A 72,089-nucleotide genomic window follows, 5' to 3' on the forward strand; every position below is an offset into this window, starting at 1 on the left:
AGTCGGTCGAGGGCATCATCAATCCTGGGCAGCGGATAGACGTCCTTTTTAGTCACGTTATTTAACTTTCGGTAATTGACACAGAATCTCAAGGTGCCATCTTTCTTTTTGACAAGGACCACTGGCGACGCCCATGGGCTTGTCAAAGGCTGGATCACGTCATCCGCAAGCATTTCATCCACTTGCGTTTTAATGGCGTCACGTTCCTTAGGAGAAACTCGGTACGGGCGCTGGCTCATCGGTGATGATGCGGTGTTGGCGACAGGAGAACGACCGACCTTAGAGCCTGTGGCGAAGCAGTCTGCGAAGTCGCTCAAAAGAGCCGAGAGAAGATTCCTCTGATCGGGCCTCAAGTCGGGGTTAATTTTAACGGTTTGCAGAGCATGACAAGGTGCGGCCTCTTCTTTAGGGTTCACTCCGGCGGTGCATAAATGAGGCAATGCAGTAACATCGTGAAGGTCGGCAACAGCCGTGTCCTTGGCGAGATGCCACATCTCTTTACAAAATTTGTCAGGAGGAAAGTGCACAACTGTTCTGGAGTTGTACGAGTCCTCGAGCAACGGCTAATTCCTTCTTGAGTAGTAACGGAAGGTGCCCATCCGCGATGCCCTCGTAATCGTGGAATAAGTCAGGCTTTACAAGAACCAACACACTAGAACGTGCCGGAACCCTCACGTCATCGTCGACTATACGCAAAACGTTCAGACCCGGACCTTCGTTTTCAATTTGCGCCACGGCTCGTTTCGTCGAAAAGGAAACACGCGCTTCTTTCAGGTCAATGACAGCGCCGTTGGTATGCAGGAAGTTTAGACCAAGGATCAAGTCTTTCGAACACTCAGGAAGCACGATAAATTCTCCGACATACACAAAACCAAGGATGCCGACCCACGCTGTGCACTTGCCTGCAGGTTCAATCAAGTGATTTCCCGCCGTGCGAATTTCAATCAAGTGATTTCCCGCCGTGCGAATTTTCGGGCCGGACCGGGCCGGAATTTTCGGGCCGGTGTCAAAACTTTCTTCAATTCTCGGGCGAGAGCGCGGCTCATTACTGAATAATCGGCACCAGTGTCGAGTAACGCGGTGACATCCACTCCATCAATCGTTACACATAAATCGGAGGCAGTATGCCGGATGCTGTCGCTACCTGACGCAAGCGAAATCTCGTCGGGTCGGCCTGTTGATGACGGAGGATCTTCACATTTCCCGACATCAGCGACCCTGCTTCCGAAGGCCGCTGGTATTAGTTTTGCCGGCCAGGACTGGTAGAGGAGCGGCGTCGGGAAGAGTGCGGACTTGTCGAACGGTAGCTCGTCGGGGACGTAGACCGACGCTCTTGGTAGGCGGACGTGACGGGGTACTGTCGCGCTGCAAGGTCGCTTGCAATCTCAGTAGGCTGTTCGGCATTCTGAGGGTAGAGGTCCTCCGAGGCGAAACCCCGCATGTTCACGCGGCGGTACGGGCACGCCCGGTAAAGGTGACTGGCTTCACCGCAATGATAGCACAGGGGCCGACATACTTGAATTTTACGGGGTCGCTGGTAGATTGCCGGAGGGGAGTACGAGGCTCCATGCGGCTCCAAACGAGGTCCTCTAGGCGAGGACCCTGCGGCTCCATTGCTGGAGCTGCGGCGTTGATACTATGGTCCGCAGGGGGAGCCTTACGTAGGACGGACGCGTAGGTGGGCCTCGCGTCGATCGTCTGGTGTGGAACGCGCTGCTGGGGAACGTTAGCAACTTGCTGAGCTGCCATACGCACCTCGTCCCGGACGACTTCAGCCAGTGAAAGAAACGATGTTGTGTTGCAAGGCATCCGGAGCGCTTGCAGTTCCTTCCACACGACAGAACGGATGAGATTGCGTAATGCGTCCATGTCGCTGCCGATATGGACAGGGGGTGCGTCGGACCCAATGATGTTCACGTCACGGTTGTACTGACGGGCTCAGAGTTGCAGCGTTGTCTCCATGGTCGCTGCCTCGCTGATAAACTCCGCCACAGTGCGCAGTGGTGTGCGCACCAGTCCCACAAAAAGTTCTTGTTTAACGCCCCGCATCAGGTTACGCAGCTTCTTATCTTCTGGCATTTGTGGGTCTGCACGTCTGAAAAGGCGTGCCATGTCCTCAAAGAACATACGCACGCTCTCGTTCTGGCGCTGACTGCGCGAGTGTAGCGCAGCTTCTGCTCGCTCCCGGCGGTCGGCGCTAGGAAAGGTAGCTTTCAAATCACGACAGAAGGCTGCCCAGGATGGGAAGGAAGCCTCATGGTTTTCAAACCATGTCCGTGCAGACTCTTCAAGAACGAAGTACACGTTGTGGAGCTTACGCTCATCAGTCCACCCGTTGTAACGAGCGACTCGCTCGTAGGTCTCAAGCCAGTCCTCGGCGTCCTCGAACACGTCGCCATGAAAAGAGGGGGGTGTTCGCAGCTGATGACACAGGATGTGGGTGGGAATCCTGCTCTCAGATGTCATTGCAGCAGGTTCTAAGGCAGTCTAAAGGTTCGTCGTGCTGGTAGCGGCCGGAAGGGGTCCGAATTCAGGGGGCTCTCCACGTAGGCGGCGGACGAGGCGTTGATGTACGGGGGTAAGCTCCTTAGTGACAGGTTGATTATGCAGGACTGGATCGATACCCGCCAATTCCTCCACCAGATTTGTAACGTAACGTTACACAGAAGGCGCTCTGGCACTCTGGCACCAAAGAACACCAATAACCAGTCAGGTCAGCACGAAAGCGGAGCGCCGTTTCCGTTTGTTTTCCGTTTTGAAATGAAGTAGTAATATTATTGAAAAATTGAAAAAAAAAATTATTTCCAGTAATATACAGGAAATGGGCCCCGGCCAAAAACTACAACGATAGCTTGAGAGATGCCCGAGGCCCAGTAATGGCAGAGCAACAGGAGCTGTGACGTTAACGCGAAGATATACATATACAACATGAAATGTATAAAGCACAGAAAAAGCACATATATACAAATGAAACAGCCAGTTAAAAAACAGCACAGTAAATTAACGACCCACAATAGTGTAACAGTATGCACGAAATATGGCAAAACGTAATGAAAATGAAGTGACTATTCTTGCAATAATGTTTAAGGCAAGGAACGGAAAGTACAGAGAGACAGTGCGGAATTGATAAAATATAGCTTAAAGTCCTTAATTGACGCGGTAAAGATGTTTGGGTTGTGTATGTGAAATGTGGATTCAATAGATGGCCTGAACGTCTAGCGCTGGCAGTAACTCGGGCACAGAGGGATCGGAATACCAGCAGCAGGGAACAGCTTCAGCGCGAGAGAGATGGGCGCCGGAGACCAGCGATGGTGGCGATCGTGATGCCGCAGGGTTGTTTCTTCTTCGTCTTCTTTACATTTCCCCCGCGTGAAGAAGTCGCCATCCTGGCGACTCACGGGGAAGGGACAACCAGAGGGTTGTAATACGGCTTGAGGCGGCTAACATGGACAACCTCACGGCCGCGGCGGCGGTGGTCGGAAGAAGGGGTGACTGGCTCGATGATGTAATTAACAGGGGATGTGCGTTCCAAGACGCGATAAGGTCCGTGGTACTTCGTTTCTAGTTTGCTGGTGGCAGGAACGCATAGCCAAACGAAGCTGTCGGCCAGGAACGTCGGAGCAGGGGTATCGCTATCATGCTGATCTTTGCGATAGCCTTGAATGTTGGAGGTAAACGTGCGAGCTAGCTGACGGCAGTCCTCAGCCTTCTGTACAATATCGGACAAAGCCTTGTACTCAGAGGCATCTGGATGGTATGGCAAAATTGTGTCCAGAGTACAAGATGGTTCACGGCCGTATAAGAGAAAGAAGGGCGAAAAACCAGTTGTTGCCTGGGTGGCAGTGTTGTACGCGAATGTTACGAATGGCAGTACCTGGTCCCAGTTGGAGCTCCCAGATTCAGATGTAACATACATAGCGAGCATGTCCCCAAGCGTACGGTTGAAACGCTCCGTGAGGCCGTTGGTTTGGGGGTGGTACGCGGCTGTAGTCCGATGTATCGATTTGCAAGCCGACAGAAGCTCTTGGACTACTTCGGAAAGAAAGGCACGACCTCTATCGCTCAGTAGTTCGCGATGGGCGCCGTGTCGAAGAATGAAGTGGTGCAGGAGAAAATGGGCTACCTCTCGGGCTGTCGCCGCGGGAAGTGCAGCAGTCTCCGCATAACGGGTCAGGTGGTCGACGGCGGAGATGACCCATCGATTACCAGCGACACTGCATGGTAGCGGACCATAGAGGTCGATTCCCACACGATCAAACGGGCGAGCTGGACACGGTAAAGGCTGGAGAGGGCCAGCGGGGTGGCGAGAAATCTTGCGTTGTTGACAGGCGGTACAAGAGCGAATGTAACGACGTACGAAATTGTACATTCCCCGCCAGTAATACCTCTGACGAATTCGATCATAGGTTTTTAGGAGGCCGGCATGAGCGCTTTGCGGGTCAGTGTGATGGTGGGCACAAACCTCGGAGCGGAGGTGGCGCGGAATGACAAGAAGCCATTTTCTGCCATCTGAGTTGTAGTTCTTGCGGTAGAGCAGGCCGTCCCGAATGGTAAAATGGGAGGCCTGTCGGCGGAGTGCCCGAGGATGCATAGCCGCGGAAGGAGTGCCAAGGACATCTAGCAGGTTAGAAACCCAAGGATCTTGTCGTTGCTCGAAAGGCATATCCTCAATGGTGAGTGCTGACAAAGAGGCTTCAGGAGGGGATGATGAGTTAGGCGAACGCACCGGTGACCGAGAAAGAGCATCGGCGTCAGAGTGCTTGCGGCCAGAGCGGTACACAACACGGATGTCGTATTCCTGAAGCCTGAGAGCCCAGCGCCCGAGACGGCCAGACGGATCCTTGAGAGACGCGAGCCAGCAGAGCGCGTGGTGATCTGTAACTACATCGAAAGAGTGGCCATATAAGTAAGGGCGGAACTTCGTTATAGCCCACACGATTGCTAAGCACTCCTTTTCGGTAACGGAGTAGTTGGTCTCGGCTTTCGTAAGAGCACGGCTTGCGTAGGCGACAACGTATTCGGAGAAGCCAGGCTTGCGCTGGGCGAGGACGGCGCCGAGGCCGACACCACTGGCATCGGTGTGAAGTTCTGTAGGTGCAGTAGGGTCGTAATGGCGAAGGATTGGCGGTGACGTCAGAACATTGCGCAGCGTCGCGAATGCATCATCGCAGGCTGGCGACCAAGAGGGGAGGTTAGGGGCGCCTTTCAAGAGCTGTGTAAGGGGGGCTATGATGGTCGCGAAATTGCGAACAAAACGACGAAAGTACGAGCAGAGGCCCACGAAGCTTCGCAGTTGTTTCAAAGTGGTCGGTTTCGGAAAGTCAGCAACGGCGCGGAGCTTCTCAGGATCAGGCAGAACTCCATCTTTGCACACAACATGTCCGAGTATTGTGAGCTGGCGGGCACCGAAGCGGCACTTTTTGAGGTTCAGTTGAAGACCGGCGCGGGTTAGGCAGGTGAAGACCTGGCGAAGTCGAGTCAGGTGGGTCGGGAAGTCTGTTGAAAAGACGGCGATATCATCGAGGTAGCATAAACAGATGTTCCATTTCAGGCCGCGCAGTACAGTGTCCATCATTCTTTCAAATGTGGCTGGGGCGTTACAGAGTCCGAACGGCATAACATTAAATTCGTATAGTCCGTCTGGAGTAATAAAGGCGGTCTTAGCGCGATGCTCCTCTGCCATGGGCACCTGCCAATATCCAGAGCGCAAATCGAGTGAGGAAAAGAATTCTGCGCCTTGCAAGCAGTCTAGAGCATCGTCGATTCTTGGCAGGGGATACACATCATGACGAGTAATTTTGTTTAGGCGGCGATAATCAACACAAAATCGTATGGATCCATCCTTCTTCTTAACTAGGACCACAGGAGACGACCATGGACTACAGGATTCTCTAATTACTCCGCGTTGCAGCATGTCATCGACTTGTTGGGCAATAACACGGCGCTCAGTCGGGGACACCCGATACGGCCGCTGATGGAGAGGTGGGTGAGCGCCAGTGTCAATGAGGTGAGTAACGGTCGTCGTGCGGCCCAAGGAAGATTGCGGGATGTCGAAGGAGGAGCGGAATTGGTGTAGAAGGTCAAGAAGTTGTTCTCGGTGGCGCGGCTCTAGAGCGCTGTCCACAGAATGGTCAAAAGGATCCCGCTGTAGCGGATCTGAAGGCACACGAGTTGGAGTCAAGGCGTCAACTTGGCAAACAGGGAATGACAAATCATCAAAGGCGAACAGAAGGTCCACGGGCTCGATGCGGCCGAGGCACTCCCCTTCGATCAACATAGCGGGAGACGCAAGAGGATTGGCTACCAGAAGTGTGCTAGCGCCGTTGTTCATGTCAAGGACGGCAAACGGCAGCGGTAAGTGGCGGCGGCGGCAGACAACGTTAGAGGGCACAAAGAGGACTGTCGCGGCGGTGGTAAAAGAGGCAGTGAGGGGAACCAGAACAGCGCTAACGGGTGGGATGGTTGTGTCATGAGCTACGAAGAGTTTGGCCGCAAAACGAGGACGCGGCTCGTGGAGCAGGGCATCAGACGGTGCATCACTCGATTCAATGAGCTCTACTTGAGGACTGGCGCAGTCAATGATAGCATGATGCTTGGACAGGAAATCCCAGCCGAGAATGACGTCATGAGAACATGTGGGGAGGACGACGAATTCGATGATGTACAAGGCTGCAGCAATGACGACGCGAGCAGTGCAGACACCTGTCGGCTGTATACTGTGAGCGGATGCGGTACGAAGCGATAATCCCTCGAGGGGCGTAGTCACTTTTCGGAGGGAGCGGCAGAGTTTTTGGCTGATAACTGATACAGCGGCACCGGTGTCGACGAGCGCAAGAGTATAAACACCTTCAACGATGACAGCAGTAACATTCGCGGGATTAAGACGAGGACTTTGAAATTCTGTCGAATACGCAGTTCGTGCCTCGCGAACTGCGGCGGTTAGTTTTCCGGCTGAGTAGCGGGTCGTCGGCGCATTGGCGAAACGGAGCGGCGACGTGGTGATGGCGAACGACGAGGTAGGAAGTCCGGAGGATCGGGGGATGCTGTTGGAGGACCCGATGGAACGGGGAACTGAGGGGCCAAATAAGGTGGCGCAGGCCGCGCAGCAAAGGCCATATTTATTCGGCGCCGGCAGTAGCGTGTAGTGTGTCCAGGGATGCCGCAGTGGTAGCAAATAGGCCTGTTGTCTGAAGTGCGCCATGGAGATCGTGTCTGAAGCAAGGGGGGAGCGAAAGCTGTTGGTGCCGACCGCATGGGGGGTGAAGCATAGGCATATGCTGGCTCAGGGGGTGAACTTGAAGTGACTTCGGCATACGTGCGACGCAATACTTGAGGAGGAGCCGGCGCGAATGCTGGAGCGTAGCTCAGTGGCGCAACGCTGGACGATGACATTGTGGGCGTGGGGAACGGCATTGAGGGTGCGACCGGAGCTGATTGAGGGACAGGATTAGGGACGACTTCAGACACATGCTGCTGGATTGCACGGCGAAGCTCCGGAACAAGGCCAGTTGGTGTCGACTCCTTAATATATGGCTGCAGAGACAGTTGTCGCGCGACCTCCTGACGTACAAAAGCCTTGATGTCTTCAGAGAGGCTAGATGACTCCCTCTCCGCGGCAAGTTCAGCAAGTGATGCTTGAGACTGGCGAATCAAAACACGCTCCTTGCGAAGTTCGTCGTAGCTTTGACAGAGGTCGTATATTTCCTTGACCGTAGTGGGGCTTTTGGCGACGAGCATGTTGAAAGCGCCGTCATTAACTCCTGTGAGGACATGACGTATTTTAACGGCCTCGGTCATGGTCGGGTCAACGCGGCGACACAAATCAACAATGTCCTCAATGTAACTGGTGAACGATTCACCGGGCAGCTGTAGTCGCGATCGAAGACGCTGTTCCGCGCGGAGTTTTCGGACGGTGGGGCGGCCGAAGACATCAGAAAATTTGGTCTTGAAATGCGCCCAGGTGGTAAAGTCGGACTCGTGGTTTCGAAACCACAGATTAGCGACGTCGCTCAAGTAAAAAATGACATTATTAAGCTTACGATTGTCGTCCCAGTTATTGTGGCGGCTGACCCGTTCGTAAGTGGACAGCCAATCGTCGACGTCGTCATCACTGCTTCCACTGAAGGTAGCGGGGTCCCGTTGGCGAAGGGAACCTGTGCAGGTGACTGGCGGATGTAGGTGCGATGAAGTAGGCTCCGTCATTGGGGTAGTCAACGTTCTGCTTCGAAGTTCCAGGGCGAGATGGGTACAGGGAACCTCAGCTTGACCTCCACCAAGTGAAATGTGGATTTAATAGATGGCCTGAACGTCTAGCGCTGGCAGTAACTCGGGCACAGAGGGATCGGAATACCAGCAGCAGGGAACAGCTTCAGCGCGAGAGAGATGGGCGCCGGAGACCAGCGATGGTGGCGATCGTGATGCCGCAGGGTTGTTTCTTCTTCGTCTTCTTTACATATGCTATAATGATTTAATATGCATGGTAAAGTAAAACGAAGGCTCTGGTTACCGTATAACGTCCTCGTTCGAGGAACGTCCCATATTTGTTTACTTCTGGTGTGAAAGGGTTTCTCGTAAGGCTTAAGTCCAGATATATTCTTCAATAAGTCAGTTAAGCATTGAGGTGAGAATTTAAGGCAGTTAAGTAGACGATACTCACTCATGACTGATACTCATTATATCGGTCACAAATTATTTCAGGCGTTTTATCTGAGTAACGAACAAAATGTACTGCATTAAGGTGTGATAAAGTACCGGTTATACACAAAAGTAAAGAACAGGGTCCCATGAAAAAAACCTACGCTACTCCGTAGGTCATCCCCTTTAGCTTGAAACAACGCTTTACTGCGCACAAAGCTGTTAGCGTTCGTGAATGTAGTTTTAAGGGATTAACAAATCGGTTTGTTCAGTCATCGAATCCTGAGCTGCTTGGCTAATTTATCCCTCCTGGTCGCCAGGGCAGTTTCTTATTTCGATGTTACCTTATATAAGCTCATTGTCTGTGGTGAAATACTTCTAAGGGTAGCTTACATTGCACTGAGAAAAGTTACAATGAAGCTTATCTTTCAAAAACCTTTATTGCCATTTAATGGAGGCAGTAACTGTCTGCGCAAAATGGCTACCACTAAAACCTCCGTTTACGGGCGTTAAACCGGAAACTACGGCGAGCGCCAGTAAATACCATGGTTTTCGCCTTGATTACGCAATCAAGCCAAGCGATGCAAGTTTTGCGGTTCTTGCTAGTCATGGGTTTTAGAAAAATAATATATTGGTCGGTGACAACTGTGCAGGACGTACTTTAACCATAACTGAAGGTTTAACTTTATATAAGAGCAAAAAAAATTGTCAACCCCTAAACGATTTGCGACACCTCGGAAAACAATAGGATGCAATCACTGCCACGATGTCTAAAAAAATAGTGCGTGTACTTTCCTCTTTCAGCAAAAATAAAAAAAAAGACCATAAATATCCTTTTGTAAAAAAAGCGCGAATCGGTTACAACTGAAAAACGGCAGTTTTTGGTATGTTCGTGCTAACCTAGAACCCATTCTTGACAAAAAAACTTCACATTCCCTTCCCTTCAGAGTAAAGAGTCGGGATAGCGAGCAATAAATAAAGACTGTTTAAGGAAGAAGATGCTCTATACTCTAAAACGCACCCGCTAGCATCTCTGTTGCTGCAGCATCGGATTATTTGCTGAAATATGTATGTCAGCCTCTCCCAAAGTCGTGCTTCTCTGTCCTCAGAACTCATTCGGAGACGACACTCCCGAATTCCGCGTGGAAGCAGTAGTAGAAGACATGCTAGGTGAGTTGCCGGATGAATTCAGTCGACATAAACAGATAGATAGACTCGTAGTCCACGACGAATGCAATATGGAGGAACTCGAGTCATAGTTTCTCAGGTGCCATCAATACATTAAAGAGCTGTTGAAGTCAAAGTTTTGTTTTGGAAACAGAATGCTATGACGTAGCCCTAATACACTATGAATCTTAAAACATTAGATTCCAGTCGTGAAATGCTATGCTGAGCGAGCAGTCTCAAAATTGCGTGGAGTAAACAGAAGGGCACTCAATATAGCATAGCTGACAACAGCATGCTTGCATCTATTTCAATAAGCTGTTAATCTCGTTTGCTCCCAGGTAATTAAAATTTGTGCGTGTTTTCTTCTTGAGTGCTTTGATAATGTTTCCGACGATAATCACCGTTTCTTAAAGTTTGCACAACACAACAAGCCGTAAAACATCAATTTCAAGAAAGCCTATAAATGCCGAAAAATATTCACCGAATTTTTGACAAAGTAGATGGCCTAATCGTATATATCAACGACGTTATCATGCGCCGAGGATGTGGTTTGCGGGCCACGGGCAATTGTAACAAAGCAAGTCGCTTCTATCGGCCATTTTTGGATGGATGTATAGATTATAAGTGAGCCCCTTTGAAACAGGGTGGTGGTAGCTTCGACCCTGCTCTTCTACAAGCGACTGTCTCTCCTTCCAGGGGGGGCTAATCCGATCTGGCGACCTGCACGCGGTCCCTCCCGCCAGCTGGATGGGCCAGAGCGGTTAAGGCTGCTAGGCTTTGTCCAGTTGCAACGGCCAGCGGTCAGTATGGGTGCAGCCGGAACCCATACTGAGGGGTTGCGAATCCCCGGGGAGGTTGTCAGCTTACTCCCTGCGGCATTGTGAGCGTGCCGCGCCCACGTAGCCCTACGCCTAACACGGGGCCAAGTCTGAAGGGGTTCGGACTGGGCACGTGGAATCCGGTTAAAAGCAGAACAAAATTCCCAATGTACGGGGCGGTCGGTAGGCCGAGGGAAAGCCCTGCCCTCCGCCTAGGGAACGGTGGCGTAGCTGCAGAGTACTAAAGGGAATGCAGTCAGCTGACTCCGTATGTTGGATCAAAATTACCCCTCAGTACGAGAGAGCGCATCTCCCAGCCGCAGACACGTTGGTTTCCGCTGCCAGGGGGAGCGGGGCCTCGCGGGGCCGCGGCTGGGGCGAACCAAGTCCAGGTTCTGGGGAACTTGCCTTTAGGCTCGAAAAGGCGAAAAAGACGGCGTCAAGGTAGCCTACATGGTTTCTAGTAAGCCAGAAACTTGGGAAAAGAGGGTGGTAGCACAATGTGCTAAAGCACATGTGTCCCCCACTGTCAGTATCTTCAACGAACACGCAGAACTACTCAGGGGAGTCAGACCCCGCAATGATATGAGTCAGTTGGCTGGCCGAGGGAAAGCCCAGCCGGCTGTAATGGGACAACAGCTCAGCCGCGCAGTACGTGAGGAACCGCGGCTGGCTGGTTCATATGCTTGCATTAAGGAGAAGTAAAGTCCCCTTGTGAGGAACCGAGTCGGTACGACTGACCGAGGGAAAGCTCAGCCGGCCATTAAGTGAACAATGGCGCTGCTCGCGTAGTACGAGGGGAACCGCGGCTCGCTGACTTGGACCTCCTCCAGGGGGCAACGCCCCGCAGAACCGAGTTTAGTAGGCGGGCCATGGGTAAGCCCAGCCGGCCACCTAAAGGTGGCTTTGCCCGCGCAGTACGCAAGGAACCGCGGCTTGCTAACCGCGGAAGAAGCGGGGGGGGGGGGGGGTTCAAGACCCCTTGGTCCTGGGCGGTAGTTCTGGCCGAGGGAAAGCCCAGCCCGCTGCCAAGGGCCCGGTGGCGCTGATCGCGAAGTACTAAGGGAACCGCGGCTCGCTGACTCAGGGCCAAATTTGGGGAGTTTGACCCCTCAGTGCCGTACCTCTGTAAGTGCGTGCACGAGTATCTTTGCGGACATTATCAGACGGTGAACCTGGAGTGGTCAACCAGAAATTAGCCGTCAACATACTATGTTGGAGAGAAAACGGTGAATGGAGGGTTGTCTACAACAGGTGACTCTGGGCACCTCTCTTAGTACTTTGGAGTAGGGCTGAAAGAAACTTAGTACGGCGAAATGCGCCCCTCCAGTAGCATTAGTACAGTCGGGGCGAGGGAGCCTGACTTGGGGGACGGGGAACCCCAATGTGGCCCAGCAGCCTGTCTCATGTGGCGGAGACCCGGCGAACGTGATGTGGATGTGAATGCGCTTGAAGGCCGAGGGCCGTGCATTGGCTAAAGCGAGTGCTCGCCCTCAACTGAGGCCAAGGAATTGGAGCTCGAATCGAATCAGGATCATTTGAGAAATCCCTAAGCTGCCCCAATCCCTCCTACAATCCCATAACCCTTTCCCTATATCCCATTTCCCTTTCCCTTGTCCCATCCCTTCCCTCTACTTCCCAGGGGAGATCACGGGGGATCTCCCCGGGCCCGCTCTCCGGCTGTGGGCCGCGGCGTAGAGATTCCCGCATTTTTTTGGAACCTTCGGGCTCTTTCGCCTACGGGTGCAAACACAGACCAAGCTTGTCCTTCGGGACCAATTCTTTTATATTCGATTGGATTGAGCCTGTTATACCTAGAGTGGCACAGGCAGAGGCATATTATTTTATTCTATTTTTGGTTCCCTCACCATATTTGATGATGATGATGTCTCTCCTTCCACATTATGCGAACTACCATAAGGGCAATCTATGCCTCTGTCCTTCAGAGCTCTCGACAATCGGCACAGCCGCCGATCATTTTTTGTCAATTTATTTATTGCTCTCGATTCAAATCACCCGCATGGGCATTGCAGTACTGTGATAAGCTAAGAGGAAATCAAGGCCACTGCGAACAAATCGCGTACGCTGTCTAGTAGGACCAGGAGTATTTCAATTAAGACAAATATTTCGAAGTGGCACATATTGAATGTAAAATGGTGGAAATACGCATAACTCTATAATGTGTATAAAAATGATGACAGCAAAACACGGTAAAATTATATACGGTTATATTGTAGACCAGTTATCCCCCCCATTTGTTTCAAGGGATGCCTTGAAGCTATTCTAATCCATTATAATTATTATGTTTGGGAGGCATCCATTCACATGGTCTGCATGATAAAAGGCTTATTTAAATAGAATTGTCCGACTCAAAATATCTCTTATTTTAGACTTATGATCACGTCTTTCGGAAAACTATGTGCAAGGTGATTTGGTACATTTTATGGATAATAGCAGTTTGTTTGTTTGTTTCTTTATTTGTTTATTTAGAATGTCCTTTACGAAAACCAATCTCTAGAAGGTGCCACGTAGGGTAGACTCTTTGAGCCTTGGTGCTTTTTAGCATGATGGCACTGCTGAGACGTTCATGTGAGATTAAAATGAAATGTGCTTGAGGTGCTTGAGACCTAGCACGTTATTATCCATAAAAAAAAATTATTATGCAAGCGTAGCGGATTAAACCGCTTGCTGTGACAATCTATGTTGATAAACCCCGCGTATTTCAAGAGCTTTGCAAAGTAGCAAACAAGGACAAGCTTATATGCCAGAGCAGAGGCGCCAGATTAGGAGCTTTATTTTGATACTTAGAGTCACTGATATAGCAAAAAATTTGCCGACGATTACTGTACTTCATAATGTGAAATTTGAGCGCAGCTCATCAGCTCTTTCCCCATTTTACATAGATTGAGGCAAAGATTTCGAGCAAGGCATATTGTTTGTACAATTACAGACAATCCTTTTATTTTTCACACATATTCCTTAACGAAACACTCCCCTAACAGTTGTTAACTGTCATGAAGGAAGCTTTGTGGGCGGAGAATTGAATAGGGCAATTATGTTATCAGGAGGTTGCGGGAGGCAGCGCCTGGGCCCTTAGGAACGTTGCACAAGGAAGAGACAGCAGCGACTGACTGGTGCTGCCGACGCCCCTAGCGAGTGAAGACAACGTGACACAGCGTTTCGGCTTGGGGTGCACGCACCGGGATCCGCTGATAGCGAGCCGGCGCTTCGGCAACTGGCAAACACCTTGACCGCCACGTAGGAAGAAAAAAGGGGGGGGGGGGTATACGAAGCAGTGAACGGTGGAGCGCGCGCAGCAATCAGATAGCACGCGCGATCGCCGCCGCGGAGGACCTGGGGGGCTGAGCTAGGGGGATGAAAGGGGGGTGGTGCTGGTTACGAGGTCGACGCAGAGGATGACGCGAAACGCTGGTACATGACGACCACAAGAATGCGGAAAACAGCGCTGAAAAGGAAAATTAACAAGAGATGCCAGTAAGCAAACACAATGGAAAAATGTATTACAAGAAGAAACCAGCGTTGAATCTTTTACAAAGGGCGTCCTTGGCCTAACTAAGCGTGCAGCGAAAACCTCGGAGGAGCTGAGCACCTTAAGGAGACATTTGACATCGAGCGTAAACGCCATTTGTTGCAGGGAAAAGTGAATCTGGAGAAAACAGAGCAGTAGAAGCGACAACAGTTCAGAAAGCATTACAAGTGGTGAGCATCGAAGCGAGAGAGGAGAGGGTATGAATCTGCATAATGAGAGACGGGCACAATGAGAGAAATTAGAAGAGGCTTCGCTAGCCTACTCACAAACATTCTGTAAGTGCCAGTGAAGTACGAGAGAATGGTTGAGGGGGAAAAGAAGGGCCTGTGTAATACAAATTGAAGACGGAAAACAACAAAACGAGGAAACAGTGAAAAAAAAAATTAAGAAGGCCAGAATGATTGCAAATACATTGGCGTGTAAGTAGCCATGCAAAGAAACGCCAAGATGAAAACCTAATGTGTTTAGGTAAAGCGGCCAATAACGTCGAGTTCTTTGGGCAGTTCGGAGGAAACGCGCTTTTCCGGTCAGAATGGGAGACGAAATGCGCAGGACGAAGTAAATTTATTGTGGGTTCGGCCCACTTCGAAGGCTCCAGTTGTGTATCTGATGAAGACGTTACTGGTTGTAGTACCAAAAGTGTAGGGCTCCTGTAAGCCGTCATCTATGCGGCTGCGACGCTCCATTAAGCTCCACTAAATACAATGCCATATCAGCGCTATTTATTCGTAAATATATCTCAGACGCGATATGCAAGGCGCCTGATCGCAGGAACAAGGCTCATCACTAGTACGCACAAAGATTTTATTTGAAATTGTCTGATAGTTTTACAGCTATAACAATATAATCCACTTTGTGACAAACACCATAATATGTATTTTTGCGGGTGAGCGAGTGAGAATCTGCGGTAAAATAGCCGCCAACCTATCTACTCACTCCCTAACTAAGCTTATTCAAACCCCCAAATCCCAGAAGCTCCCTCCCACCAGAAGTCGAGACATAAAGCAAAGAAAAAATCTGAGGCAAAATCCATTCAATGATATGAATGGAAATATGTAAACCCTAAACAATTGCTGCTAATGTAGATTTTTCGCATCATATCGGGAGATGCATGTGTGTTGTTCTTTCCCGGAAGCTGCACAGTTCAGTTCAGTCGTTCAGTCGTGTCCGACTCTTCGTGACCCTATGGACCATGTCACGCCACGCTTTCCGGTCTCTCACTATCTTCCTAACATCGTGACTGGCCATAGGGTTTTCTTGGCAGGAAATACTGGAGTGGGTTGCCATTACCTTCTCCAGTGAATCACATTTTGTCAGAACTCTCTGCCGTGACCTGTCTATCTTGGGTGGCCCTACACAGCAGAGCTGACGACTTCATCGAGTTTCGCAAGCCCCTCCGCCACGAAAAGGCAGTGATCCATGAAGGGGGAAGCTGCACAGTGATCGTTTTAAAAGAACTTGAAGGCGGGCTAGATGGTATGGTTTCTCAGCACTCATTATTGCGCTATTCCAGATGCTAAACTGACAGAAAAACAGACAGGGACCACCTTGATATGTATTGAATTCTGTCTGTCTTAAAAGTCTGGATTTCTAGTGAGTTTCTTGGTAGAGGATGGGAATCAGTCTACGCGAATCAGTCTACCTGAAGGCTTCTCCTAAGAAACAGAACAAGTGAAACGTAAGGACCAAATACCTCCTAGAGTAACTAAATTTTGTTAAGGTGGTCGTGAAAATTTGGCACGGCGAGGTAACATGGGCGATTAAATTGTCATGGTAATGAAGAATATAATGAAGTTCTTAGAACTTGCCGAGCCTACTTTGTTGTCATGAAGCAGTTCGAATTGGTGTCAAAGCTCCGGTGATATATGCGTTCTATTGTATAACTGATTTTGTTTGGTGTTTTTTGTGCTATTCTATGAAGGTTTTTCATATTGAATCCGTCACATCAGCAATTATGTCCATGTCATGCAGTTCATGTCCACTTCTGTAAAACCCCATTGGGGTTGACAGTATATCAAAATAAAATAAAATAAATAAATAATCGGATATATAGAACGACATGGCACGCATGCAGTATACCAAACACAATAGACCTTAAAACTGTAGCGGCGGCTTTTACACACCGGGCGCATGCGCAACACAGAATTAACGCGTGCACTTTGCAGCACTGCCAGAAAGTAACGCAACTGGGAAAGGTGGTATGTGGAGGTCATATTTCAGCATGGGCAGTAGAAAAATGCTCTAGTAAACTGAAATTCAGTTAATGAATTATGGACCTCGTGCATGCCACCCCAACGAAGACCTCGTACTGACCGACAGTCGGCCATATATCTGCTCCGATTCCCAGTTTAATCTCAGCGGGCTATGCAAGCGGTTCTTTGAATATTATTTTGCAGTTAACGTTATTCACGGCACCGGAAACTCAATATGCATTTCCCGTGCCAGACCCGTTTCTGACGCTTCTATAATTTCAGCATTCTAACTATTTATCATCGAAGGGGATGTTTCTTGGCACAATATCTATGTTATAACATTTCCCTTTCAAATTCGTCATTAAAGAGAGATGTTGTAAACAAAACAAAATTGAGGTCACGGATATGATTAAAAAATTGAACTACCATTTTGTTCTCCTGCTGTCTCAGCAACATAGAAAGATATTTGAAGTATGTACTGCAGTTTTACTTGTGCAATCGTCAATTTCGCAAAACCGTGTATTTATATTTCAAAACCCTTGCAAGGTTCACATACAACATTGTGTGGTGAATTTAGGAACAGAAGGATAAGTATTGAGTGATAAAACTATTCTGCAATGCGGCAAACATAATCACGGTTTTAAAACTTCCGAAACAAAGCTTGACGAATCAAGAGGGAAGACGTAATCATGGTGTCGGTCTCTTTTGCTGCCGTTTCTTGCCGTCCGCAATGAACTGCAAGCGAAGCAATAACTTAAGTTTAACCATTTTGCTTAAACGAGACTACATCAAAACTATTCTGCTACTGCAAGGTGCCGTACATAGCTCTGGCCAAACGACACCGCAAAAAGGAAAACAAAGATGCCACTCATTAGAGAACGATAAAACATTCAGCGTATAAATCTTGCCAGAGCTAATCTCCGTCCAAAATATTTGCGTTACCAAGTCCGTACGATCCGATTCCACGTGGTAAGTTTTCGAATAAAAAGAATAGTGTTGACACGGGAGCGCATGATAGCGGTACTAATGAACTCTAATGGAATCACAATGTATAGAGACGAAACTCATCAATATGATAGAGAATCAAATTTAACACGGGTCCTTTAAAACACTCTGCTAAATGTAATGAAGAATGGATTAATATTGGAGAATGCGTTAAACATTTTCGGTGTAGTTCAGGCAGCGGAAAGAACGCAGACACGGCGCCTTTCGCGTTCTTAATTTACACTGAATTCGCCGCCACAGTAAACCGAAAGCGGCATCGCTCTTGTGTTTTATTTTACTAGTGAATGTCAGCTTTAGACTCTCAGTTTGCATTTGAAACGTAAAATCAAGTCAGCTCGAATATTTATCAAGGCAGTAAGTGTCACAACCATCACAAAAACTAAACGTCCACACGAATTCCAGAGCCGCAGACCTTTGTTCTCGGGGAAACGAACTGACCCTTGAATAAAACAACAAAAACATTTAACTTTTTCTTTCATCTCTGTAAACAAAGGAGAGTGATTCCTGTCTGCTCGGCATTTAAGCTAATTATTCCTTTTACAACTTATGATTATTTAACTTACGAACTTTTTAAATGTTGCAATTTTTATTATGATGATATCTAGAGCCCTAGAAAAAATACACTCCTGCTCCAATATGTCAAGCAGCGAATTTTGGTAGCCTCAGCAACCCAGGACAAACCAGATTGTAAACGTGGCGCTGAAACAGAGAGAAAAGACGAGACGTGCCAAATAAAAAGAGAAGGAAAGGTAAAGGATAGAAGAAATGATAAGGAACGCGGGAAGGTGGAAAAACTAAAGATACACAAGCGGGGAAGTAACCATGACAAGAAAGGGCAAAAAGAAAGCGTAACCCAAGCGTAATCGGCTCTATTTAAGCCGATTACGAACAGTCAGATTTGGAGACGGAGTGCTGGGAATGAAGTTAATTTTGTGGTACCTGAACATATCTTTAATACCCTAATAATCTCTCTGAAAAAGGGGTTACCGGTTTTACAGCTGGAAGAGTATTTTTCAAAGAACGGCTGGCAGAGGCTACCTGTGCAGATTGACACCCGACTGAGTGTCACCCGTTATTAATTAGGGGGTATTATTAACGATGCGCCCTTAACGGTGCGCACACTGCCAGACACCCTTAGAGTGAGTGGGGGCAGCAGTTCCGGTTGCAAAGGAGATGCCCTCGACCTGCGTGGCATCTCAGCCGGAATTCAACTACCTTGTAGTGTCAGAAGGGGGCGGTCGTTTGGTGCCCAGCTGTCGCCGGTTCAAACCAGAGTAAGGATCGGAGTCAGAAGTAACAAACAAAACCCAATTTATGCACAGCAAGAGACGATACAAAGGGATACACAATAACACTTGAAATGCACAGACGAGAGGTTCACAGAATACAAACGCGAAGCATGCAACCACAGAATGATTCAATAACTCAGAGGCTTTCCAACACATCAAACACGAGAGAGTCACACAAACAAACGCCAAATTGTTCACCGGGCACTGTTGCAGTCCGACGCCTCAAGAGTCACGATGTGGCCGCCATACGAGACGAGCGCCGCTCCCTTGCAGGTCCGTGGGCTTGCCAGCAGCGGGTGATCCCCGGGAGTCCAGCCGAAGCACAGGCGAACACGTCGCAAAACACTGACGAACTGACTGACTGACCAACAAGCGGCGCGGTCGTTTTAAATAGGGCGCGCCGCGTCTGTTTGTTAGCACGCGTCAAAGCCAGCGCGCACACACACTTAGCTTCGCTGGTTATAGCTTCTCTTCTCCTCCCGTCGAGCCGCGCGTAGTCATTGGCTAGGTCCCGTAGAAGATTCTGGAACTTTCTGGCGTATTCCAGTCCGATGAAACACCGTCCTCCCCGGGCAATGGGAAAGAGGGTGACGGCAACGCGTACAAAGCTACGCGCTCTCCCGCGCGGGGGAGGAGGCTTTCCTCTCTATGCTTTTGCACGCGACGCCGCGCGGCCCCAGCGCCGTACCGGCTTGATGAAAATGTGCGCCGATTTCTTGACACTGCCCCTCCCTTAAAGAATATTGTCCCACAATATTCACAAGAACCACGAACATCGCGCGCACATGCATGCGCTCACAAATATATGGTGCAAATGTCCACATCACATATATTGCACAAATTTCACAAACTGTAATAACACATTACGAAATTCACACATCAATACCATGAAATTCACAAACATAGCAACACACTGTTCTCGGATACACAGAGGAATCAACAACACAGAAACCCATAGTTATTCAAATGTGATGCGCACAAACCCACGGCATGCTTTCGCATATATTTCCAAAAACGGCTTGTGGCTCGTCTTTGCAACAGGTGAGCTCTTCTCAAACTGCCAGTTCTCTTTCTTACGAAGCACCGGCGCTTCTTTCGTTCGCGCGTCCGGCTCCCTTTTCTGGTTCGAATGGTACTTCTCATTCGCGATTTCATTTCGCTCCTCCCTCTACTCTTGAGTTCTGCTTTCCGATCGAAAGCTTGGCCAGAACTAGCGCTAACATGCCTAGGACCGCTTCTATTAGGCAGTCTCATTCCTTCCCGTCTGGTGACACATTCTTTGCGCTTGCGCTTCCAGTCCTTCATGAAGTTCTTCCTTGTTTTTCCTTGGGACTCTGCCCGCTCGACTTTGCCTACATCTATAGTGTTGAGTTTTCTTTTCTTTCTTACTTTCACCCGTACGGCTGACCGAGGCAGATTTGCTCCGGTTTCCCTCGCATAGTCAGGACATTGTTGTCTCGACAGAGCTTCTCGTTGAGAATCAATTTGTTCTGCCTTAATTATTTCTATTTTCTTCCCTTTCTTTACGACCTTCAGTCGTAACGTCTTAGAGCAGGGCTTCTTTTCAACTGGGAGGTCATTCTCCTCGCAATTTTTTACTTCTTGTTCCTCAAAATTTTCTTTGAATTCTTTCATCGCAGTGAAGCCCTCGATTTCTTCCATATCTGAATCCTCAAGGTTAGGATCTGTACTGCCACCTTCATCCAATCTTTCGTGGTCACTGCTAATTGAAAGCTCCTCATCCCGGTCACTCATGTACTCAACCATGGTGTCATTTAATAAGGAGCTACAATCCTGCCCTTCTTCATCTTCAGGCGTTGAAAACACGAAAGAGGTGTCTGGCTCGATAACTACCTTCACAGCTTCGCCGCAACCTGTCATTTTGGAGGGGATAATCTCTCTTTCCTGAGAAATTTTAGTTCCAGTAAAGTTTTTTTCTTTCTGAACTCGCTGTTGTGGGAACGGACTGTTCCACAACCTTATTCTGGCTGCTGGATCTAGTTCCTACAGCACCGGTGGCTGTCAACGAATCGGTTGTTTCACTGTACCTCCTAATGTAAGGAAAGGTAACCTCCAGAGGCTCGGTGATGCATTTTAACTGCTGAACTTCAGCCAGCTTCTCCAGAAGAATATTTCTCTCTTTTAAGTATTCTCTTTCTTTCTCAATCCTACGCTTGTTTCATTCTTTCTCTCTTTCGGCTCGTTGTCCCTCTGCCTCTGCTTGTTTCCTCTGTCATTCTCTCTCTCTTTCTTCTCGTTGCCTCTTTCTTTCTCAGCCTCTTCTCGAACCTCTCTTTCTTTCCGGCCCACCCATTCACGCAGTTCAGCTCCTTTAAGACCTTTCTCTAGGGCCAACGCAATAATCTCCTTGGGATTCATCTTCAAACTGAACTGCCTAATGCTAACATATAGCACTCCTCAATTGACCTTCAACAACCGCTTCCGTGCGGTACCTCTTGCTATCGCTCTGCTGCTACACTGTTTACGACCTCTTCGTAAACTCTTCCAACTCGTTCTCCGCCCTCTGAGCTTGAATGCACCAAACGTCCTGTCGCGGACGCCAGAATAGTTGTCACCCGTTAATAATTATGGGGTATTATTAACGATGCGCCCTTAACGGTGCGCACACTGCCAGACACCCTTAGAGTGAGTGGGGGTAGCTGTTCCGGTTGCAAAGGAGATGCCCTCGACCTGCGTGGCAAGCTCGGCCGGAATTCAACTACATTGTAGTGTCAGAAGGGGGCGGTCGTTTGGTGCCCAGCTGTCGCCGGCTCAAACCAGAGTAAGGATCGGAGTCAGAAGTAACAAACAAAACCCAATTTATGCACAGCAAGAGACGATACAAAGGGATACACAATAACACTTGAAATGCACAGACGAGAGGTTCACAGAATACAAACGCTAAGCATGCAACCATAGAATGATTCAATAACTCAGAGGCTTTCCAACAGATCAAACACGAGAGAGTTACACAAACAAACACCAATTTGTTCACCGGGCACTGTTGCAGTCCGACGCCTCAAGAGTCACGATGTGGCCGCCATACGAGACGTGCGCCGCTCCCTTGCAGGTCCGTGGGCTTGCCAGCAGCAGGTGATCCCCGGGAGTCCAGCCGAAGCACAGGCGAACACGTCGCAAAACACTACCGAACTGACTGACTAAGTGACCAACAAGCGGCGCGGTCTCTTTAAATAGGGCGCGCCGCGTCTGTTTGTTAGCACGCATCAAAGCTAGCGCGCACACACACTTAGCTTCGCTGGTTATAGCTCTCTCTTCTCCTCCCGTCGAGCCGCGCGTCGTCTTTGGCTAGGTCCCATAGAAGATTCTGGAATTTTCTGGAGTATTCCAGTCCGATGAACCACCGTCCTCCCCGGGCAATGGGAAAGGGGGTGACGGCAACACGTACAAAGCTACGCGCTCTCCCGCGCGGGGAAGGAGGCTTTTCTCTCCATGCTTTTGCACGCGACGCCGCGCGGGCCACGCGCCGTACCGGCTTGATGAAAATGTGCGCTGATTTCGTGACACTGAGTAAACAAATATTTTCCATAAACTATACTAGAGTAATGGCACAATAAACTGCCTGTATTGCTTGAGGTCATGAAAAGGTCACCGCTTGGCTAACCTTTACATGCTGTAAAATAAAACCTCAGTTTCAGCGGATTCTGACGCTAAATATACCTTAAACGCAAACTGCCCGGTCCCTAATAATAGAAAACCGGCGCACAAAAAGCATCTACGATGCTTTTTATTTATCACTTTTGAATTGCTTTGCAGCTATAAAGTACAGTCTTGTTTCTGAGAAACACTGTGTTGCATATTGTTCGTGCAGCCTGTGCGGGTGGGAATCTCCGAAAATTGAAAACCAATCATAAAAAAGACAGCACAATATATTGCCTCCCTGACTAACTGGACCTAAAGCCTAAAGAAACTTTATCGGCACAGAAGCCCGCACAGTACAGCAAAGAAAAAGAGGAGACGAAATACGTTCAACAATGCAATAGAACGCCGGTGAAAGTAAATGTGAAGCTTGCAAAAATAGCTGCTTATGTAGATTTGTGAGGCCGTATAGTGGGGCTGCTTGCGCACTGATGTTTTTGCACCCAGTGTTCTGTGATCATATATTTGTGCTTGTAACACAATCTAGTTCTTTTAGAAAAAAAATTTTAATTGAGAGGGAGTTTGTTCAGTAGATGCCCAAACGCTCTTTGTCCCAAAATAAGAAAGAAAACGGAAATAAAAAGCTCACAAGAAGTGCTCGCAAAGATATGCTTAGTTAGTGCCAACACAGGGCGTGGTAAAATGCGAGATAAACTGCCAGGATATGGAAGAGGGAGACGTGTGCAGATGACACGCATAATATGTGCGAAATACAAAGGACCCTGAAACAGTTATTGAGGCCCGTATGAAACTACGCAGAAAAAAAAGACCACGGGCATAACGTGCAATGATAACAGCAACAACCGGCCCAGTTTGTGACGCTTCCAGATGATTAACGAAAATTAAGACGGTAAAATTTAGTCATGGGTAAGTGCCTGTAGTAAATTAGTCTTAAGATAATGATTTGGGGCGCAGAGGAACAGAAATTCTAGTCTTGCCAAGTTAGCTGTTTTCGCTTTAAAGCTTTCAATGCAGAAGGTTTTTACCCTCTATAGCAGGCAAAAATATTGTTAGTGGGAGGCGGGATTTTTAGCAATGTTTAGGCTATGTTGGCTATCAACTTTGACGTTTTTTAGTGGTTATACTATTTTCGTTTAGAATAGTATAGGTTCCTTTACGTTATACTCATCTCTGCTAGACAACCTCGCTGAAGCACAATACGTCACTGTGACGTGTACGTGTTAAATTATGAAACACGCCCAAATTGCTTGAATTCATTTATGTGACCTTTTTAAATGCCACCATCGAGTCTGCTGCTGTCGGGAATGCTGTCCAGCGAGCTGGGACCTGCTGAGAGCGCTGAAATTTCTATGAAAAAGTGACTGCACGACCCTCCATTTTCACACTGGGTCCTGAAATTTAAAAGTACGAATGGCTGTTTTGTAGTTTAAGGCTCGTTGGGGCTACTCCTTTAAATAATTAACCAATCAGGATAAATAATCTCAGCCATCAACTAAAATGGAAGAGACCCATTTTGGTCTTCTTGAAAACCCGCGGGAACACGTTCGTATTCTAGAATGAAGTGAGCAAATAAAGGGAGGCTTCCGACGGAAATCTCTTCCTCTAGCTGACTAGGTTTGCTCTCCATGCTGATATTGCTCTGATTGAACGTAGAGGTTAGACGCATGTTCAGTGCACTGAACAATTTCAAGTATAAACACGGAACAAAATGTGAACAGAGATGGCGAACTAATTCAAAACTATTTGCTAACTCAGAAGTGAGAGTAAATACTGGTCAAGCTACAAACAACGCACCAATGTAATCCATGTATAATCACAATATGAAGGTTAACATTAGCAGCACAGCTAGAATTCTCCCTGGAATCGGCAGTAGTCACCAAGCAGTGTTCAGCAAACCAAGGTGAAAGAGACGGGGTCTAAGGAAAATGAGAGTGCCTGCAGCCAGCAGTTTACAATCAGAAAAGAAAGAAGGGATTTTACAGCTTCTATCCTATAAAATGCAGGCGAGATATTCCTGAGAGAATGAAAGTATGCGTAGTCAAAGTGTAATAGGTACATTTTGTTGGTTGATTTGTGGGTTTAACTTTCGAAAGATACTCAGGTTATGAGAGACGCCGTAGTTGAGTGCTCCAGAAATTTCGACCACCTGGGATTCTTTACTGCGCACTGACATCGCACATCACACAGGTGCCTTCTTTTCGTCTCCATGGAAAAGCAGCCGCGGCGGTCGGGATTCGATCCCGCATCCTTGGGAACAGTAGTCGAGCTCCCTAATCACTGCACCACCATGGCGAGGCAATTGGTACTTTTTATTTATAATTATATATATATGGTTGACAGATTAATAACAAAATAAATACTTAAAAATTATTTTTTCCATCATATATTTCATTTAGCGATTTTGTGCGGTTTTTCAAGTTAACAATATTGCGCGGAACTTATTCAATGCGAAGGACTCATAGTAACCAATTATTCAGTTTCATTCGCTACTTTATTTGAGAGTGTTCGGGCTTTTAAATTTTTATTTTTTTATTTTACATTAATATTTTATTTACATTTTATTTTACATTATTTATCGACGAGGAACAGCGGCCGCGAATAACCTGGTCTTGTGTACCGCATCTTCCAGTGCAATCTCTTGAAATGCGGCGTGTTCGGTATGAGCATCGTTGCCTTCAACTTCCTGGTGCTGCCGTGTGTCCAGATCCTCATCGGCTTGCTGTTCGGCGATCACCACAGCTCGGCGGCGCATGGCATCTGTACGTGGCTGCAGCCGCTACTCGTCTACACGTTTCAGGCTCTGTGGGTGCTTCCACTGTTCGCGCTGAGCAAGGTGGTGAACTGTTTGTGGTTCCAAGACATTGCCGACATCGCCTTCCGCTACACCACAGGCGGTCGGCAAGCTGCCTCGCCGGGCCTGAGTCGCGTTCTGGTGGACGTCTTGTTCAGCGTCATGGTGCAGACTTTATCCGTGCTTCAAGCTGTCATCATCGGCATGCTCCCCATAAGCAAAATTGGCGAGATCATGTACCTAGTGCACCTGAGCCTACTGTACTCGTTGTATTCGTTTGAGTACCCCTGGTTCAGCCGTGGCTGGGAGCTGCACCATAGGCTGTCGTTTATTGAGGACAACTGGCCATACTTTATGGGCTTCGGCATGCCCCTGACCATGGTGACGTCGTGGCCGTCCTCTTACTTCATTAGCGGCTGCATCTTTTCGGTCCTCTTTCCCCTGTTTGTGCTGAGCGCCTACGGAGCGACGCCGATGACTGGTACAGCTCGGTAAATCACCCTACAGTTTACACATGCCTGACAATAGAAAGCTTCTCATATTGCAGCATTCAAAGTATTGAGTCTTACCTTAACTCTCACCTTCATCACCAACAGGAGGTCTGATTACAAATAAATCCGAGGGCACGTTACAATCCTATTCAGCAAAATATAGTAAATGTTGGCTCCTCGATCCTGCTTCCTCAGCAGTTAAGTTTCTAGACCATCGGCAAGTGGACCATTTGCACATCACCACCTGACATTGCATGTTTATTTTGGCCTCGCTTCAGTTTTTAAACCGTATCCCCGCCTCATTCACACCCCAGCAGTAGGGTTTTTCCAAACTAATGGAGTTAACGTTCCTTCCAGCGGGCTGTTCAACTTTAAAATAAAAGCAGTACCGAAACGCAAGGAACGCTGGTAGGAGACGCGGTCGGTGACGGGTCCTGTGCGTCGCTAGCCCCGGCGCACTTCTTGCAGGTATTTTTGGCCTCTGAAAGTATGGCTTTTAAATGATAACGATGATGATGATGATGATGATGATGATGATGGTGAAGCGGTTGAAAATTTTAGCGCGGGAAAGTCTACTGGCCTAACCGCCAGCTAGGAGCACGTGCGAGAGGTCGCGCGACGATTTGACTGGTTAAGGAGGGGACACATCTGTGAACGCCTGACCAGCGTGCCACAGCAAACGCCTCTTGCGAACTGCCGCCGCAGTGCAAGTAAGCAGGGACACACGGAGCACCATGAGTGTGGCAAGCGAATTATTTCAAGCTCCGCTCACAGCCGGTGTCTTCGCGCTGCAGTGTCTGAGTACTATTTGGATCGATGAACGTCACTTGAGTAAAGCAAAAGATAAAGCAGCAATGTTACCAGACCGAATGCGTGCTATACTTGCGCAAAAACAGCATGCCTGCACATGCATGGGGATTTCCGCAATGGCGCCACCCGCTGACACGCCGGCTGGGCAATGAGCTGCAGCGCCCCGTGCCTGCCCTAGTCGTCGCTAAGCCTCGCCGGTTTCGCATAGAAGAAGCAGCGGACCGCACTTCGAAACTGCTAACGCTGCAATAAACGTTCGAATTTTATCGCTGATATACTGGGAAGCTGATATAATGAATAAGTGAACTTAAGGTCGATTTGCGCGAAGTCTGCAGCTGTTGTGCTCAGAGACGCCAGGCGATCGCACTGCGCAGCAGCAACTAGTGGTGAATTCCAATCACAGAACCAGAGCGGCACGCACACTCCGCAACGGAGCACCCGAATTCGACAGAAAGCATGCGTTCTGAATCTGCTTTTAGAACACCCCTGCTCCGGCAGGAGCAAGTAATAGGCGCTCTTGAAATGACAGACCGTCATTTATTGCGCTTGTCTCCTCTTCATGTACGGGCCATATCGTCTGTTTTCAAACCTCTAAAGATTCTAAGTTGTTTCCGCTGCTTTTTGAGTAGTTGACATCAAGAGTCAGCGTGATTATGTCGTTCATGGTCGCCCAGCCAAAAGCGGGCTTACACGGTGAGAGTTCTTCGGCACTTTTAAGAATAAAACAGTCGCGATGCGCCGATTTCAGCCGCCCAAAGGCTAGTAGTAATTGACTAGCTTGGAGTTTACGAAATTAAAGCACATAAAGACAATTTTGCGGTCGTTCTTCGAGATGAGGCTGCTCTTACACCCGCTCTCGCCAAGAGAGATCATTAGTTCGCTACGGGAGCTGTATCCAAAGCGGCGTCTGTTGAAAAGCAGAGGACGGAGCCTTCACGGCCGAGACTACAAGCGAACGAAAATAGAGAGTGCCGCTGAAGAAATTCATCACTAAAACTTCCTGCCGGCTCCACCGATTTCGGGAAAGCAGTCTTGACTGCTCTCCGGAGCGACCTTGGCTCCCCATCTGCGTTTGGAAGGCGTGATCCTTGTTCCGGATCTGCGCTTGGAATACAACTGCTCGGAAGAGAGACGAAAACGTTGCTCTGGAAGTGCTCTAGCCCTGATATTGGAACTCGCCACATGTGTCTGTTTCAAAAGAATCGCTTGTGTCGGTGTGATCACTAGTAAAGCCATCTCAGTATTGGCCAATGATGTTACTAATTTGCTCGTTACTGAAAGTAATGTATCCTGTAACTTGCGTATCATATGAACAAGGAGTTATAATAAGACATTTTTTTGCGACGGTGGCGGCCGGCAGAGTCCTTTTTCATTCGCAGCGCTGGCAGGCCGCCCAAGCACGATGGTCAGCATCACCTCACGGCATGACCTCTTTTACGTCACCGTGACGTTGAGGCTGTTCGCGCTCGCATTGGCCCTCGCCGCCCGACGGCGCGTTCACCGCACACGGCCGGCCGTTGGCATCTACCCGGTAGGACGCACGCGAAGAACTGCGATTGGACTTTACTACGCCTTTCGCAACGGCGCGCTCTAACTAATCGCACACGCTTTTCGCACGTGTCCCCACCTTTATTCGTTTTTTTTTTTTACCAGAAGAGCTCATACACCATGTATCTCTCTACTTTGAAGCCCGACTGACGGAAATAGAGTTTGAGCATCTTTTGTCATTCCCTGCTTTTGTTTGGCAGATTGGGAATACCAAAAAGATAAACCTAAACGAATTCACGGAACACATGCGCTGCTAACGAAAAAAAAAAAACATTTTTGAGTTTTCCAGCGCGCAATGGGCGAGATCAAATTTAAAGAAAAATCTAACTAGCTCCACTAAGCCCAATGCCATATGGCTACTGAAATTGTCTCTAGAATTCTTGGAAAATTAATTCAAGGGTGTGATTTCGCGCCAAACGAGGAGACTTGGACAGGTGTCCTTTATCCATAATGAGAGGAAAGAGTTCGGACAGGGTCAAGCTCATCGCTGGCCTATCTCTGCAGAAGAAGAAAACTTTTAGCGCAGGACGATTTAGGTCGGTCAGCAAGTACAGGGTCGCGTGGAGGGTGTACCCTGGTCTCATGCTGTCGATCGCTTTAGATGCTAGCGAGTGCCCTGGCTGAAGTTCAAAAAGTTGCATGTGTAAATACCTTCAGCTGTATATTGGTGCTAAGAAGAAGTCCAGCCTCTTCATTCGTCCAAAGCGTGTCGCACCTAAACGAACCCCCCCCCCCCCCCCGAACAAGAAGACAAAGGACAAGATAAAAGGAAGCCAAAGTACAAGCGCTTGTACTGTGGCTTCCTTTTGTCTTGTCCTTTGTCTTCTTGTTCGCGCTGTTTAAATGAATAATTAATGTGTGCCAATTCGCTCAACAAAGTACATTGGTGAACCCCCCCCAATCGAGGATCCACAATGAGGAAGAGCAATAAGAACAACATTAAAGGCCTAATTTAGGTTGAACAGGAATTTTGTGAAGTATCACGTGCGCTTTGATTCGCACAATCGCCACTATTGCAAAACGGTCAGTTTTGCAAAAGTCAAACAATCAGTCAAAGTCTAGTGCCATTTGCAAACTTGTCTTATGAGGTTTAGATAAGGTTTGCATGATATTGAGCAGCAAAACTGCACACCACAGTAAACACTTTAGAATTCTGACAAAGGACGTAAAACGTATCTGGGCCAATGTACCTGGTTGAACGCTTAATGGTATCAGTCGCTTCTGCTGGCGCTGCTCGTAAACAATCGCCGTGGAAGTAGAATGTTATAAAAGTGATTCTATAGTTTTGCTTACATGCGTCTGGAAATAAACGTCCATGCAGCGACGAGCTACCCTGCATAACGTCATGCAAATAATACCGGGAATGTATAAACAAGGGCTCCACTGGATGGCAATCGATGTGCTATACAGAATGCAGATCATTGAGGAGGAGACCCCCATCCAACGGGTTTGCATTTATGGCGTTGTAGTATACTTGCGTATGACATGAAACGCGCATGATAGTGGGGCTAATTAATGATAATGACATTGCAGCGGCTTGAAATGCAAATTATCAATGCGAAAGTAAATTGCTTTTTAATGCGGTTCATTTAAATTTCAGTGTGAAATGCAACGCACGTCTCAATTAAAACTGAATATTGTCCTACACTTGCGTTGTAGACTGAGCTTATGGTTCACGAAGCGGAAAAGAATGCCGACAGGTCAGGTTACAATCCTTGGCTCACCATTATTCAGTATCCTGGAGCAAAAAAAAAAAAAAGGGATATTTCTTATATTTTAATAATTTTATGCGGGTAGCAGCTGGAGTCTTAAACTTTGCTCTTGAAACATGAAAAAAGTAATCTCAGACGTTATTCAGCAGAGTCAGCGTCACATTCTGCCACACAGAGGAAACACTGACACGAATACCAGAGTTACAGGTTCCCTTTGTTTTCGATGACAAGACCTGACCCCTGAAAACAACAACAATGTTACGCTTTCTTTCCTTACCTTAAGGAAAGGAAACAACACGAATTTCTGTCTTCTGGTATTTGAGCTTTTAGCTTCCATTATGAGTGTTAAAATATTGAGTGTTAATTGAGTGTTAGAGGGATATTTTTAAATGCTTATATTTCTCATTAGGATCATGCGTAGAGCGTAAATGAACAGCTATAAACTATCGCAAGCTCCAATAATTAAATTAGCGAATTCTGCAAGGTCTGGCGTTTCCACATTTTAGCTTAAAACGGCTTTCAGTGTATACGTTTGTCATGTTTGACAATTTTCCGTCATATGGAGCGATTAAATGACCTATGCGATGACGTTCAAAGATTAATGCTCGAAAAAGAAGCCAACTAATCTACCCAGCCACCCGAGCCGCGTCAAACTAGTGTAAAACGCTAACATGACTGTGCATGTGTTCATGTAGCATGCATGCCTAGGTTTCGGTGCTGGTACACTTCTTTGCACATTTTATAGCGTAAGCATTATTGTACATTATTATTCTTATATTACAGGTTCCAGCCTTAAATGCACGTCCAGATGTGGAGAAACTGAGTCCGAACGATTTATTCTGCGTTGCATGAAATTCTGCATTGCGCTAGATGCCGGAAGAGGAACAATTCACGAGAGCAAGACTGCCATAGCAATGCTTAAATATATGTTCAGGCACTGAGCAGACGAGTTCATATATAGTATTTAATAGCGGGTACGACTAAACAAAGCCCCATAAGAAAAGAATAACCCGATGTGTTTGCTATGTCCTCGGTGGATTTCTTGCTTTGCAGTGGCATTCTTCGATGCTGTGCAGTAGGGAAGATTGAAACCGATCGCTAGTCTTGTTTGTCATAAACGAACAGTATTCTGCAAAACGCTTTTATGCGAGCTTTTATTTGGCATTAAAAGAGACAGAAAATGCACGTACGTTGCTCGGTTGAATTGCATGATTTGCATAGTAAAGTCTTTTCACTTTCTCACCGTTAACTTTTCACATGAAAAGAAAGGCTTGGAGCTTGCGCAACGTTGACGTCAAGGGCCTCATACTGCCATCTCTAACGCTCCAGTCGTTCGATTCTTTCGAAAGCCACGGGCCAGTATTGTCTGCTGGGGGTGTTACCGATCCAACGGCACCAAAGAAGGATGTCGGAGAAAAGCCATCAGTTCAATTTTTTTTTCGCGAACTGCATTGATGACAGCTCTTTTTTAGAGGAGGAGGGGGGGAGGGTAGTGAACTAGCAATATTCAGATCTGTCGAGTTTTTTGACAGCGCCAAAACTCTTATTTGCCTTTGTAAGTGCAAACATTTCCAACTTTGTCGCAACCAGCGCCGAACCTGTTATCCGTCAGGCGTTCTTTGTGAGCCTTTCACACCGTATAATAATGTAAAAGCCAGCGGACAGCCCATAGTCTTTTACACGTGTACCTTGTTCAGTTTGACACCCTATATAGCACAAAGACAGCCGATCAAACGTGTCTTTTGTTCAAACGCTTCTTGTACAATACTTTCCCTTAGATACAAGAGAAATTTCAAAGGAAAAAACGAACATGCTTCTTGTTTGCAGTCACAACTTTCAAAGCGTGGCAGAAGGGTGACGAAAGCAGCAAAACTTCATTTGTACAGACCTTGTTACGGGGAGCTTAGCAAACACTTTTTATTTTTGCCATTACCATTCCAACTGTCCATGCGCGCCTAAACTGTGCGTGAAGCTATGGGAGCTCACTGTGAAAAAGAGAGATGTTTCTTGTGATAAAAAGGCAAGAAAATATATTTTGAGCAGAAAGGCAAACTGAGCCAAGAGATATTCGCATTTTGTGTGAAGTTCAGTACGCATTTTAATTAGGCTATTGTACCGAAATTACTAAATTCTTAACAGGCAAAAAAAAAGGAGTCCGGCAATTACCAGTCATTCATATTTAGTTTGTTTCGCAAACTTGTGTAGATAATCTAGATAGAAAAAATGAACCCTGTGCAAGCTAGGTGTGTTTCGAAGACAGCTTCTATATGAAACCAGAACATGTAGCGCGCATACAGAAGCGCATGTAGGCTTTATCTACAATTGTAGCTGCTGCTCGCAAGAGCTCTGCGGCACTAAGCGTTCGCTGAGGACAACATCAATTTTCTACATCTTTTCGAGGACAAGCTGACCACCGTAAGCAGCTCCGCAGTAATAAGATCGGAAATAACTGGTCTAGAAGCGAAAGGCCATTAATGAGATAAGAGGTTGTTTCGTTAATAGCTTGTCCAAAGAAAGTATGGAGCCTCTCGCTTAGCTTACAGAATAGTGAAAGAGAGGAAAGCAGGCAAAACAGTTTGTCAATTTTCCACCCACTGCGGCACATTTCTAAAAGAAAAGGTTTGGATAGACACATTTATTAAACAGATGTTTGCTGCGAAGATGTCTTACGCCTTTGTGGTCGAACGTATCGAATGAACTTAGCTAAAACCGTTTCAAACTCCTAATTACTAAAGTAATGTCTGTTGTTGTGCTGTGAGGGTTTTTTGTCGTCCGTATTAAATGCGCTGACCAATAGGGTCAAGGAAAAATCTGACCGCCTCAAAAAAAGTTCGGTATGTTTTCTGAAAAAATGATTTCGCTTCAACGTGATCCTCGTGCTTCCGCAAAATTTGTAAAATTTAAAAATATTCAACTCAATGATTTCATTTCAATATTGTCGTTCGGATTTTCTAATGAAGCTGAGTCAAACGTGCACCATTCTTTTTGTAGTCTGTTTTACGTTATTTGTTTCTCCTAATGGTAAAGATTTATTTCTTGTGCTACGTCTCAAGACGACTAATGTTCGCCTTGAGAGACTCTTTTTCTAAGGTAATGATATTCAAGACATTAAAGAAGAGGCTAAATTGGAAGAATATGGAAGATGCCTTCACCCTGAAGAAGGTATAGTCCGGCTGATGATGATAAGGTTCCTAACAAAGCCTCCATTATTCTGCACAACGTATTGCTAAAGTTACGAATCACACTTTTGTCTTTTATTGTTGGCCGAACGTCAAAAGGAGAGGCCGGAAAAATACGTGCTGATACTAAATATCAGAGCTACTAGAAAAGAAGCAGAAAAAAAGCAAGCGTTTTGAACTGAACGTTAATATAGTTCTAAATAAAATAAAAATGTGTTGAACTCATTTAAACATATGATGCTGCATTCTTTTCTATCTCCTCAACTACATCACATCTGAATCTTTTATCCAAAACATTTCCAAGCGGTAGATAGTTGAGCTACATGATCAAATATTATACACGCGGAAGAGCGGATAATAGCAAATAATAAACACAAACACACACAAAAAAAGACGATGCTGCACTGACAGCTGAATTATTCCATACCCTTGCACCTTCTTTTCTCTTCACTTAAGCTACCTGCAGCTGCCTTCTTTTTTTTATTCATAGTCCCTCCGGTGACGGCAGTGCTCACAATGTCAATTTCCTTATTCAATAGGAATAGAGTAGACGTACTGACACATTATTCGCCAGACATCTTGGTAGCCCAGGCTCCTATAATATATTGAGCCCAATTTTAAGACAAAAGTAGATAAATGTTTATTTCCATTGGACATAGTTGAGACGAGGTAAAAAGCCGTTAAAAAAAAGCCGAGGTAAAAAGTCCCCTAGAAACAGTAGCATGTCACGCTGATTCCTTGTTCTTTTTCAAAACCTACACATTGTGCAGGTCAACTGGCTCTTTTTATTCCTTTTATACATCAGCCTTTGAAGTGCACCGCATTCTGGGTGCAAACTTCTTCGGTATTCCTGCGGCATGCTCTCCTATCCTATCATCGACGTATCTCTAGGCCTGTCCAATGTATGTCTTCGCAGAGAACTGGAAATCTGATAGAAAATGCCTTGAATGCAGTTGGAGAACCTCGTTCGGCGCTGAGATGGCCATTTTGCCTTGTTGTGACCAATCACCTGTGTACACATGCTTTTTGCTTTGTTTAAAGCCGTACGAATGATTCTAATACCATGTCTATGTCAACCTTCATCACATTGTGGGTAAAGATTTGAATATCGGGAGTATCTAAACAAATTCGTTGCTCCCTTTCCTGTTTGTTGTGCAGCACTAGGCTATCTACTATGCTGCATAGCTAAGATTAAGGAAATGCTTCTTCTAAGAACCTATCAATATGGCGTAAAAAGCTTTGCCTTAAAGATGATAGCAGGGCTTGGTAAGAACGGACAATAACGCCGTCATGGCTATGCTTCTGCTGAGACGGAAACTTCTCTAGACTCATGGTGACGTTCGCGTCCGTTCACTGGATGTGTCCGCCGAGAGTGCTCGCCATACGAAATTATAAAGAAAAATCTCTCTCCACCGGGAATCGAACCAGTGTTCCTCCGATTGCCAGTCGAGTGCGCTAAGCACTACGCCACACTATTATTTTTATTGCACGCAACATATGCAATATTTACACAACAGTCTTCTGCCGTGTCGGACTAACGTAACGTGGCTAAAATTATTTTAATTAAAACACATTTTAATGTTCGGGAGCCAGTCAGGTGGTGGAATAACTTCCCAATACCCTACAATTGGTTCCATAAAGTATTCTCGCACAGACTAGTGCGTCCAACTTTGCGTGACGCACTAAAATCCTACTTCGCCATGTACTATGCAGGCACAACATCATCACAAGATTATAAGGAACACCACCGTTTTCAATCAAGATATAACTCAGAGTGAGGGCTAAGAAGAAAGTCTTTCTTAAAGAGTCCTTTGGAGGACGTCCCGGAAGAAACTACATCCGAGCAGTCCAAAAAAACGTGTACAATGGTTTCATCGTTTTTGCATAGTGAACAATTCACTCCCAAATGCAGACGAATTCGTTTCTCTTCCAGCAAAAGTTTAACAGGAAAAGTGAAGGTAAGTAGTCTAAAAAAAAAGAATGTTTTGTGCAGGAGTAACGCGGATAGTTTAACTGTTTAATAACATATTCACCTGCGTCTGCGCTCTACATGGCCCTATGCATGGATGAAGGAACAGTAAAAATATCGCTTCTAGGTTTGTTTTTCCTGCTCGTGAGACACCGATCTTAATTCCCGTTGTCAAGCGTGAAGATGATAGTAGCAATGATAATGACGTCGCAGTTGATGATAAAATAATGATGTTAGTACCGATCACAGTAACCGCGCAATTAGGTGAGAATGAATGTAGGTAGCCCTAGTGATGGTGATGATAATAATAGGGATGAAACTTTCGATGCAGCTAGTAAAATAGTCTTTTAAAGTGGTTTTCATTATTTCCGGTCTGAAGCAGAGCTAAACGAAGTGTCATTTTTTCCCCTCTAAGTGTGATCAGATGTGTACGGTAGAAATAGCTTGTTCGCCCAGAGATGTTAACTTTAACATAAGCGTCCTGCCAGAAAGTACAGGCGAAAATCAAGAAAGTGCAAGGCACCACTCTCTGGAAGCTCCTGGGTGAACCTTATATTGGACAGCTTTTTTTTTTATTGCGGTTGTTGTGTGTCATTTTCCTCCATTGTATCGAAAAGCGACACAAAGTCGTCGACGTGCCTGAAGATGGTTACAATGTGTGTGTGCTAAAATTTCTTCCTAAATCCCGCAGAGACAGGCCGCGAGCTATATATGACTCAGTGCAGGTGCACCCTCAAACCTATCGGATCTACTCTTTCTTGAACGTAAATTTATGAAAAGAGAATGTGCATTTCAAATAGGCTGCAAAATACGCCAGGAAGGAATGCCCCACAGACATATCGGCTGAAAATATCATAGCATCGTCTCTAGTAACAGTGTCAACAAGCCACCTTGTGAAATGGAATAATGCATATATGCAACGTCAACAGAAAATAGAGAATACTTGATATCGTAGCCCTAATTATCAACTATTCAGCGTTCTGGATTTTGAAGGGATCATCTACGTGCACTTATCCGAGATGCTTGGGATGATATCCCTCATCCACGTATGTGCTTCCGATAGCATTGCCTTGAAAGGTGTATCAACTTTGTGCATATATAGGCGCTCAAGAATAGCAACAAGCTGTCCTGTGTCTCGTATATTGAGGCAAACTGCATCTGGTCAACCTCGTTTAGTACCCTTAAAACCTTCCTTTTGGCTGCTCTGAAGTGAATGTTTTCACTTCATGAAAGTTCTGGTTCATTTGTCTCATAGACCTTGTTCTGCATTTGCAGGAATCGATGACAAGAAACCTGCTTTCTTAATCAGGAAGGAAATGTGGTAAGTGCTTGCTTCTAAGTTCTTTAATGACCGACAGTGATCTTAACTTGTATCCTTCGGGCCCTTTTGTGCGCCTTCAGCCATCATTCGGCTGGCCTCGTGTTCGTGAGGTTTTATTTCGACACGTCTAACAGTGGCGAGCTTCCCGCTGCGTCAAGCTTATGGGATAGAAAAAACTTCAGCCTATGGTCCGACACTCTATTTGTGTAATTGATAGGTTGACACTACCGAAGTAAACATTGGCGTTTTATCGCGGTGAAACGCACAGCTGCTTTAGTATGCAAGTCTTTCAGACACAGCAACCGCACACTCAACATGCTATCGGTACAAAATTGTTAACAACGATGTTAAGAATTTCAAGACTGTCTCTTCGTGAGCAATTCGTTAAGAATTCGAGTCAGTCTCCATATCTCATTCCTAGAAAGAAAAAAATCGCGCCTGTAAAGGTGAAGAGCAGGAAGAGCCAGTCAAGTGTCCTAAACCGTGCACAGAACGAGGTAGAAAGATCGTCTTCAAAGCCCGGTATACCACATTCCCCTGTTCTCTGGGAAGCTATATTGAATGGACTCGGAGGTGCATCAATTATTGCATACGAGAGCAGGCTACAGCAATACCAAACAAATCTGGCAGCATCCTTGCGATATGCATCTGGCGATATGCATAGAGCAAGAATTCCCGACCAACCTTCACAACGAGGAAGCTCCTTCAGTACGGTTAATATTATTGCCTATTTTTGCCTCGTAACCCGTGCAGGGAAGGCAGTCGTGGCCAGGCATTTTCTGGCAAAAATTAGCTTATATACGCCACAGTTCAGTGAAACTTGATAGAAACCAATATATCCCGTATTCTTTTCTCGAGATGTTTATATTTTAGGGCTTTTTGTATTTTAAAACACGTCCTGTTGATTTTCAGCGGCAGTGTTAATTATTCGGTGCCATCGCAGATGCGCACAAGAGCAAGCTTTTTGTGCGTATCTCGTCGACAGATGCTTCCATCAGCATGGTTTCAAAAATAATAAATATTGAAATTATAGTGAAATTATATAGGAACAAATATATCAAATATAGTGGAAAATAATAAAATATTTTTCACTATTGATTTACCTTCAAAATCCTGTTTCTTTGTCTGAGTTTGAGTGTGTAAATATATTGTTACTCTCATGGGACTGCAACATACTGTCAGCACTGTGTTGCCATTGCTTTCAAAACTCTGCCATCATGGTTCTGTTTCATGCAAGGCATTTCGCAGCAGTGTGACGATAGTGTTCATCACTGCTTAGCCAGCGCCACGTGAGTATCTGCTCTCCGAGCACATCTGAACGTTCTGGACATGAGTCTCAACAAGCACAAGGTAAATCATCATCATCATCAGCCTGATTATAACCACTGCAGGGCGAAGGCCTCTCCCATATTTCTCCACTTAACCCGGTTCTGTGCTAGCTGCACCCACTTGACCCCTGCGAACTTCTTAATCTCATCCGCCCACCTAACTTTCTGCCGCCCCTGCTACGCTTTCCTTCCCTTGGAATCCGTTTGTTACCCTTAGCGACCATCGGTTATCCTCTCTTCGCACTACATGTCCTTCCCATGTCCATTTCTTCTTCTTAATTTCCACTAGTATGTCGGTAACTTGAGTTATTTCTCTGACCCACTCTGCACGCTTTCTATCTCTTAATGTTACCCCTACCATTTTTCGTTCCATGGCCCTCTGGGTTGTCCTCAACTTAAGTAGAACTCTCTTGGTTAGCCTCCACGTTTCAGCCCCATAGGTGAGTACAGGCAAGATGCAACTGTTGTATACTTTCCTCTTGAGCGATAACGGTAAGCTGCTAGTCATAATCTGCGAGTGCTTGCCAAATGCGCTCCATCCCAATAGTATTCTTGTTATTTCCTTTTCGTGGTCCGGATCTGCGGTTACTACCTGTCCTAAGTAGACATATTCGCCTACTACTTCCAGTATTTCGGTACCTAAAGTAAACTGCTGTTCCTTCCCGAGGCTGTTGAACATTACCTTAGTCTTCTGCATATTGATTTTCAAGCCTACCTTTCTACTTTTCCTGTCTAGGTCATCAATCATTATTTGCAGTTCATCCCCTGAGTTGCTTAGCAAGGCAATGTCATCAGCAAATCGCAGATTACTGAGGTATTCTCCATCTACTCTTATCCCTAACTGGTCCCATTCCAAGTCTCTGAATACTTCCTCTAAACAAGCTGTGAATAGTACTGGGGAGATTGTGTCTCCTTGCCTAACACCTTTCTTTATGGGAATTTTGTTACTTTCTTTATGCAGAACTATGGTTTCTGTGCAGCCACTGTATATATCTTCCAGCACTTTCACGTACGGCTCGTCTACCCCTTGATTTCGCAATGCCTGCATCACCGCCGAGGTTTCAACAGAGTCAAATGCTTTCTCGTAATCAATGAATGCTATGTATAAGGGCTGGTTATATTCCGAGCATTTTCCTATCACCTGATTGATGGTATGGATATGATCGATAGTAGAGTACCGTTTCCGAAACCCTGCTTGATCATTTGCTTGATTGCAGTCTAAGGTTAATGCCCCTCGCCATAGCCTCCTTTATACACTCTGTGCCTGTAAACTCCGCGCTCTGGGGCCGTCGCCGCCGCTCCTCCTCCGTTGACAAGTTACGCCGCTGGCTGCCGAGAGATGGCGACAGCGACATAGGGTCACCTTCGCCAGGCGAGTGCCGGGTGCGCCGTGTTGCAAAGCGGTCCGGATAGCCACGCGCTGCCGCTGTCTCGCTGTTTCGTGGACTGTTCTGCTGTGGGCAAGGTCACGCTTCTACTTTTCTCTGCCTTCGGGTGCTGCAGGAACACAGCATTGCACCAACTGGTAAGTGCCAGCTTTGCTTTGTTCTTCCGGCGATCGCTGCGTAGTATTCAGCCGCTTTGAGGCTTGTAAAAAATAGTGACAGCACCAATGTGTTTATTAAGCGTCAATACTGCAATAGTAATGTTAGATGCGCACCTGTGCTTTCTGGACTGCAATACTAATTGCTTCCCTGCCTAGCTCGTCTGCGTAGTGTGTTAGTGTGCTCCTGCGAAGCTTTTTTTCTTGCAGTATACGCTAATTACGAAAATTTGTGATAAAATAGAAACACAAGATTTACTTATTGTGAAGATGACTACTTTAAAGTGAGTTAAACCAAATCTTGGAAAGCCTATATTAGTTTCCCTTCTCGCACTCAACCGCATTAAGGCCTGTGAGAAATAATGACAGCACCAGAAGGGTGTTTATTATGCTTAAGTAAGGTAATAATAATATTAAATGAGCACGTGTATTTTCTGGACTGCGATGCGAACTTCCTCCCTGGTTAGCTCGTCTGTGTGGTATGTTACATGTGCTCCAGCGCAGCATTTTTTGTTTTGCTAACTGCGCGAGTCTATGAAAAAAGAAAAACACGAGCTTTGCCTATTGTGACGATTATTCTGGAGTGATCGAAACAGAAAGATGCATTGCGTATATTTGTCTTTCCTTGTTTTTCCAGTTAAAAAAAAAAAAAAACGTTTGCACGACGCGCTGAATCATTGAAAGTACTAGCTGATACCAAAATTGTTCTCCTTACAGATCTCAATGGCATACTGCGATGCAGTTGTTCCGATAATCTGTAAATAAAGCTGGCTTCTGAAGTGCTATCAGTGACAGCAGTCAACGTGAACTTTTTTCCCTACTTGTGGCAGCTATTCATCACACCACTTCTACATGGTACTCTTGAAGCACAATTGCTGTTGTGAAATGTGTAAATAAATGCTGATGCCTTTCTTCTTAAATTTTGTTTTATTGCAGTGGAGCCTAGCATTGTAATCTTTCTATTACCATTGGTGCTAGCGGAGCAGTCATGTAGTTTTCTAGCCATGCGCAATTTCTTGAAACTGCCTGACATAAAATGTCATATACCGTTGGTGTTATTGCCTAACAAGTATCATGATCACTTGTTATGCTTAGTGGATGTCGGCTTTACAAGTAAATATGCTGAATATGCGCGACTCATGCTTAGGAACAGTTATCCCGCTAGCGAATAACAGCGCTCCCGCCCCACGCCGACATTCGTACCCGTGCGACCCGTGCGCCTCGACCCCTACGTCAGCGGCGCCCTCAGCGAGGGGACCGCGCAACTTTACTCGACGGCGCCGCTCTATTGTTCGCGCGGCGCGTTGACAGGCACAGAGTATAAAGGAGGCTATGCCCTCGCTCATCGCGAAGGATGTACCTCTTCGATGCAGCTGACTATCACAAGTGCCACAGTTAATAATGTGTTGACGCGCAAGATATCACGCAGTTAAATTATCCCTCACCTAGTTCTAACATTTTCGTCATCATTCAATGGGACAGAATCAGCGCCAGTTGGGGTGCGATGCCTATCTGCACTACGGGACAGCATTCGCACGAGGCCCCCTAGCAGTCATCTTCGGCGCGAACATCCCATAAACGCAGGATTATCACGATAATAAAACTGCAGTGAGCAGAGGGTTAAATTTCGCTGTTAAAGATAGCGCTAGAGGGAAGTTACGATTCGAAGGCGAATGAGAAGATACGAAGGAAAAAAGTTGCATAAAACAAGTCGATGTGATTGCATTGCAAAGTGTGTCCTTGACCTATTGAGTGAAGCCCGGAGCGAAACCCTCGCGTCAGCGAGGCACGTGAAAGAGACATACAAAATAGAGCGAAAACGCCATCTGTGACATGAAAAAAAGCCAATTCCGAGATAGGGGAGTGGTGGAAGCGACAGCAGTTCCGAATGCATTAGAAGCGGGTAGGCAGCGAGGTCGAGGGAGGAGGGGGCCGAAATGTGCGGAAGGATCGAAAGACGGGTCAAAACCAAAACGAAGAGGTTTCGCGAAACTGGTCTGCAAGACGGAAGAGCGTTGAAGCAAGAGAGAAGCTATTAAAAAGGATGAAGTGTCAATTAGTGAAAGGAGAGAAAGAAAACAGAACAATGAAATGAAAAACAAAGTTATAAAATTTAAGATCAACATATCTTTCTGAATAAATAGCCATGCCAAATGTGACCAAGAACCCCAAGTGATTAAAGTCAGCTACAACCTGAGAATGCTTGGACAGTATGGCGGAAAAGTTTTATTCTTTGGGAATTGGAGGCGGATCGCTCGGGTTGGCATTTATGTCATGTTGGCTCAACATAGTTTGAAGACTGTAATTACTTCTCCGGGGATAATGGAATTTACAATACATTTATGAGAGAACACGCAAGGTTTGAGAAAGATTGTGAAATCGGAAGTGGAAAAAGTAAAAAAAAAAAGAACAGTTAAGGGGAAAATGTCAGATAAGAAGGATAAATGAACTACGACGAAATGATAATGAACGCGAATTCGAAGAACAATAAAAATGCGTCTCTTACCCATTTTACTTTTGAAATGGTTATTTTCAAAGGGCGGCTGGCTGCCGCCGTCCCTGCGGCTGCGACAACGCGCTGAGAAATCATATATTTGCCACCAACTAGCCCAGAATAATAACTCAGAGAACTGCCTATCACTTAGGTTACTAATGCAACTAATGGTCAGCAAAATAAAAAGATCAGTGTTTCTTGTGGCGAAGCAAAAAGGCAGTGTCACCTGGATTTTATGTTAAGTATGTCCCAAATGTGAAGTACATGGCTCCCGATAATACGAAAAAAGGATTCGCTGATAGTACCTACAGATATATTTACTTAGCATCCTATCTCCCCACAACGGTGCATAGTGAGTTAGGGCGCGCGACTACTGTGACCATTGGTGCGAGGTCGAATTGAGGCGGCGATGGCCGCTTTTCGGTGGAGGCAAAAATCAATGCGACTATGGGCAATTTAAAGAACCTTTGGCGGTCGATATATCCGGAGCCCTCGACTACGGCGCCTCTAATAGCCTGAGTGCTTTTGTGATGTTAAATTCTACAAACCATAAACCAAACCAATCCAGCATTGTTTAAGTTATACAGCATTAACAGTACAGTCATCTTTTGGGAAACTTCATGGTGCGTGCAGCTCCTGCGCGTGTACGGTCAAATCTGCTTGTACTAACCAATAACTTCCCCGCAAAACTGACCCCAGCCCTCCGGAAGCTCTTCACTTATAGAAGGCCGCGCATTGCAGAACGAGGAAAAGCGGCCCTGAAATCAAATTCAGCTATGCAATCTGAAAACGATCAAAGCTAATGTGCAATTTTCGACAATGGCTTCTCGTTGTGATCTCTCCCGTAACATCGACTGACTTCACGTGCATTGATTTGGTTCATGCGCTGCAATGTAAAAGTGTGTACACGCCCAAAACACTTTGAAGTTCTTTCAATGAAAATATTGCACTGGTATTGCTATTTTTCCTTCTCAAGTATGAAACAAAGCCTACACCTTTAGACACGTAAACACCTAAATGCTTTCTTCTAAAAAAAATATATGAATGACGAAGAAAAGACGGCAACGTTTTCTGTAACTCAGCTAAAGTTACCGCTAATCATTTGGGCAGGGCATAAGAATTCTAACTGATGACAAAGATACAGGAGAGCGAGACGCAAGGTAAAGAGTGCGCACTAGAAAATATTAAGAAAAGTCTAGGACATTTTTCATGGCGTCTGACATGAACTAGAAAGAGAGCGAATGCGCGTGATGGATAACGATAACTATGGTAATAGGCCTTGTTGAGAACGCTGCCAGAAGATCAGCTAATCTGGTAAAGAGCATAGTGCGACGACGCTATTTCAAGTGGTGTACAATAATTAGTCCCCGATAATTAGGGTCGGTAATGACTTCTCAAAACTTCAAAATTGTGAAAAAGGAGAATGCAGGAGAGAGGATCACGTAACTACAAATGTTTTGAAGGAAGCGGAAGATATTGAGTTAGGAAAATGGGCCACAATATATAAGCAATACCTGCTGTCATCGACAGTACCGGAATCATTGAAGACTGCTAGCATTACTTTAATTTATAGTGAGGGAAGGCTAAGGACTTGCAAAATTACAGACCAACCAGCTTACTGTCTGTTACGTATAAGGTGTTTACAAACGTAATTCCTAACAGAATCAGGACAATCTTACACTTCACTGAAGCAAAAGATCAAGCAGGGTTTCAAAAAGTGTGCTCCAGTTTCGATCACATATATGCTATGAACCAGGTGATAGAGAAATTGTCGCAATATAACCAGCCTCTATTCATAGCATAAAGAGTAGCAACTGAGTAGAAACCCCGGCTGACACGCAGGAATTGCGAAATCAGGGTGTTGATAAGTCGTATCTGAAAGTACTGGAAGATATTTATAGTGGCTGCGAAATAACCATAGCTCTTAATAAGAAAAGTAACAAATTCTCATAAAGGAAGGTGTTAGCAAAAAGACACGATCTCCTCACTTCTTTTCGCAGCTTGCTTAGAGGAAATACTCAGAGACTTGGAATAGGAACATTTTCAGGTGATGAATGGCAGAGAATTATTGATGACCTAGACAGGAATAGCAGAAAGTTAGGCTTGAAAATAATATGTAGAAAACAAAGGTAATGTCCAGCAGCATCGGGAAGGAACCGCAGTTTACAATAGATAGCGAAGAACTGGAAATAGTAGGTGATTATTAACTTACTTGTGCAGCGGTGGCGTAGCGGTAGAACATCCGCCTCGCATGCAAGAGGACCGGGGTTCAAATCCCGGTGCCGCGCAATTCTCCACCGGATGAAAAAAAAAAAAAAAAAAATTCGCGTGTCGATGGAATTGCATAAACAGGTTTGGGGTGCGACCTGATGCCCGTGAACACCTCCGGCAACGCACTCCCTCACCAGAACAGGAGTTGGCCACCCTGGTGCAGTAATTGGCCACAACCTCCTATGATAAGCTCCATAAAACCCCGGCCCTCAGTCACCAGCGGCTGCGGAACAACTGACCACGGCGGCGGTCAGACCTGTGACGCAGCAGGGGGTGCTAAGAAAGCCTGGCTCCGCTGGACAGGCCGCCATTGTAAACTGACCCTGGCAACGTTTAATGCTAGAACCCTAGCTAGTGAAGCTAGTTTAGCAGTGCTGTTAGAGGAACTAGAGGGCATGAAATGGGATGTCATAGGGCTTAGTGAGGTTAGGAGGCCGAATGAGGCATATACTGTACTGAAGGATGGGCATGTACTGTGTTATCGAGGTTTACCAGAGAAGCGACAACTAGGAGTAGGTTTCCTTGTCAATAAGTATATAGCAGGTAATATAGATGAATTCTATAGTATTAATGAGAGGGTTGCAGGCATCGTAATTAGGCCTAATAAGCGGTATAAACTGAAGGTTGTACAGGCCTATGCACCTACGTGTAGTTATGATGACCAGGCAGTTGAAAGCTTCTATGAAGATGTAGAATCGGCAATGCGAAAAGTAAAGATGCAGTATACTGTACTAATGGGCGACTTCAATGCCAAGGTAGGGAAAAAACAGGCAGGAGACAAGGCAGTAGGTGACTATGGCATTGGCTCTAGGAATAGCAGGGGGGAGTTACTAGTTGAGTTTGCAGAGCGCAATAACTTACGAATCATGAATACCTTCTTCAGCAAACGGAAGAACCGGAAATGGACATGGAAAAGTCCTAACGGAGAGACTAAAAATGAAATCGACTTCATAATGTGTCCAATCCCCGCCATTGTACAGGATGTAGCGGTAATCGGGAAAGTGCGATGCAGTGACCACAGGATGGTGAGGTCCCAAATTAGCCTAAATCTGAAGAAGGAACGCAACAGATTAGTAAGAAAGAAACCCATCAACGAATTAGCGGTGAGAGGGAGGGCAGAAGAGTTCAGGATCTCGCTACAGAATAGGTATTCAGCTCTAACTGAGGATGGCGACATTACCCTGGAGGCAAGGAACAATAATTTCAGAGATATCATTACTGATTGCGCGGTAGAAGTAGGCGGTAGGATAGTTAGAGAGGATACCGGTAAGCTGTCTAAGGAGACGAAAGATTTGATTAAGAAACGCCAGAGTATGAAAGCTTCCAATCAAACAGACCAGATCGAATTGGCCGAGATATCAAAGCTAATCAATAAGCGCAAGAGGGCCGATATAAGGAAGTATAACATGGAGAAAACTGAGCATGCTGTAAAGAACGGGGGAAGCCTTAAAGCGGCAAAGAAGAAATTGGGCATAGGCAAAAACCAGATGTATGCGATAAGGGACAAAGCAGGCAACGTCATCACTAATATGGACAAGATAGTCAAAATAGCCGAGGAGTTCTATACAGATCTCTACAGTAGTCAAAGTAGTCAGGACCGTAATGAGATTGGCGGTAGGGAAAAACAGTCAGACGTTCCACCAGTGACGAAGGACGAGGTCAAGAAAGCACTAGAAACTATGAAAAGGGGGAAATCAGCTGGAGAGGATCAGATAACTACAGATTTGCTGAAGGACGGGGGGGATATCGTGCTAGAAAAACTGGCCACCCTGTATACGCAGTGCCTGGTGTCATCGACGGTACCGGAACCATGGAAGAATGCAAACATTATCCTCATTCACAAGAAAGGGAACTCTAAGGACCTTAAAAATTACCGACCAATCAGCTTACTGTCTGTTACGTATAAGGTATTTACTAAGGTAATCGCTAATAGAATCAGGACAACCTTAGACTGCAATCAAGCAAAGGATCAAGCAGGGTTTCGGAAACGGTACTCTACTATCGATCATATCCATACCATCAATCAGGTGATAGAAAAATGCTGGGAATATAACCAGCCCTTATACATAGCATTCATTGATTACGAAAAAGCATTTGACTCAGTTGAAACCAGGGCGGTGATGCAGGCATTGCGAAATCAGGGGGTAGACGAGCCGTACGTGAAAGTGCTGGAAGATATATATAGTGGCTGCACAGCAACCATAGTTCTGCATAAAGAAAGTAACAAAATTCCCATAAAGAAAGGTGTTAGGCAAGGAGACACAATCTCCCCAGTACTATTCACAGCTTGTTTAGAGGAAGTATTCAGAGACTTGGAATGGGAGCAGTTAGGGATAACGGTAGATGGAGAATACCTCAGTAATCTGCGATTTGCTGATGACATTTCCTTGCTAAGCAACTCGGGGGATGAACTGCAAATAATGATTGATGACCTAGACAGAAAAAGTAGAAAGGTAGGCTTGAAAATCAATATGCAGAAGACTAAGGTAATGTTCAACAGCCTCGGGAAGGAACAGCAGTTTACCTTAGGTAGCGAAATACTGGAAGTAGTAGGCGAATATGTCTACTTAGGACAGGTAGTAACCGCAGATCCGGATCATGAAAAGGAAATAACAAGAAGAATAAGATTGGGATGGAGCGCATTTGGCAAGCACTCGCAGATTATGACTAGCAACTTACCGGTATCGCTCAAGAGGAAAGTATACAACAGTTGCATCTTGCCTGTACTCACCTATGGGGCTGAAACGTGGAGGCTAACCAAGAGAGTTCTACTTAAGTTGAGGACAACCCAGAGGGCTATGGAACGAATAATGGTAGGGGTAACATTAAGAGATAGAAAGCGTGCAGAGTGGGTCAGAGAAATAACTCAAGTTACCGACATTCTAGTAGAAATTAAGAAGAAGAAATGGACATGGGCAGGACATGTAGTGCGAAGAGAGGATAACCGATGGTCGCTGAGGGTAACAAACTGGATTCCAAGGGAAGGAAAGCGTAGCAGGGGGCGGCAGAAAGTTAGGTGGGCGGATGAGATTAAGAAGTTCGCAGGGGTCAAGTGGATGCAGCTAGCACAGAACCGGGTTAAGTGGAGAAATATGGGAGAGGCCTTCGCCCTGCAGTGGGTATAATCAGGCTGATGATGATGATGATGATGATGATTAACTTACTTACGACAGGGAGTAAGCGCAGACGGATCATGAAAGGGAAATGCCAGTGAGAATAAAATTGAGATGGAGCGCATTTGGAAGTACTCGAAACTGACTAGCAGTTTATCAGTATGGCTCAGGAGGAAAGTATACAACAGTTGCATCTAATCTGTACTCACATATGGGGCTTAAACGTGCAGGCTAATGAAAGGGGTTCTTCTTAAGTTGAGGACAATGCAGAGGGCTATATGGAACGAAAAATGGTAGGGGTAACATTAAGAGATAGGAAGCGTGCAGAGTGGGTCAGAGAAAGAACTCGACCTAATGACATTCTAGGATAAATCAAGAAAGAAGTAATGGGCATGGGCAGGGCATGTAGTGGGAAGTGAGGATAACTGATGGTCGCTCAGTGTAACAAATCGGATTCCGAGGGGAGGCAAGCATACCAGGGGGCGGCAGAAGGTTATATGAGCGGATGAGTTCAGAATTTCGCAGGGGTCAAGTGGAGGCAGCTAGCACATGACCTGGTTAATTGCAGGAATATGGGAGAGACCTTCGCCCTGAAGTGATTATAATCCAGTTGTTGTTGATGATGATGATGATGAATTACTACCACCGCCGATTCGTGGACACCCTCGAATGAGAAGATCTGCTACTGTCTCAGTGACCGGAATATGCGGCGAGAATCTGTTTTGCTTGATCGGTCTCAGAGTAGTGCTCAATGTTTTTTCATTTCCAAATTTTGATGGCTTCAGGCATTCATCATACCTTTTATCGTGCTGACCGCCCTATGACCCTTCTCAGATCGTAGCGTCCAAATTATAAAGGTCTCAATAAGACGTTATTGGAACAAAATCACCAACATCAGTTCCTCTTTTATTTTGCAATTAACAGTACGCATTGGTATGAATGACTACAAGGAACGTAGAAATTCTCTTTGGCAAGAAGAAAATTTTTTTAGAATATCAACTGCATTTTGCTCGAGGTATCGTGCACACGCGCTAAACACTATCAATAAATAAATTTAAAACCTTGATTACGTATTTATTTTTGAAGTAAGGCAAAAACTAGTGAAAATGGGAGGCACGAAAGAACAGCACACTGTGGCAAGGATTAGCCCTTGGTCAATGTAAAAGAAAGCTGGGTGAATGTGGAGGAAAGAACAAATTGTAGTCTCGGCCACACCTTCCTTCACATTCGGTATGAATCGCAAGCGATGCTATTGACACAGTTTTATAATTGTGCTTACCTGGGTAGGCAAATAAATTTGTATACTACAGAAAGATACTCAGCACAACTCTAACTACACAATACAGCGAACGTAAAATTAACAGGACACCAGTATCTGGCAATCGACCAAGCATTCATAGAACAAGTATTTCAAGACATGATCTCGTTTCAGACGATCTGGTTTTCTAGTGTTGCACCAGCTGCGTACAGTATACCTCGGATGGTAAGTGTACTCACAAGTTCAGTTCAGATGGTGAGTCATGTCCGACTATTCGTGACACTATGGACCATATTACGCCAAGCTTTCCGGTCTCCCACTGTCTTACTAATACTAAATAACTTCATCTGCAGCAAGGGCACTCAAATGACGATGACTACAAGCGCAACTCACCAACACAAAACTGGATTATGTTTGACGCGGCAAGCTTTAAAAGGTGATATGAAGTTCAAAACAGGAACACATTAACAACGCAGAATTTCCCGAACAGTTACTTTCTGCAGCACTGAGTGCAAGAGAATCCACACTAGGCGCCTTTCGCTTCTTTGATTGAAACTATTCACTCTCCTGCAGTTCCTTTTTTTATGAGTGGACAAGAGCCGAGTGCCTTCCCTTTTCTTAAAATTAAAAATCACATGACCTAAAACATTATTCAGTGTATTCAGCGTTAAACCAGGCTAGACAAAGGAAACACCGATAAGGGTTCCAGCGTCAACCTTATGTCTGTTCGTTTTCGGTGACACAAATTGGCTCCTAAATAAGACGAACAATTTCACGCTCTCTTTCATCGCCAAAAGGAACAGGCTTTTTTTTTCTTCTCATTATTTTGCTCACTTCTTTTATATGTTTTGAATTATTTAAAATATTGAATTTCAATGTTTAAATATTATTATGATCACAAGTATAGTCCAAAAACAAATTATCATATAATCCGTTAGTTCAGTTATCCAATTTTGCCAGTTTTAAACTCTGACCGTTTTTGCTCAAAACTGATTTGAATGTGTCAGTTTTACATTTTTCAGAAATTGTCGTCATATAAAGCACTTGCATGAACAGCGCACTATATATCGTTACTTAAAACATCTACATTCGGAATAAAGTACACCTAAACAACATCCTCACTGGACCCACGTAAAAGCATGACATGGCTGAAAACTATCTAAACGTGTGAAAAATGAATCTCATTATATGTTATTTCAGGTCGCATACACGACTTGCTTAATTCGCTGTTTACACTCCTTGTCAGTTTATGTGCATTTTGTTCAAACATCGATGTACATAGCGTTTTCTGCAATAAACCTTTCAGACTTAAATTCACGTCCTGAACTATGGAAAATAAACACGAAGGCTATATTCTGCGTTGCTTAAAATCCTGTATCGTGCTAATGCCGGCAGAGTATTATGTGACGAGGGCGAAACCACCTAAACAACCTCAATTGTAGATTCTTCTTTTATTTATGGTGACCTAAGGACGAAACGTGCGTGTATCTGAGCGCTCTAATACTGCACGCGGCAGCCCGAAGTCCTCAATAAAAACAATTCTCTGCCGCATTGCTAGGTTTTATTAGGTTTATTTTTTTTGGAGTGATATCCTTCTATGCTGTAAAGTATTGAAGCACAAAGCCAATGTTTAGCTCTGCTTTTTCAAACGGCATTTTGTCGAATACTTCTATTCCAGATTCCTTGCTTGCTTCAGTCAAAGCTTTGTGTTCTCAGCAGTCTTTTCACTCTCCCTCAGTGAACACTGCACAAAAGAAGAAAGGCTTGGGCCTTGCGTAACGCTCAAATCAGCGGCAGCCTGTCTCCGCCCCTTAAAGGTCCACACGGGTAATTTTTTCGCAAAACACTGCCTTGTATTCTCTTGGGGTGTTATTGATCCAACGGCACAAAAGGCGCGTGTAGGAAAGAAGCCATTACTTTACTTTTTTTTCCGAGAACTGCAGCGATGAAGGTTCGTTTTTCCTTTGGGCACTGAACTTGCAAGACTGAAATCTGTCGCAGTATGCGACAGAGTTCAATTTCTTGTTTACCTCTGCAGGCGTAAAAAATTTGAGGTTTGTTGCAAATGTCGGGGAAATTCTAATGCCATCCCCCAAGTGTTCTTTGAGACCCTTTCACGCTCTAAATACTATAAGGACCGCGGACAGTCCTCAATGGTTTTGTCACGTGGATAACTTCGTTCAGTTTTCTGCCCTATGCAGTGTATATAGTAAAGATGGTCTATCAAGGCTTAGCTAGCCTTAAGGCAGGTCATGGAAAACTTGTCTTGACATACAAAAAAAATTTAAAAAAAGACCACGCTCCCTATTGTTTGCTTTGACAACTTCGCTAGCATGACAAACGTTTTAGCAGAGCATTCAGATTGCGCTGCCATAGATCCGCTCTTTTCGACGTCTTGCCAGGTACCTTTTATCATTGCTGTTTGCATGTTAACTAAACATACTCGCCTAAACTGCGCAAAGCCATAGGTTGTCACCATAATAATTAAGCGAAGTTTTGCTGCTAACAAAATCCAGGAAGTTTATTTTTAGTGGCAAAACGCGTCCTCTATCAACTGGTACAAGTCTCTAGTGCGAAGTGGGGCACGACTTATCAAAATGTAAAGAGAGTTGTAGTAACAACTCAGATCGGAAGCGCTGAAGATAACGCAGAGTGCAGCGATTAACAGTTGAAATATTTTAGTTAGTTTTATGAACTTGGAATAATGTCTTGTTGGTGATATTACACATATTTGTTAATCACCCAAAAAATCCAATATAAGCCCAGGGCACTGTTTCGACGGCATGAACAAGCTTATAACAATGTGTAATAATGCGAAATAGGCATAATGAAGCGAATGTTTTTGATAGCTGTGATTCATTAAGGCAGCAATATGTATTCATTCAAAACTGCAATACAGGATCCAAAGGTTGACCATTGAGTAAGCGGGCACATGAACAGCAAAATACAAGTGTAAGTACAGGCTACGGCAAAATACACAATTATACAAACACGGAAATGCATTTCCATGAAAAAGATAAGCGCACCAACATGACTTATTGCATTTTGGTTGCGTGGAATTCTTAGAGAGCGCTTCGAAACGCTGCCTGTTCATCTTCATAGGCAGATATTGTTGGGAAGATTATTGCATAGTGCAACAACTCATGGGACTGCAGGTGAATTGAACGAAGCCTTTTGGTGAGATTGCGTCAGAAGCGTGAACCAATTATATGCGTTCCTGCAATTATATGCGTTCTGTAGTATCGAGAAGAAAGTGGCATGATCTTGGGCTATGAACATATTTTTGAAAGATACATGAAAGGGCAAATTGTCGGGGAAATTTTAATGGCCGAAGTGAAATGTCCTACTAATTTGTATAATGCTACAGTTTCGTTCAGAACTGCCTGATTAGAAACTTGCAGCTTCATTCACTATATATTGAAATCAATAAGGTAAATATCTTTGATACAGTGGAGCATAGGGGTGAAGCAAAGTTTAACTGCGGACGGCAAAGGCTAAATAGAAAATATTACAGTGATGATTTGTGCAATATGCGATGGAAGTACTCTAACGTCATTGATGCTTTGCTAGAAAAGGTGGAAATATGTAAGGACTAAGACGAGTTTGGCTTGTAATGAGGACCTAGATGAAGCTATAAATACAAAAGAGTCAGTTAAAAAATAAAAAATTTATATAAAGCTTTTTTGCGGGTTAATGTCGTAACCTTGCACTTCTAGATGTTAAGAATCATTTCCCAGTCTTGGCACCAGTTAAAAAATTCTGTAGACATATTTATGTATACATACTTATTGAACGGATGTTTGGTGCGATAGTATTTATACTTGTCTGCTGAAATTCAGCAAGTGGCATACAATAGCAAAGGGGTTCAAATCCTTGATACAGAACAAATATCTATTCATTTATATTTATTGTTTTTGTTTTGTTCACTTTATATGCTGTGCTCAACAGTGATGAGGAAACAATACGGAACCGTGAAAGAGGTTTTTAATCCTCTCAGAATGTAAAAAGTAACTTTTGCTAGGACGTCTTCCGAGGGCGCGTGCTTAAATAAGCAAATCGCAAAATATTCAGCGAACCTTCTCAATTGCAATAAACTCGTACGCATGACCTAAAAAAGGCCCTGCACCTAAGGTAAGGTTCTCTTGGTATCTTTGTAGCATGTTCAACACATTTTTTTTTCCTTCCTGCGGTAATGGTTCTTTTCCATGTGTAGGCCTCAAAACAAACGATTTTTGTTTCAATCAACTCAAGTTCTGAAGCAAGTATATCCCATACTACACTAACCACAAGTTCATTAAGTCTCACAAGGTATCGGGCAAAGTCAAGACTCACGGTTTTGCTTGTATAATTACCCGCCATCAAAAGGAGGAACTTTGCAATATTACGTGTTCATTTCAAATATCACAGATACCAGAAAACAATCAAAGTTTATTGTATTTTTAGAGAACGTTTCTGGGAAATTAAGGCGCAAACATTTCAAATACCCTTATAAAGAACTCATTAGATGGAGCAGTATAATTCTAGAGCATTTTCTCTGCTCAGCTACATCACAAAGAAATCTTTTATCTAAATTATGTGAGTTCAGCCTATAAAATACGTCAAACGATATAGGGGAGGCTGGTTAAAGAGAAGTGTTTCTTATTGGTTTTACCTAGTTACGGGAACCAAGCGGTGACTTTATTAACCATTGCTTTGAATACACAAGTATATTAAAATTCTATCAAAAGATATCTAAAAGCCATAGACACTTTGGCGAACTTTTCACTCAATAAATTTTCTCTTTGTAAATACTATATGCATGGTAAATATTTTTCATTCTAGGAAAGTAAACAACAACGAGGCTTGAAACGAGGTATTCTAACCAAGCTTGTGCGTATGGCAATTTATGTAAGGTTCAGCTTTTCATAGCACCGTCACCTCTCGGCTATTTCTCTTCGCGGATGGCAGTGGTAACAACTATGATAGTTACTTCGCGCGAGGAAAGACACAATTATAGGTTGTATGCCCATCGCACACATATGTTGCTAGTGAAGGTGAAAGGCGCCCTAATTTTTATACACATCCGAGTATTTAGGCCAGGAGACATATGTAACGCATTCTCTTTAACAAATGGCGAAAGCGTTCTCGTGTCACTGTCTCGTGCGTTGTATGAAGTAGTATTCGCCTATAAGGTAAGACAGGCTTTATTCTGAGACTTTATAAAACGAGGTGACTGATTTTATGTCATTTCTATAGTTATTTCAATCCGTGATGACACTCTATCCGAACGCTTTGCTGAAAATTATAGACAATGGTGATTTATGGAGTTCTTTATTTTAGCAGGACTAAATGTGCAATAGTTAGGATCGTGAGGATCCCTCATCCCATCTTTTTTTGGATTCTGACGGCGAGCCCAATCACATCGAAGCAGAAAATGACGGCATATGTTTCTTTTTACGCCCTGGACACGATGAAGAAAATAGGCAGTGAAAGCCACGTATTGCATTTTTTGGGGGGTCTCTATTTTTACAGAAGGAAGTGTCACAAGACTTCCGCCTTATCGCCTTTGTTAAATTTTACCATGCATATTTTAAATATTATAACCCACTAACAACTGCAAAAGGCGGCGTTTTCCATACACTGACACAGATGTGATATTTCTTTCGCGCTCACGTAAGATTTGAGCGGTAGAGTACGGCTGCGTGTTTTGAATTTTGGATTTTTTTTTTCAGATGTTTCACTTCTTCAAAAGCAAACACAAGAGTGTAGTGGGCGAAGGCCCCTCCCCCAACCCCTCTCCCTCTCTTCTTGAAAGAAAAAATGCCTCGAACTCACTATTCACAGCAACATACAACGCGAAGCGCTGCTTCTTTCGTTGTGTGCAGCACCTCACATCACCACGTATTGCCTTTTCTTCGCACCCTAGAAGTCTATAGTCAACGACGTATCTTACAATATTTCCAAATAAATATATTACAGTAATATGTCCCCAATTACCCCAGTCTGCTGAAGCTGCAGCCTGCTGATTCCAGTAGGCCTCCTAATACTGGCCGATCTCTTCAACGTTCGGATTTTCTTGCAATCTAGTGTATTGGCATAAACGAAGTAGAGATATTTAACATATACTTTATATGCTTTTTGGAAACAATAATACACTGCAGTAATGCTTTTTTTACGTTGACATAACGCCTTCAAATATTTAGACAGCGTTGTCTGCTGAGCATTATCTTGGTATCTAATTGCCTTGATGCGTTACGGTGCACTTCGCCCTCAGAAAACAGAAGAGATATGCTTTTGGAGAAGACGTTTGGCTGCAGTGCGTTTCGCGTACGCCGCAGTTTACTTTCAGCCGAGTGCCTAGCGGCGCGCATGCTTGCCGCTCGCTTCTTCCTCTTCGCACATGTGGTGCACGGTGCGGACGGCGCTGCTTTCTTCTAGAGCTGCTGCTTCGCACTTTCTACGACATCACACACCTGCTTCTTCTTCTTCAAACACCTGGCAAACTTCAGTTGTATCGGTATATATCGCCGGACTCAGTGGAGCGCCGACGTCATCAGTTAGCTATGCTTCTCACTGCGCAAGGGCGGTGCTCTTCAGCTGCTGCGCCGCAGCCTGGGATAAAACCCGTAGTGCAGCCACTCGCTTGCGAAGGGGCGTATATACGCCGAGAATTGCGGCCAGTCTGTAGTGCTCCGGCATGAATGAGGCAACAAAAGATCAGAGAGCTAAACGAGCAATGAAAACTCACGAACAGCTAGAAGACTGACTTGCAAAGCAACGACACAAGGCGGCGGAGAAGGTGCGACCAGAGCAACAACAGAGAAGCGATTGGGAGTCATCCACGACAACTACTGCTTTTGCTTTCGGTGCCCTGGCTTAGCTGAGTTAAACCCCAACCCAACATTTTCCAGCAATCCAAAGTTGTCGCACCGTTCGATTTATACATCAACTCCGTGAAACTGCGATGATTCAGTGTACGAAATGAAACGTCCTCAACAAATTGTTTCCGACATGGATTAACTTATATATGGATAAATGTCTAACTACCATTGTTTAGCTAACATCACCCCATGAAATAGTCTTCAATCAACATGTCACTAGCTATCCACCGAAATCCTACCCACATTTCTCTATGAGATCTTTTTGTCATGATGATAATCTTGGCTGCCGTGATGATTGCAACAAGCACCTTTCATTCTCACCGTGCTAATTAGCAACCAAAACTCTCAGTGCCAATTTGTAATACAGCAACATGTGTATAATCATATTTTCCAAGAACCTGTAAAGAATGGAATCCCTCACCTCCATCATTGATCCCACGCAGTTTGAAAACGTACTTGCATCACCATCATAATCATCAGCCGCACTATACCCACTTACCCACTTCAGAGCGAAGGTCTCTGCCATATTCGGCCAATTAACCCTGAGCTGTGCTAGCTGCATCCACTTGGCCATTTCGAACGTCTTAACCTCATCCCCCCATCTAATTTTATGCCGCCTCCTGCTGCGCTTTCCTTCGCTTGGAATGCAATTGGTTAGCCTAAGCGACCATCATTTATGCCCTCTTCGCACATGTCCTGCCCATGTCCCTTTCGTTTTGATTTCCAGTAGAATCTCAGTAGCTTGAGTTATTTCTCTCGCCCAATCTGCAAGCTTCCTATCTCTTAACGTTACACCTACCATGTTTCGTTCCATTACCCTCTGCGTGGTCCTCAACTTAAGTTGAACCCTTTGCATTAGCCTCCACGTTTCAGCCCCATAGGTGAGTACAGGTAAGATGCAACGTTTGTATACGTGCCTCTTGAGCGATACTGGTAAGCTGATAGTCATAATCTGCGAGTGCTTGCCAAATGCGCTCCATCCCAATATTAAAATTCTTGTTATTTCTCTTTCATTGTGCGGATGTGCGGGTACTAGCCGTCCAAAGTGGACATATTCGCCAATTCGCTAGCCTACCGTATACTGATATTCCTTCCTAATGCGATTGAACATTACCTTAATCTCCTGCATATTAGTTTTCAAGCTTTCTTTTCCTGCTTTATGTCCTGAGTTATTATTTGCAGTTCATTTCCTGAGTTACTTAGCCTGGCAATGTCATCAGCGCATCGCAAATTATTGAAGTGTTATCCCTAACTGCTCCCATTCCAAGTATCTGAATAATTCATCTAATCAAGCTGTGAATAGTACTGAGGAGATCGTGTCTCGTTACCTAACACCTTTCTTTAGAGGCATTTTTTTTCAATTTTATTAAGCAGAAATATTGTTGCTTAATAGTTTGGCTTAATACTTAATACTTAATAACTTTGGCTTTCGCAGAAAGCTCGTCGACCGATGAAACAGAAACGTCACATATTTGGACACTAGTGTCTGACAGAAAGCAATTTCTGGACCCACCAATTCCAACTCTTGGCGAGGGGGTGGGGGGTGGGGGGGGGGGCGTGGAATTGATAATGGAGGTAGATACCGGGTCGTCAATTTGCGTCATTCCTCGCGAACTCTATGAGAAGTACTGCAAGCAGTGGCCAAGTCTGAAAGCATCCAACATGAAGTTGTCCAGCTACGTAGGCCGCTCCCTGTCCTAGGAGAACTTTAGTTACGCGTCCGCTACAAAGGGGCGTCCATGATCTGCCCTCAAACTGTATTAGATTGTACGGGACCGAGCCTCTGTGGGTGTGACTTGCTTAGTGTACTCAACAACGCCGGAGCTCCAATCTTTCAGGTAGCAGCCCAAGACGTCTCGCCGGAAGACCGCAAAAGCAGCTACCGTATCAACACCACTTTCGAAGACTACCAGGACATCTTTTCTACCGATCTAGGCCTCATCAATGAGGAACCGGCTAGTCTCCATCTAAAAAAGGGCGCCATTCCCAGATTTTGTAAGGCCCAGCCAATTACTTATGTTTTACGCTATAAAGTTACACAGGAGTTGGACAAGCTGGTTTCTATAGGCGTGCTGTCTCCAGTGAAGCATTCCGAATGGGCAACACCAACTGTACTTGTGCTAAACAAATACGGCACGGTCCGAATCTGCGGCGATTTTAAAGCCCCTTTGAGCCCAGCTTGTGCCACCAAGCAATATCCATTGTCCGTTATTGATGACATGTTTGCCCGTTTAAGTGATTGTGACTATTTCAGATTGCTGGACCTGCGAGGTGCATACAACCAAATACCACTTGACGAAGCTGCAAAGAAAGTCTGCGTCATTAACACGCATAAAGTTCTTTTCTGTTTTGTAGGCTACTGTTCGGAACAACCTTGGCACCGGCAATTTTCCAGAGAAAGATGAATGAGTTGCTAGCATTCCTTCCGGGCGTACAAGCTTAATAGACGACATGCTTGTCCCAGAAAGAAAAAAACAATAACGGTGAGCGAATAAGAAGCGGCCTAAAACGCTTCCGAGAACGCGGAGTGAAACTTAGATACGATAAGTGCTAACTGCGCAGACCGGCTGTTTCTTATCTGGGGCACCAAATTGACCGAGACGGCCTTCACTCGACGGAAAATAATGTTGAGGCGATTGTAGAGGCGCCAAGCCCGCTTAGTGCCGCGGAACTTCATGCATTTCTCGGAATGGTGACGTTTTACGTGAAGTTCCTGCCTACCACGGCAACTACTCTTTTCTCATTATATCAGCTGCTGGAAAAGAATGCACGCTGGCGCTGGAAACAGGAACAAGAATCCGCATTTATTGCGGCTAAGCAAAGGCTTAAGGCGGGCGAGGTTCATGTGCCTTTCGATTTAAAAAAGGAATTGAAATTGGAATGCGACGCATCCCCTCACGGTGTGGGAGCAGTTCTGTTCCACACAGTCGGGAATGTTTATAGGCTAATTGGGTTCCATTCTAGAAGATTCACACAAGCTGAACGGGACTATTCCCAACTAGAACGAGAGGCACTAGCACTCATTTTTGGTGTAACAAAACTTTGTGACTACCTTCTAGCGCGAGAATTCATACTGGTAACTGACTACCAGCCGCTTCTAGGCCTGCTGAAACCAGATCGTCAAATACCAACAATGGCCGCCCCACGCATCCAGTGTTGGGAATTCTGCCTCAGGGCCAACCACTACAAGTTACGATACACTCATGGAAGGCAGATGCTCAACTCCGACGCCCTGAGCCGCCTACCACAACGAGCTCCGGAACCTGTCACGAATGATGAACCTCCAGAATACGTTTTATCCCTGGAAAGACTGGACGAAGGTGGCGTGACAACACGTGAGCTCATTGCCTTTAAAGCCGCAGACCCCGTTTTGACGGAGGTTAAACGTTACGTTATGAACGGGTGGCTCAGAACCGCAAGCCTAATACAGTGTTTCATACTGCCATTCTTTGACCGGAAGCTGCAATTGTCAGTGGTGCATGAGCTAGTGCACTGGAGACATCGTGTGGTAGCACCGAAAGAAGCTCGTACAAAGGCGTTGCGTCTTCTGCATGAGACGCATCAGGGATTGTCTGCTATGAAAGCAGGTGCGCGTTCTTTGTTTTGGTGGCCAAGGTAGGATAAGGACATTAAGAAAATATCAGCTACTTGCCAGAACTGCATCCAGAACCTAACGGTGCCAACGGCCTCTCCGGCAGGTAATTGGCCACCGACCAATGAAAAATGGTAGCGTATTCACGAGGATCTTGCAGGTCCACTCGCAGGGAAAATGATCCTGGTAGTGGTCGACTCGCATACTAAATGAACTGAATGAGTGCATGCCAACACTTAAACAACTGTTAGTTGCCTGCGTACCATTTGTAGTAGGTTCGGAGTACCACGAACGTTAGTCTTTGCTAATGGTGCACATTTTAAAAGTCAGGAATTTGCTAATAATATAGTGCATCTACGATGCGCTACCACCCTCAGTCGAATGGAGCCGCAGGAAGAGCTGTACGAACAGTGAATGATGGGCCTCGCAAAATGAAAGAAGGAAGTTGGAGGACAATCTAGTACGACTCTTGTTCAACTACCGCATAACTCCGCAGAAAAGTGGAAAATCCCTCGCGGAGATGTTTTTTGGTTACCAAATACAATCCTGGTTGGACTAGTTTTTTACTTTTACTCTTAAAAAGCCACCACACGGTCACGATGCCTGGAAACCACTGCCGGAGTCAGATGTTTACGTGGGGAACTATGGTAGCGGGGACAAGTGGATATCGGGATGGGTCACAACAGCGCCCGGTTCCACGATGGCCACGGTGTCAACCCCGATGGGCCTGGTCCGCGACATGCAGATCAAGTTCGCTTGAAACATGGCTGTACTTTCGGATTATCACCAGCTCGGAAGTTATGTGAGCGAGAAAAGCCCTCCAGTTAGCACGTCAATGACTGCAGACCATACTACTCCTACGACCAGCATTCCCAGCGGCTCAAACTCTCCGATACAGTTTCCCGGCGTCGCTTCTCCAGGTCAGCCTACAACCGAACCAGCACAGACAGAGAAAGCCGCATGAAGCCCCGAACAAGGCCTGTTGTGTTTTTCTTCTCTTCTGGGATGGACGTTTGAGCGTGTTCAGTGATTTACACCTGTGCATTGTTGCGCTTACGTAGGAACTGGGACACAACAATGCACAGGAATAACAACCACCAACTAGCCCAATTTGAAACTCTCCAGTGATTTACAGTTCTGCATTCCTCCCTCCTGTGTTGTGTGCGAGGGGTGTTGTCGCATCCTGTGCGTGGCGCGGCGCGGGAGCCGAGTCGGAGTAAGACGATTCTTCTCCACCGACCCCTCTGCTGCTGTACCTCGTGATCTGGCGCCTGGGAGCCAAGGTCGAAACATGCGGGGTACCGCGCCCCGGCGCCGGGAAAGAGACTCGCCTGCAGATCATGTTCTCGCTGTTTCGTGAACTGACAGAAAACAGACGTGTGTGTGCGGCGCCCCCTCGGTACCGAGGGAGAGAGGCTCGCCTGCGGGTCAGTCGGTCGGACACTTTGCTTCGTGAACTGAAAGAAAGAAGTCGTGCGTGTGTTGTTTCCCTTGTTTAACCTCCCCATATAATGTAAAGTTCAATAATGTTTTGTCGTTTGTCCTCAACAAAGTTTCACCGTGTCGTCATTGACCGTTATCAACCACAAAACTTTGTGCCGAAACCCGGGAATTGCAAACTTCGGAAACTCGCAACCCGGCTGCGACGGATAGAGTAAGTGACGGCACGGCCCGCAACGACGCAATTATGCAGAGGACAAGGGAAAAGAGAACGGCGCGTCGACAGCAAAGTACAAAACTCATCAATGAGGCAAAGGCAACGCTACAATCGACAGATATCGGAGCGCTGTGCTCACTTATTGTAAGGCTTACGGCTAACAACGATGCGCTTCTGAAATTGAACAGAGTTGGAAGACGGAATAGCTGATGAAGACTTCGCTTCCGAATTCGAAGCCTTCATGCGATATGAGGATGCAGCCACGGGTATCTTTGGTCAACTCAAGGCAAGAGAGGCTGAGCTGCTCAGATCTCCGCACCTCCTGACAGCGCAGTCAGCAGAACCACAGCGGGGGAGCCAATATAGCGTCAGTTGCTAAATAATGACTATATACTTGCCACGACCCAGGTATCATGAAATGTTGGCCCTGTGGGTGCGATTCAGGCGAGTGGGGCTCAAGTAAAAATCACAATACCTTCATCAGTCCTAAATTCGGCAAAAATGGCCAGGACCCATTTTTCCTTGCCCTTTTTCCAGCTACTTGGGTCCCATATAGGCGTTGCTCGCTGACAGAGAGCATATTCCTGCATCCAGATCACAAGGGTTCCTTTTCGTATATTTGAGAGCACATCCAGCCTAAATGTGCGCTTTTGTGGGAAAGCTTTCGTCGATCCGAAATGGGGCCTCCCCAAAAAACCGTTAGCTGCGGTTTAGCTTGTGGGTAAACCAGGAGTCACTCGACAGCTATCTGCATGGCTACGCTTAGGGTCGGCTTCAAATACATGGCTTTTGCACTTAGTAGTTTACTCTATGGTTTCAGCTTCATTTATGCCACAGGGGGCACCTTTGACCACGAAAGTGCGATCAGGCGAAAATCCATCGCGCGGTGGTCTGAAGCCCTTCACTACGGAACCTCTTTCTGTTTTCACTGTCAGCTTCGCGATGACGAGATAGCGTAAGCTACCAGCCAACATATAAAGCTCCGCTGTAACCGTGGCCTAGGGATAATGTGAAGTCAGGGGTTTTGATAGGCTATTTTGAAATTGCTCTCATATATGACAAGGAAGGCCCGAGTAGGCCGCTGCTGCAAAACGTAATGTCGGAAGCCCTACGTCCAGTTAGTGCTCGGCCATGGCAGCTGCCAGCTACCGCCCTTTTCAATCAATTATTTGTATCACAATTTTAAGCACCTTAGGCAGGTTAGAAATATTTCAAGGCTTTGTTTCTCACGCTAATGTAAATATCGGTAAAAGGACTGGGCCATACGCACCTGAAAGTGTTGCTCCTTAAGTGATCGCCGTGGACAGCTCGAAACTCTCCGTACAACATTACCTTTCAGAGCACACAACTTCTCTGGATGAAAAAAGTACAACCTGAATTCACTAAAACTACAATAATTTTATGAAATTATTTTAAAATTTAATGTGGTAGCGGCTTAGAAAGGGTATACACGTGCAAAATAGTTTCTTAATTATTGCCGTAAATATTCAGTGGGAGAACTTGGGCCAGGGCTCTCCATCAATTATCTGAACCGGACCAATAAGGAATAATGCGGCCAAGCCCAAGTTGGGCTTGCCCCTAGAACCCGCATCGGTCTCATACAATTATGGAAGAGGCTAATTGAAATTAAAAGCGAATCTTATTTAATAGTTGCTGACCAATACGTCCGAAGCAGGACCACCTGGAGAAGTGGGCGGGACGTACACATTTGGCAATGCGGGTGCAATGTAGTCATCCTCATAAGCGCTGCCGGCATTGTTCTCATCGAGGCGTTTGCCGGCTGTCCATTCAGGTCTACGTAGGCCCCAGATGCAGCAACCGCATTGATGCCAACAAAAGTGGCCTGAATTGTCCACTGGGACCCCACTTCCTAACTCACTTTCTGCTGCACTTAGTTCTTCATTGGAATGTCACAAAGGTCTGCTTCACAGATAGAATGCTTTTGGCGCCAAATTGTTCCATATCAACTCGCTTTTTCACTTCGTGCATATAAGACAAGAAGCCTGAATGTCAATGTTCTTTAGCCAATTTGGATTTCTCTGGCTCGCTATATACTGGAATGACCACTCACACTAATACAAGTAAATTATTGCACGTTATGTTGTCTAAGAAATTTAACTTCAGATTTTTCCTCTAAAAGTTCGATTGATTACTGAGACTTTTGTTTCGTCGTACTGTGAGAAAACATTACGTCCAAGTGCACATCTTGTTCTTCCCAATCATCTACTGTTGCTAAACGTGTACACAAAACACTTTGAATGAATTATGAAAAAAGCAAAAACAAATGCATCAATGTTTCGGGACATACGCCGAATTAGTTGCTCTTAATTAGGAACAAGTGAACGCCAAAAATACTAAAGAAGGAGCTAGAAGCTGAGATATCACGCGAAGTCTGTAATATGCACATATTATAAAGGCAAATGAACTGATTTTAAGCCAAACGAGAAAAGGTGAGCAAGGAGCGAATGCCCGCGACATTAGTTGGCACGTTGTAGTGATTTTTGGAGAGAAGCAAATCTTTAGAGGGTAAGTGCTGCCCGAATAAAATATTATGTATGACATTAATATAAAGCTGCCGGAAGGAAGCAATTGCTATATTTTTGTAATGGCCGGGTCGGCACATTTTTCGGATATCGTAGGCTTTATATTTGTTTTCTTGTAGGTGTGAATGACGTTCTAGGATCAAACTTGACTAATATATTGCTGTATTTTCGGTGTTGTTTATTTCAGAATTGGTTGTTTAATTACTGGAAATGCTTCGGCTCTGAATTACTTTATAATATGTAGCAGTCCTGATATGAAACGTAACCATGTTTCCAAATGTGAGTCTGCTCTCTTCCTGGCGGCTGCCCTGCAACAATTGTTTTGCCCTCTTTTTTGAATACGACCTTCTCGTCTTAATATTCTATTGTCCATTCTATCTCTGGCCCAATAATATATCGTATAATCTGTCGTCCAACTAATCATCCCCATAATATGCGGAATAGAATTTTTCTAGGATATTCTGTTATGAAAAACCGTTGATATTTACATGTCGTTCCTAACAATCAGAGAAAAACATATATTAAAGCTAATTTGTAGTAAACAATGGTAATTAGTCGTCACCGCCCAGTCGCGTCCGTTCGCTTATAGTGTTACCATTTACTGGTTTCGAAGAGATATCGGTGTTAGAAAAGATATCATTGGGCAGTCCATTCCTATCTGTTCTATCATTTTATATTTACCATAGAGCATACGCAAATTACCCACACGAATATACGTATATCAAAAATGTGCCTTGGCAAGGTGATAACTATAGAAGAAGGGCACACACCAAGGCTGCCTCTACACTGTGTTAAATACCCGGCTGTCTACATGATTACCAATATGCCAACATGGCGATTAGTCTTTCCCGCGCGCCCCCAGTCCCAATCCTCTTCTTCCTTCTTCTCGTCGTTCTGCTTGCAGATTCTTGCCTGAAGCTGCAACAATAACTTCGACATGTACATAAGTACAGACATATACAGAACAAAACCTCTCATCTAGATTTCACAGTCATTCTAATTAAAAAGAGCCAGTGGGCCATCATACAAATTTTTAGAGAAGTCTCTCTGGCTATATTCTGCAGAACTAGGAGAATAGAAGTAGTTGTTATAAGGAAGAAAGAAATTGACTAATGTCTTCAAAAATGATCTGCCATATCAGATGTTTATGAGATGAATGAAAACAAACAAACACTTAAAGAATAAAGCGAAAAACGTCCCAAGTGTCATAGATGCGGACAAAGGTTTTTGTAATGTAAAATATGGTTTGCAAACAAAAACAGGCCGCAGCGTAAAAGAAAGCAAGTAATTTTACTTTATCTCATACTTTAGGAGCTACCATTAGACGTACAGTCTTTGTAAAAGCGTAGAGCCCATAGTGTCCCCTTCCGAGCCACTTCATGCTGCGTGTAATGCATTTGCGGTGTTCCGAATCTGTTCATGTATCATTTTTTGTCCTATCCTCTTTAATGTTAAGCAACTCCACGAATTCTAAATCAGCGCCACTAAACGGCTCAGAAGCACAGATCTGGGCTGTACACTTTTGACAAAGGCTTTACAGGCTGTAAGCTGAAATAACAGATAACAAGCGACATCATTCCGTTCATTATGAAGACGCGCGAAATTTAATCATCTCTATTTTACCAGCGTTGTCTTATGCAAACATCGAAAGCGTATATCGGGGCAGCACAGGAAGAAGACACAAGAATACAAATGAGGACACGTTAAAGAACCCCAGGTGGTCGAAATTTCCGGAGTCCTCCACTACGGCGTCTCTCATAGCCTGAGTTGCTTTGGGACGTTAAACCCCACCAACCAACCAACCAACCAAGTTCATCTCTAGTTTAATACCAAGTACATTTAGCACCGCAGTGCGATTGCCTGACGGACCAATTTACGTGAAGAAAGTATATATTTGATAACCAAGATCATGCGTTCATTTCGTTTTAACAGCAAGAAGCAGAGAAAAGCATCTCATAGAGGTTTGTCTGAAATTTCTCCAAAGCAAATAGAAAAATTTCTAACGCCGCAGTTCCGTGTGACAAAAACGCGAAGCAAACATTTCGCGGCTGTTATTCCGCGCAGGCATATTTTTGCAGAAACTCTATCTAAATTTCGCATACACACTGTCCTGTTTTAAGCTGAAAACTACATTAAAGATATGTTTGCCGTATTGCGCAGGGATCTTCGGGTTCTGCATTTCCAGGATTATGCCCGACTGCAACGAACGAAGAGATAAAAAAAGAGAACTCTACTGTTTTCAGAGCATAGCAAAATTCATCTGCTTGATAGCGGAAGGAGATTGCTTCATTCGAGCCGATAGAATGAATGCCTTCTGGCACGATAAAGGGTGAGACAGAGTGGCGAGTATGCAATCAGAAGTGCGCACGGGATAGAATGAGCGTAGTGCCTCATTGCGGAATAATTTGCTTGGCACTGTTCCTCATTCTGCTGTATTTACTTCTCTGAACTCAATTTGAATCTATCAGCACTTTCGCAACAGGGGTGTGTTACTATGGCAGCTTCCGCTCCACATTTCTTTTAGCATTCGTCGATAAGTCTCGAAACTAAAGGAGCAGCTGCTGAAATCATACTGGGTCTTTTGTTGGACACCGCAGTGTTTTGGACTACGCTTTTTTTTTTCACGAAAACGTGTCTCCACTCTTTTTTGTCAGATGAACATATTTCCGCTGAAAGCCGTGTAAAATTTATCACAAGTATGAAAGAGCACTGAACAAAAGCTGAGGAGGAGCATCAGTTTGCAAACCGGGCTACCGTTTCGACAGGGGCTTGTATTCGTCAGAAGACAGTTAAATTACCTTGACGAAGCATCATGCGAACTGAGACTCACACTACACCCCTGTTTAGATATACTTCATACTGTGCATACGCCGATCTTATTCCTCTCGCTCTACCCTCGAATGTGAAATGCATGAGATATCAGCGGAAACGTGGTCTACTACATTTTGTATTCGGACGCGAACGCCAATTTGCTTTCGTATCCTTCAACATTGAAGGTCCACTTTTCAAGTTTTTTTTGCAAAAGATTATTTTCGTCGCTTCCTTGGCCTTTGTTTTTTTTTTATGAACGATCAGTTTGTTTTGAACAACGGGGCGTAAACATTGAGCGTGAGATAGAGTAGTGAGGTAAGTATAAAACGAGTCATAGTCTCGTTGCCCAGTAAGAAAAAAACATTCAGCTGTCCATCTTTCGTTCCCAAGAAAGGCGCCAATTGTCGCACCCTTACCGAGAAATGTTATTAGTGTAAGGTGGCGGTTTATTTCTACAAGGCTTGAGAACCAGCACAGCAGTAACAGCTCTCGCCGAACAGCAAGAGCAAGCAGGCGAACAGGCGATGACCACGCGGCTAAGCGGCAGCCCGTCTTCTTTTTACATTAGTAAGAGTCCGCATTACTGTGATGCGTGAGGAAAGAGTTCGAGAAATGCCTTTCCACTCTTTTTATGTGCTGATACGTCAAAGAAACGTAGTAGTTGCTTTTGATATTTTATAAATATCACCACTATAAATGAAGCTTTTGAAAAATGTTCAGCAAAATATTTAGGCATCTGCCTCAATATGGCAGTGAATATTGGTTGCTGTTGAGTGAGCACCATGTATTACCACCTAGGTCATGATCAATGTTCAGCATAGCGCATTTTTACTTCTCGAACTTTTAACCTAAAGGATACTGAATGATTGTTTCATTTTCGCTAGAAAGTAAAAAGACCGAGCCTCCAAAGCTTAGTGAGACACCCGATTACGATGCCCCTGAGGCGAAAGAACTGCCGGTTATATATGCTCGTTCATGCGTGTAAGGTTATTCTTCTGGGAGATAGCGAGCGCCTTCTGTGTCCGCCCGCTTACACGAAGCCCTTTCTTCTCTTCCCCAAGAAAGAACGTATTTTATTTTCTGCTGGCTTTCTGGACTGTGGAGTCCTCATTTTTACTATCTTAGAATAATAGAGAAGCTAGCAGCTTTATTAGTTATTTGCGTTTGTTGGCTTTGGTTTTCTTCGGGTTCATATCCCTTACTGACCCAGGTTGTGAGTAAAGCTGTAGTGGAGGGTTGGGGACTGCTGCGTAATGTTCCCGGATAGCGCACGGGGCATAGGCGCCTTGCGTTTCACTTTCTTTGAAATGCTACCTACGCTTCAGGGATCGAATCTGGGTCTTCGGATAACTAGTGGAGTGCCCTAACCATTGAGGTATAATAGTTATGTACTTAGGTTATTTTTTCAATGAGTTCACAGGGGGTGCCCGCTGCATCTTTTCCGTTTGGTCGCATGCGGCTGCCACACACTAGCATCGCCAGTGATTGGCGTTTTACATCCTTAGCAAAAAGAAAACGCCCTTATTTGAACTCAGTTTCGTCAATGTCTCTGCTTTTGACAGCCCGCACCCATGATCACCACTTCTCTGCGAGAGAGCACCTACGCTAGTTCTTTTCATGCTCACAGTTGCGTCTTGGTTAGTTTAACAACCTCAAGTTGTCACACGACACCTCTAATTTTGCTGCGCTGAGTGGAAATCTGGCATGCCGCAATAAAAAGAACAAGGCAGCCTACGATTCCATGCCACACGCTTCCCAGCCTCGAAAAACAACGTCGTAGGTCAGAGAAGCTTATGGGCAAAGGCAAAAAACAAAACACTGTGTCATAAATACAAGAAACTATTGTGTAGTTCTCTGGCATTAGACTAATTCGTAGTAGTTCATCATTATTTGAGGTTCTGTAGTTTTTTAGTTTTACCCATGTGGAGTGTGAATTTGTACTCGTGCAATTATAGATAATTTATATGCTATAACAGAAATACCTGTAGTTTTAGCCGCATGGTCCAGGACAATAAAGAACAGAAAAATTTTCTTGGGCCTATAGAAGTGTTTCAGTAGTTTTCTTGACCAGGCATGCATTTTAACCCTATAATGTTTTCGTTGTATTACAGTCTTCCTCCGAAAATATGCATCAAAACTAGCAGATAATGCAGTGATTACACTTCAAAACCCCTTCAGTTATAGGAATATCACAACCCAGTTTTTCCTCTATACTATGCAGACAATGCGTTCATGGCGATGATATCTAAACAAGGGCATTTACAGCAGAAATCAGTTGATAAACAAAACGGTTCAGTGTAAGTTAAGGTTACACCCATATGAACCAACATATCCAGTCTTCTCTTCTCTGGATGCTTACAGGTGCCAACTACTTCTAGATCATGCCACACTGATTCTAAGCGCAGTGATAAGCACTCGGTGCTGTCGCAAGACCCACTTTAAAAGCAACCTTTTCCTATACATCTGAAGGACGAAGATTTTCCATCAGAATGTTTACAACAATGATAAATCATTTTTCGGAAGTTCCTTCCAAATTTTTTTGCAAAAGGCATCCATTTTTTTTTCAAAGCCGTGCTTATCTACCGACGCGACCCCAGAATAAACCTGAAGCTTAAGTTTTCGCATCCATAGGAAGAACACACCATTCCTTTCAAAATGCTCGAAGACTATCGAACAACATTCCAAATTTTTGTTACGAATAAAATTAATGTTCACGAATTATGGGAGTAAACAGCTTCTTTTGCAACAACCTTGCTCGTATGTGCCTGTTTTTTGTTTATCTAAACACCCACTGTGTATTCATTTATTTATTATACCTCAAAGGTCCCTAGCCGGGACATTACATGAGTGGTGGGCAAACATGGCAAAAGTGATTTATAAGGGAAGGCTTGAAAGATGGGCTTCGATTAAAGACTTGAAGCGTGGCAGGTCACTGATGGTGGTAATATGGTGAGGCAGGTGATTCCAATCATTGGCAGTGCGAGCCAAAAATGAAATATCTACTATTATATTGCTCTGCCTAAAGACTGCTATGCCGGCTTCAATATCCTCACCCAACCATTTTTACAGATAACCACAAAATGACAAAAAACCAACACACGAAAATGGGACGCCTTACTAGTTTTCGAGCAAACCGTAAAACCAACCAGGCATGAGAGGAAAGAAAAGCGAGAACAGTAGTGAGGAAAACAAAAAAATAGTAATAGTGTTGTGGTTACACTTACGATAATACAGGTGGGGGGTTCTGCCTAAGCTCTATTATCGTTTTATAATGTAGAAATAAATTGAAATGCTGCTGCTCTGTCAGAGTTTGAGTGGGTGAATATTTGTACTTTCGTGGGAGGGCTGCAACGATAGCGGTATACTAAAAAGCAGTGTGTTGACATGGCTTTCAAAATGTTTATATCATGGCAACTTCCATGCAACGCATTTGTTAGCTGTGTCACGATACTGTTTTTCCACTGTATAGCCAGAGGCACATTAATGGCTGTTCCTCGCGGATATCTGAACGTTAAGAACATGAGACTCACGATGTACAACGTAAATGGCCCTGGCTCAACGCTAAGTATATACTGCTTCGCTGCTCTCGACTTCAATGCAACTACCACAGTTAATAATGCATTGACGCGCGAGATGCCAGGCAATTAAGCTGTCCTTCAGCTAATCTTAATATTCTCGTCTTCACTAAATGAGGCAGTGTTCGCGCTAGTTGTGACGCAAGGCCTATCTGATCTACGTGGCAGTAGCAGTCGTTGTCAGCGCGAACATCCAATAGGATGGTCACGATGCTGACAACTGCAGCGAGCAGATAGGTGACTTTATGTTTTTAAAAGTTAAAGAGAGCACAAAAAAGAAAATAACGCGCGGATCAGGTGTCCACAAAGCAAGTGTGACAGATACTTCGCCTTTCCCTTCCTGGCAACCAATTATTATTATTATCCGAAGGGGAAATAAAAAAATACGAAGGAAAAATATCGCACATAACCAAATCGATGTGAATGTGTGCGTCCTTGACCTATTGAAGCCAAGAGTGAAAACCTCGCCTCGTTGAAGCCAACAAAGAAGGCATTAAACATTGAGCGAAAACGCCATCTGTGACAGGAAAAGAGGAGAATGCCGAGAAAGGGGATCAATGAAAGTGACAGTAGTTCAGAATCCATTAGGCAGCATGGCGAGGGAGCAGAAGGCAGGAAGGTGCGGAAGCAAAGACGCGTTAAATAAAATAAAAATGAAAAGGTTTTGCAGACCGATTCAAAAAGACTAGGAAGTAGCGTTGTAGCAGGAGAGAAAATATGAAGAAAACTTAAGAAAAATGAAGAAAACGGGAGAAGTGTCAAATAGTGAAAGAAGAGAAAGCTAGCGGAAAGGTGAAATCATTAAAGAAAACGTGAAAGGGAAAGAGAATGAAAATACATTTTTGACTAAGTAGCCTTGCCAAAGACGATCAAGAAAGAAACCTAAATGATTAAGTAAAACCGGCTATTGTCTCAGAATTTTAGGACAGTGTGACAGAAATTTTTTATCCTTTGAGAATAGGAGGCTGAAATCTCGGATTGAAGTTTATGCGGTGTTGGCTGATCGTATCCCTAAGGTTTTAATTATCCCTCCTAGATAATGAAATATAAAATACATGATTACTGAACTCCAAATTAAAAAAAAAAGTGAAACTGGTGGAGAAGAAAGTAAAAAAAAAACGAATAAGAGTCAAATGTCAGATAATAAGAATAAATGAAGCAAGGACGAAATGATAAGAAATATGAATTTGAAGAACAATAAAAATAAATCTCTTAACGATTTTACATTTCAGACAGTTATCTTGGAAGGGCGGCTTGCTGCCGCAGTCCATGCGGCTGCGACCACGCGCTAAGCAATCATATATTTGCCATCAGCTAGTTACAATAAAACCACAAAGAACTTCCTACCACTTAGGTTACCATGGCAACTAAACGTCAGCACATTGGAAACCTAAGCGTTTCTTGTGGAGAAGAAAAAATGCAGGTTTACCTTCCATTTCGTGTTAAATATATTCCGAACGTGAATTACATGGCTCTCGGTAATGAAAAAAAAAAGGGTGCGCTATAGTACCTACAGGGCTACTTAGCGTTCTACTCCACCGCAATGGTGCATTGGTTACGGATTAGGGCGCTCGACTACTCTCACCATGGGTGCGAGATCGAATCCCGGCAAAACGGGCACCTTACCTTTCGAAGGCGTCTGCCTGCTGTGAGCGGTTAGCGCAGGTGAGAGGACCCAAAGTGGTCGAAATTTCCGGATACCTCTACTAGGCCTTCTCTCAAGGGCGGAGTCGCTTTGGGACGCTAAACTAAAAAAAAAAAAGAAATAAACCAAACCTATTTTCCATTCTCTATGTTTTAATCTTTAAAAGTATTAACCTCTGTTTTAGAAACGCCGTAGCGAGTACTGGTTCTGTGAGTGTGCGGGCGGGGTTCGCCTGCCAAGGATCTCCAACTGGTAAAAATGCTGCACTAATTGATAACTTTTCTGCAATTCTCCCTCCAACCTTTGAAAAGCTCGCCATTATCAGAAAGCAGCACATTGCCGCAACAAAAAACAAACGGCGGTGAAATCCAATTCAGCTACGCAATCTGAAGACGAACAAACAAACGCGCAATTTCCAAAAATATGTGCTTATCTCATTTCGTACGTCACATCGTGTGGCTTCACGTGCATTGCTTTGGTCCATGTGCTGCGCATGAATATATGTATGTGACATGGCACCTACAAGTTCTAGCAATACAAATACTGCGGTGACATACGATTTCTGCTTCTGAAGAATGAAAACTAGTCTACTCCTTAAACATGTAGGCACCAAAAAGCTTATTTTCTCGAAATAATTCAAAATAGAGAAGAAAAGACTGAAAGGTTGACTGTAATTCAGCCAAGGTTGCCACTAATAATTTGTGTGGAGCCGAAAGAAGTCTAAATGGTGACATAGGGATCGGAGAGAGGGACGCAAGGCTACGCGTGAACACCAATGAATATATAAAAGGCCGAGGAACTTTTTATTGGGTCTGACGCGTACTAGAAAATGAGCGCATGCGCGTAATGGGCAAAGATAACAATGATAACAGGTCATCTTCAGAGCGCTGCCAGAAGATGAGCGAATCTGGAAAAGGGCATAGTTCGACGACAATATTTCAAAAGGGGTACAAATAATTGGTTCGTGTAATGTCTGGCTCGGTAATAACGTCCACCGCCGAATCGTGGACCCCCTCGTATTCAGAGAGAGAGAGAGATCTCCTATCTCCGTGGCTGGAATCGGCGGCCCCAGTCTCAGTTTTGCTTGATCGGCCTCAGCAAGGGGCTCATAATAGTTTTTTCGTTTCACAATTTTGATGGCTCCAGGATATCAGCATGGCTTTTCCTGAGCGGACCACCCTATGACCTTTCTCAGAGCGGAGCGAATGTAGGTTACGCATTTGTTGATGAAGTAAGGTAAAAAACTATTAAAATAGTGAGGCACAAAAGAACATCACTAAGTGGCGAATATTAGTCCAGGTACAA

The 72,089-nt window shown here is 45.1% G+C and overlaps 1 pseudogene; it reads left to right on the forward strand.

Moving 5' to 3' along the window:
* The first annotated feature begins 23,547 nt into the window (after positions 1 to 23,547).
* On the forward strand, positions 23,548 to 25,559 carry LOC146180151 (etoposide-induced protein 2.4 homolog; annotated as a pseudogene).
* The last annotated feature ends 46,530 nt before the right edge of the window (positions 25,560 to 72,089 follow it).

Source organism: Amblyomma maculatum, chromosome 9, assembly GCF_055883805.1.
Source record: "Amblyomma maculatum isolate TAMU_Amacu chromosome 9, ASM5588380v1, whole genome shotgun sequence".
Classification (NCBI taxonomy): Eukaryota; Metazoa; Arthropoda; class Arachnida; order Ixodida; family Ixodidae; genus Amblyomma; species Amblyomma maculatum.